The following is a 71350-nucleotide window of genomic DNA, read 5'->3' on the forward strand; positions in this document are numbered from 1 at the left end:
CAGACACATCAGCTTTGATATCTAGAGTTGCCTTCTTCTGGTTGAGGGCCTTGCACTTTTGAGTAATGTCAGCTTTCAGAGAAGCTTGAGAGCGATGTGCTTCTATTCTTTGTTGTGCTTTATTCACTTCTACCCGGAAGAATGGAAGATTGCTGGCTGGCCAAAGCTTGATTTGCAATGGCTCCGGGAGTTGGGATTCTATTTGCTCAAAGATGTTCTTTATTTCACTGGAATCGCCAACTAGAGCAGTGAGTGGAGCAGATAGTAGATCCTTGATGAGATGAAGCTGATTTGCCAAGATAGTCGATTGCTGCGAAGATGGTGTTTTTGCTCCAGGGGCAGTCGGACCCATTGATGCTGGGTCAAAGGAAAGCAAACCTAAAATGTCAAAGCACTATGGACATATCTGGAGTTAGAGCAAGATGCATTTATGAAGCTATCGGCTGGTTCAGAATTGGTTCTTGTAATGTTACCTGTTCTGAAGAAGAAGCGTTGGGCGGTTCAAGAGCGATCGTCCTAATAGAGCTTGTGCCGTCATCAAGAACATTGACTGTGTCAGCTTGCCCCTCGCTTGCCTCTATCAGTACATTGGGATTTGCAGTCATCTCATGTTGTACTGGGCTTTCTGCGTTGGAGATGTCTTCAGCCATGTCCTGAAAATAGAATTACAGTCAATCAGAGTACATGTGTGTGCAATAAAGAAGAAGTTTTAGAAAGATGAGTTACCTGGTTGGTGTTGGACTCTGATGGACTCGGGGAAGCTGGTGCTGGTTTCTTGATGACTCGCCTCGTGATCATCTTCCTTTTCTTGGTTAAGACTCGGGGGGCAACAATTGTAGAAGCTTGTCTTCGTTTGGAAGCCGACTGAAGTAAGTCTGGCTGAATAGTCATTATCACTTTCTTCATTGATGGTGATCCTTTGCAGAAAAGTACATCAGAGGCAGTTGGAAGAAAGTGGAATGGCTCCCCATTGCTGGTCATAGGTTCTGGACCATCCTGTTGCTGCTAACAGGGTGAGCAGGATTAGTCAAGTAAAGGAATGGAGGACTTAGAAAGGATGTATGTATAAATTCAGTACCTCTTCCTCGGGGATTACATATTTAGGATCAATTTGCTGCAGTCGAGGACCTAGAGCTTTCCTAAATACATGTGTTTTCCACATTTCCCACCATGTGCTAAAATCGATCGGTGAAGGACCAAATGACAGATTGGCTGGTATTGGAATGTGGAGCTCATCGAACATGCTGTAGCATCTTGAACTGGTGAGGCCATCAGGCAGATCGGCTCTACTCTCCACCAAGTGGTGAATATGGAAGTGGGGAGGGACTTGTCCTAGGCCAAATTGCCGAGCTGCTATGACTGGTTGGTAAGCTTCGTAACCTGGCTTGATAATTCTATTGGAGGTGCTGATGCCAACAGGAAGGAAACCAGGTCGGATCATTAAAGAGTATAGATGCCGAGTGCTGTCGTCATTGGCAAAGTTATCTAATCTGAAGGCAGTTGGGTTTTCAAAGGATTCAGATTCAGTGAATGGGAAATAGAATGGATTGTCCAGTCCTTTGTAGAAGATTCTGAACCAGTTTGCTGCTTCGGCTGAATTCAGTTTACTGCCAGAAAGACTAAATAAAGCTTGGCCATAACTAGTACATCTAATTGGTTTACCACTCTCATCAGGAAAAGAGTTCTTGGTCAGGCCTTGGGAGTTGGGGATATGGTGCTGAAAGTACAGTTGTGCCCACAACTGAATAAACCACCAAGGGCCTCCAGTTCTCAGTTTCTTTTGGTTAAGCAAGTTAGATGTTATCAAATGGAGATATCTGTAGGTTTCTCCAAGGAAAAGTTTACCTAGGCCGGTGTGGTTGCCATGGGCCAAGTGGTAGGCCAAGGGAAGATAATTCTTGGTTGGAGCTAAAGAAGGGCCACAGAAGATGAAGTGTTCTAGCCAAAGATTTAAGAAGGATGTGTGTTCCTTCTCAGTCACTGGACCTTTTGTTTTCATATGCTGGTTCATGTAAGTGCCCCAGTTTGTGCAGTTAACTTTGGATGAAAGTTTAAAGGGAACTTCTGCCATTTTGTGGGCAACAGGATTATGAGATCCAATGTCTAGGCCAGTTATCATGGTAGCATCTAGCAGAGTAATGGTCATGGGTCCATGACCAAAGAGGAAACAGTTCAGGGCATCAGACCAAAAATAGCCAATGGTTTTCAGAAGGTTTTCATCTTTGTCAAGGGGTGATAATGATAAGCTAAGTGCATCGGCTATGTTCAAATCCTGCCACAAGGGCATGTAAGCTTTTGCTACTCTGCTGTACCATGTAATCCAACTCTCAGGAGGGTTAGGCCAGGCTCTTAAGCAGTCGGCCCAGAGGTTCAAATCGATGTTTTGACTCATGAAAGGGATCCTATTTGCTTCACAAGAGATTAAATCTATGGGATTTTCATAGGTTCGTGGGCCAAGACAGAAAGATGTTGGATTGGAAGGATGCGGCAGAAGGATGTCTGACACCTAAAGTTCAGAAATTCAGAAGTTCATATATGGTGTCGTGTTTTAGAGTTTAAAGTTTCAGAAGCTTGATAAGCTGAAGAATACTAAAAGAATTAGGCTGAATATTACCTTCAAGCCGTAGATTGCCGCATCATCAACAGTAGGATTTGTTGTCTGAGCTGCAGAGTCTGCCATGGTTCAGATCCGTTGACTTGAGGTTTGGTTGTTGTGGGCTCGGATTCAAATTCCGGATGCTTGGAGAGTTCTTGCTCGAATTTGTAGAGCTGGGTTTTCGAATTACGCTCGGATTTGAGAGCTTGTTTCGAGTTCGGTTCAGGGTGGAAGTGATACTCTTATGCGGGTTGCTTCTAGTTTGAATTTCGTTGGCTCTTGGATATTTATAGAAGCCTGATGCGTTGCCATCGGCTTTTTGGAAAGTAAGCGGGTATACAGTAATTGAAGGAAATCGATTTCATTAAAAGAAAGGTGATTACAAGGAAAAGCCGATTTTTACAAAGGAATTGATCCTTCGGCTTTGTGATCCTACCTCTACGATGCTACCTACATCTACCAATCGTAGGTAGCTAGTACCTATGGCACTTGGGGCTTTGGGCCAGCGCATCCTCGCTGCCGTCGTCGTCGCTGTCGTTGTCGTCGTCGTCGTCGCTGCCGAAGGCGCTGCTGCCGCCTTCGGACCCGAAGTCGCTCCAGCCGTCGCTGCCGCCGCTGTTCTCTTCCTCGCTGTCCTCCTCGGAGGACCCGAGGAACCGAAATGGCTTTCCGCCCATCGACTCATCATCACCGGAGGAGGAGTCGATCTCCTCTTCCAAGGAGGAGTCGACTCCGTCCGAAGAGGGGTCTTCCTCGTCGCTGCTCTCCGACTCATCCTGGAACAGGAGCCGGAGGTCTTCTCCCTCGGTTTTGGGTTCGTCCTCCTCAGAAACGGTCCCGAAATCGAACTCCTCTGCATCCCAGTGCAGAGGAGCCAGCGCTTCATACCCTGCAGTTGGGTCTCACTCCGGCGTCGGTTCCCGACTCTCCGGGATGGAGTCAATGGAAGAAGCAGGGAGGGGGAAGAAGAAGGAGAAGAGGAGGAGGAAGAGTCTCCGAAGGAGTTGGAGTCAGAGGAGGAAGAGATCGCCATGGCTACTGGTGCTGGAGGACTGGGGTTTTCTGTGCTACTTGGTTTCGGGAGGAAGAAGGAGTTTGCTGTGAAGAAGAGCCGATTCGGGGTGAGATTAAATAGTGAAAAGATGGAAGACCGATCGGCAGTTTCACATTCTACGAGGAGCCAGTTGCAGAGACGTGCGTCTTCCTTGGTGGTTGCAGTGTGTTTAATGAACATTAACGGGAAGATGAAGCGACAGAATGGTTTTGGAATTATCATTGCCAAAACCAGGGGGCATGTGTTATCGCCATAAATTAACAGGAAAGCAAGATGGGCTTAAAGCAGAAGAATAAGAAGGCTTGTAAATCGGCTCCTGCGTGAGCATTTGGGCCACATGGGCCATGTATCTTTAGATTTAGTTCAAGATTAGAGATAGAGTCCGATCGGGACAAGATTAGTTTAGATTATTTCCCAAGTCTCTGGACTATAAATATGTACCCTATGTTATTCATGAGGAGAATGTCATCACGTCTCGCAAACAACAATCTCGGCGCATCGCCACCCCTAATCTTAGGGTTTCATCCAAGTAAGCGCCATGCTGCCCTGATCGCTTCTCGCGATCAGGGCAGCGTTGTTCTTGCTTTTACCTTGGAATTACTCGTACTGAAGCGTTTTTTATGGCGAGTAATGCTAGTTATCCTGATGTTCGTAGCATCGCTTTTAGTAGATCTATCGTGCTTTGTTGCTTATCATCTACGAATATCATGTTATTTCCGTGCAGTCACATTTCAATCTTATGCTAACTCTTGTTACGTAGAGTTAGTTGCACAGAGACAACACTCTGCTTCTTTTCTATCTAATAGATCTAATCTGTTATGGTTTGCTCTTATTCTTGAGAGTTGGCGTAATATCTGCTAGGTTAAGCCTTGCAAACGCATTGGATGATCCGGTGACGTGTTAGATGCTTTGCTCTAGTCTTAACAGGGAATTGATCCGGGAATCGGCTCTTGCTAGTTCTTAGGCCTTTGTTTTTTGTTATGGTTTAGTTATCTGTTATGTTTATTAGGCCCAATCACGTGTAGGATGTTCCGATCTAACAGTGAAGCTTTTACCATCGTGGATTAGATTAGTTAGGTTTAATTGAAGCAGCTTTACAGTTACTCGCTTTATTTATCAATATCCGGATGCAAACAGATCCAATCTGACACCGGGACTCAATCGGCTCTATAAAGCCGATGCAAGAGTCGTCCTGAGGAGCCGACCACGGCTCGGACTTACGTTTACACGTGTTTGTGTATGCAGGCTAATTGTTGCAAGCACGTTCGCACCTTCCTGATCGGGTATAGGTCAAGTGGCACGCCCTGTGTCTTCACAAGCCGCGGCGTGTGCTGGAATTGCGGGCCATCGACGAGGGAGCAGTGCCTGCCAGCGCCCCGGCGACCTCCCGGCTCTTCGTGTTGCCTGTCGTTGCTCGCCGGTGGGTTTCGACCGACAACAATGTCTAAATATGATTCGTTCAATTTGGATATTAATCGCTGCTAGAATTGCTTAGGACCTTATACTCGTTCTATGACACATCAAATATGATTGTTTATAAAGGAAAATGTGTGAGTGTGTGGGGAGGGAAAAGGTGGATTTGTTGGAAAATAAATGAAAAATGTGTTTTGACGAGATGAATGGCATTTCGGTGCCAAAAGGTGTGCTTGACCCGGTGTGGTTGAGCAAGGTTGGGAGATGTCCATCTTGTCACAGTTAATGACCGAGTTGTTGTGACATCTTGCCTAACCCATTCCATCGTGCAACCACTTGACCATTGTATGTGGCAACGTCTTAGCATAAATCCCACTAGCTTGTCGGTTAGTCATCAGGAGAGCTGAAAGCAACGGGTGGCCAAGGAAACGGGATAAGATCCTGGGGACTTATGCCCCGGTTAGTCCTCACTGTTAGGATAACCCCTTGGTGGAGTCCGTGTTGGCTAGCCAGGCTTAGCTAAGGTGGGTAATGGCTTTGTTGGTATCCGCACCGGCACTAAGGTGATCGTGCTGCGCTACCCCACTTGTGGGTAAAGTGTACAACCTCTGCAGAGTGTAAAACCTATTCGAATAGTCATGCTCACGGTATTGAGCGAGTTATGGTTTGGTCACACAACTAGCACTTCTTCTGGGAATGAATGGGTTGGCGTGAGTTGTTTTAGAAAAGTGTCCGGCAGCAGTGCTGTGTGCTACGGCGGATGAGGAGTCCGGTATCAACTTTTAAAATCTTGGATTCTGTGAGAATCAACCACATTTTGTTACTCGGCTACAATAAAAATTTCTTTATGTAAACTCTTCTTTCAAAATAAACCCTTGCATAAAATTAGCTTTACCGCAAATTAACCGATAGCCTTATCCTTGATTAATCCTATGCATGAAATCTGTGTTATCCCCCTCCGTGGGTGGGGTTGGACTTGCTGAGTACGTTGTACTCACCCTTTCTTAATTTTTACAGAGAAAGATCCAGAATTTATTCCCGAGGACGTTGAGTAGGGGTTCCGTTCTACACCCAACCTTGCCTGTGGTTAGGGTCACCCGCAGGAAGCTTCGTATGGCGCAAGACTCTGATGACCTCTACATGGTTCACGTTCTTGTTTGGGTTTTAGTTCTTGTCCTCGCGATAGTGGCACTTCATTGCCCATTACCACGTAGAGTTGTACGGTGATGTACCATCTGATGTAATAAATGTGTTATCAGCCTTCTGGGACTGATATTTGTATCACATTTAAGTCACCTCTTATGAGGGGACGCTTCACCCCTGCAGGGCTAGTACTCGGGTAGTTTTGGTCTCCCTGGGATGGTGTTCCCACCCTAGTAATATCTCTGTGATCCTGTTTCGACAGGTGCACGGGCAGTTTCTGTTACCCTCGAGTCTTTGAGCTCGGCGGGAATCATCTCCGACTACCTCCTGCAGGTCCAGTACTCGGGCACTTTTGCTCTCCCTGTGACAGTGTTTCCACCCTAGTAACATCTCTGTGATCCTGTTTCTACATGTGCATGGGCAGCTTCTGTTATCCTCGAGCCTCAAAACTCGGCGGGAAGCATCTCCGACTACCCCCTACAGGGCCAGTACTCGGGCAATTTTCTTGTCCCTGGGACGGTGTTCCCACCCTGGTAACATCTCCATGATCATATTTCGACAGATGCGCGGGCAGTTTCTGTTAACCTCGAGCCTTTGAACTCTGTGGGAAGCATCTCCGATTACTCCTTGCAGGGCCAGTATTCAGGTGGTTTTTGCTTTCCCTGGAACGATGTTCCCACAGTGGTGACATCTCTGTGATTCCCTAACACCATGCACACGGGAAGTTTTCTTACATGATGTGTGTGTGTGTGTGTGTGTGTGTGTGTGTGTGTGTGTGTGTGTGTGTGTGTGTGTGTGTGTGTGTGTGTGTGTGTGTGTGTGTGTGTTGAATGAGAGACAGGGGCCCTATTTATAGTCTTGGAGGTCGGTTCCAACCATCTGCACTTATGAAAGGTAATCAGGTAGCATGGCTGTGACTCCTCCTCAAAATGCACCTGACCGGGAAGCAGGCCAGGTTTGGCCGACCCCAGGTAGTGTTCCCCCAGGTGCTCCTTCCTCTGGCAGGCTGACAGGTGGGTCTTGAACCTTATCCTCTCGTACATATTGCGTAGCGCCCTCGTTTGCTCTGCTAGGTGGGCCCTCCTTGTAAGTGGATGACACTAAAAGTGATCTTCTGTGTAATCTTGTGGCATCTTCATTGTGTTTTCGTCTTATTTCACTCTTGCTCTTTTGAAATCATGGAAACTCCAAAACAGATATGGAACTAGGTTAGCGATACAAATATGCGAGTAAGGTGTAAAGTTTTTCTTTATTATTGAGTTTAGTTGATGGTCAAATTTAGCACTTAACGACCATCAACATAGAGTTAGTTGGCACGTTTTAGACACCACTAAAAACCTGATCATGTGGGAGCATAGGCTTGATTTCTAAGTCTAAGTTGTTGTGGGATTTGAGATAGCCTACATTGGAATTAAAGCTACTTACCTTAGTAGGGAACTTCTCGGAATTTCTTTAAAAAATTGAATCATGATAAAAGAGTTTTCTGTTGGTTTACATGTCCTATCCAGAGCCATAATGATCTATTTTATGAGCAAATTATAGGGCTGTCTTTATTTATCTTAAGCTTTGTTGAATGGTGAGTTCGCTTGAGGAAAGGTACTTGTTATTTGTCGATCTTTCCCATTTGTGTACCCATTTCGTTGCTAGCCTTAAAATGTCTGGTATGTCAATCACCTACTCCGAGTATTGATATCCACCCTTCACCAGACAATTCCACCACAACATCAGCCCAAAATCTCCACTGTGTGCCCATTCATTTAAAAAGGGTCAAAGTGTCCAAAGACTCCTTTCGCAAAAAAAAATCTCTATCAAGAAGGACATGGGTTATCTCCTTTAAAAAAATAATGAAAACGAGAAAGAAAAGAAAGAGAGACCCATGATCCTTAGCAAAGAAGTGCAACTGAGGAGTTCAAATAAATGATCAAATATTTTCCAATGTGTGAGTGCATTTCCTTTCTCACCCCTGAACATTTTACCTTCCATAAGATCGGAATTCGATCAAGTACCAACCTCTTGCAAACCACTCTTCGGCTCGGCAATACAGGTAATCAAGGCATGCTACACTTTTCCTACCAAAAACTCCACATATCAGACATAGAATAGGAAACAGTTGGTCAAATTTTGGCCATGGTGAGGACTATAAACCTTGAGCGATTGAGAGTACCTCCAGGGAACATTAAACCATTCTTTTTGAAAACTTGCAAAATATTCCGAGAATGAACCTAAGCAGGAAGCAGGAAACATTCCGGTGAAGGTTGGTCAATCCCCCAACTGCTCAAGATGAGGGATGCAATGCAAATAAGCCCCATCAATCAGAATATATTGGTATGAACCAACTTACTCGACGTACATACGGGCAGAGTAATATGTTGTGCACAGGGTAGCTGCAGGGATAAACATTGATGCACCTCTTGATCCACCGAGCCTCGGTCATAAGCTTTGCTCGAGGATGAGCAAAAGCTTAAACTGGGGGGGGGGGGGTTGACGGTCATTATTTCCCATTTTGACCATCAACTTCTCAGAATAAATGGAGCTTTTGCACTATGTTCCATACATATTTCATTTGTTTCCAATGAGTTTCACAAGTTTTCGATGAGTTGTGGTAGCAAGAGAACTTGTGCCAAAAATGAGGCAAATGGGCAAAATGCTAGGCCGCACAGCCTCTCCCAGATCGGCCGGCCTGGCACCTCCATATGTAGGGGCATGTCTTCGGTACAAGAGAAAAGTGACACATTCACAATGGCCCTGTACCATGAATTGGAGGTCGGCTTGTTCGAATGACCTGAAAGGCATTGACATGGATAAAAGAACCCCACAACTCAACATCAACTCAAGCAAATGTTCGGTGATCCACCTCCCTGGAATAATCCCAAGTGTTGATGTGCAACTTCGGTGAAATAGAGGGTCAAAAGGCACCAGGACTAGGCCGCCTAGCCTCCTTCAGGCCGCCCGGCCTAAGAACCACGTGTTTCAGACTGAGGCCACCCTCCACCGACATCAGGAGCAAATCAGGGACGTCCAAAAGAAGGCGGTGGCCAAACAGCCACTTCCCCAGGCCGGTCGGTCTAGGGGAGGTTGCTCAACCCCACATGGCGGCCTCCCGAGCTCTTGTTTTGCGTGAAGTACAAGCTAAGTATGCTACTACATGCACCTGCAGCAACTGGCCAAGAACTGACTTCAAACTAGTATAAATATGCCTCCATCCTTCACTTGTAACACACACCAAAAAGGAGTCACTCGTCTCTCTTTCATTTCTAGAGTAGGTTAGTAGTTGTGAGTTAGAGTCAAGTCGAGCTTGTCTCGGGATTCCGAAATCGTCATCCTTATTCGGTATAAGCTCTTGTATCCTCTTCTTTGACTTTATTAATATAAGTTATCTTCTTTACTTCTTTTAGTCAGCTTTACTTTCCACGTTTATTTACCTTTCCTTATACGAGTACTTGCATGCAGAAGTAACTCCTCTCGTTTAGTTTAAGTTTTCTTACTTGTTTATTGGATCTTGTCTTACGGGTTTTCTCACCTGAACTAGTGAGCTCAAGTTAGTTTGCTAGGTTGAGGGGGGTTTCTCTTGAAGGCCTCAAGAGAAATCCTAGCACTAAGAGCAGATGTGGTGTCTGACTTAGTGCTAGCTAAAAAGTGTCTTCCACCCCATGGTACCGCAGTGGTAGTCGACAACTGGTGACAGCCTTGTTTGTCCTTCTTAGTCCACCATGTTCGGGTGTTTTCGTAGCAGTAGTGTCAACTAACATCGGACTCCCTTCTCATCCCTATCTGAGTCCTTCTCTAAGGCTGGTGAAGCAAGCTCTAAGTTCCCAAAATCAAGGTAGAAGCTTAGTCTGTCCTAGCGAGGCTAGCTCGGTAGTTTAGAAGTGTTTCAGGTTTCTTATATCGCTCGTTGTCCTCCAATCTGCTACCTCTCTAATGCATAGAGTCATTTGTGTGTCAATGGTCATTGGCTGGCCATTTTTCCTATCTACCCATTTGGCATACCCCTACTGAATTAGTCAGTTGATAGAACCAGTAAAGTTTGTCAATACAATTCATGATATGCTTAACCATAGTGCTACCCGAAGAATATTTTACAATACTCCGGAATACTCCGAGGTGAAGTGCTACAGTGGTGATTCTGTGCACTTGCAGAAATCCTATTTCTATTGAGCATAAGAGACACCAACAGTAAAAAGAATGAAGAATCAAGTCGATGAAGACCCCCAGTGCTCAACTAGTGGCTGCAAGTCTCATGAGCTCTCTCTCTCTCTCTCACTTAGGCTCTCACACTTCTCATTACAAACTTTGCAAGAGATGCTAAAGAGTGAAGCAAGTGGAGAAGAATGTGCTCAAGAGAGAGTTTATGACTTAGGGTTTACAATAAAGAAAGCATCACCATGAAAGACCGAGTAAAGGGGTATATATAGTGCCGGAAGTCAAATGTTACTGTTGCTCAGCTTCTGTCAGAAATTTCCGGTAGACCACGGAAATTTCCATCGCGTGGACCGGAAATTTCCGCTAGCTATTGGAAATCTCTGGTGGAAAACACCTCCGGCTGGAAGATCGGAAATCTCCTGTATCTAACGGAAATTTTCGTCACTCGAGCCAGAAATTTCTGCTAGGTACCCGAAATTTTCGACAGGGAGTGCACGTCTTAGGAATTTTTGCTCAGGTGTTCGATTTAAGCACTGAGGTATCTTCAACAAATGATCTCGTGCCCCCTTTAATAGGCATGACCTAGAACTCAAGAAATAGAAAATGCATAATTAAAATCTATGAGTCTTCATGCCGTCTTCCTTTTACTTTTTGAGGGGTTTCATCCATCCAAACCTTTTTCATGTAACCTTTTCGATCTGAAAGCATTCTCATTCATAGGCATTAGTCCCTTAAGATCATTGTCATTGATCACCAAAACCCACACAAGCCTAGATGTTCTTTCAATCGCCCCCTTTTTGGTTGTTGATGACAACACATATTAAGGCTCACAAGAGATATTTAGATAAAGTATTTGAACTTCAAGAACCAACTTGAACTTCCACTTAATGTGTGCTATGATTTGAATTCATAAATCTTGGCCTTGACATGCCTTTGCACCACATGAGAGAATTCAAGTGCAAAAACATGAACGTGGAAAATGTTACAAGCGTGACAAGTGACAATTATACAAAAACATGATGCATATGACATGATCTCACACGTGAATCAAGAGAATGCCAAGTGACCTTGACAAAACAAACAATACAGCAATCATGTGAAAAGATTAAACGATCAACACACTAGCATTAAAGACTTAAAAACTTAACAAGTCACATGCGATTACTTTAACAAGTCTTTAGCCACACACACAAGTCACACATTACAATAGTCCAAATAGCCACCGAAGTTCAAATCCTAAAAGAGATGATACAAGGATAGATAAGTCACTTCTTCACCCCTTTGGCATCAAATACCAAAAAGGAAATGAAGGATAGGAAATAGATAAACATGTCACTCATCGTCGTCTACAACGTAGTCATCATCTTTGGTCTCCTCATCATCATCTTCTTCTTTGGATGCCTCAATGTGAGTAGGTGCATGAGTAGAGGAGCGACATGGTCAAGAGGAAGTAGCTGTGGCATGCACAGGAGCATCGTCACTCACAAAGTCCGACCATGGATCACTGAAAGTGGGAAGGAGAGTGGGGTAGGCCTGCATGTGCCTGAAGCTCCTTTATGCCCCGATGACACTTGTAGATCTCAACTGCATTGCTGCGACAAAGATTAATGAGGGACTTCAAGGCTCGCAGCACTTTGCCCTTGGACCTGCTGAGTGAGGAAGATGGCACATCATAAGCAGGAGCTGGACATGGTGGATGATAGGTTCCTTGTCCCATAGCTGCAATAGCAGTGGCAGTAGCAGAAGCAACACAAGTTGTTGTAGCAGCAAGAGTCTCTGGAATGTGGACACCGAAAGACATACGTGTAGTCCGAAGGTGAGGTGGTGGGTCATTGATCCTCTTTATCATGACATGAAGACGGGAATGTGTATGATCCTTTGGAAAAATAGTCTTCGTGGTCATCTCAATCAAGAACATAACATAAGGAGCATATGGAACCGCTCCGGATCAGTCCCACAATAGACCATATTATTCCACAGAAAGTCAAACACGCTGAAATCATGCCCTCCAGGACATAAGTAAGAGACTATGTTCCTGGTATGAGGTATGAGGTAAGTGGCATCCCCTTTCTTAACGGTGAATGTGGCACGGACAATCATGTTTATGTAGTGAAAGTATGGTAGCAAGTTCTTGGTCCAATCATCAGCCTCGCACCCTTCCTTGTACATGAACTAGATCTCATTCTTGCGAAGAATTCTATCATGACATACTTTGTCCTTTTCTACATCCTTTGTGCCGAAACCAAGCAGCCGAGAGAAACTCATATAGTCAATGGAGTAGATCATTCCTTCAGTCATCCAATAGACAGTGTTGTGATGCTCATGATAATAAAGGGTAGCAAAGAATTGAGGAACGATCTCTTCATTCCAATCATACCTAAAGCCAATAAAGCCCTTGATCCCCTTCTCCTCACATAGTTTGATGACTAGATCCAAATTAGGATTTCTCTTGGCTTTCATGTATTCCAATTCAATCCATTACATCTCAACAATGGGCTCATCACAGCTGAGGAGCACAAAAAAATAGTAGTCAGCTTGGAATTGATACCAGAAGAGATTGTCTATGCTGTCATCCTTCTCATAGTTGATGATATCTTCCTCCTTTCTCTTATGTTCAGCTTGGGTAACCTCTTGTCTATAGTTCACATATAGTCTGGCATCATATCCATTTAGTCCAAGAGGAGCAAGCTTCTTGGGCATGGTTTGCACATATCCAAAACCCTCATGATCAACAGTGATACATTCCGGAGTTCGAGAGTAATTGAGAGAGGCAGTGAGATGCACCCCCAATTTCTGTAAAACATGGTCCTGGTGGCAGTCCATGACTTCTTCCACTGCCATGCTGCACGGACTCCTTTGAACATAATGGAGGCAGAGTGGCACCATGTTCCTCATGAATTATCTGAGAGTGAGAAGCATCCCTAGCTATCTTGGCTGGCTGCTGACAAGTAGATTTCCTAGCCCCAGCCTCAGCCTTCCGACTACTGGCACTAGCCATGATAGTGGTGGGCTAAATAGATGTATCTTCCTCTTCCTCCTCAATTTCTGCAGAGTGTGAATCAACCCAAGGAAGCTGTGGTGGAGCAGAGATGGATGATGAAGTTGAAAGGTGTGGATCATGCCTAGCCTTGGTGCAGCGGCCATGCAAACTAGCATCAACATCATATGGATTCATGTACAATTGATGCCTAGATAATCAAGACATTGATGAAAATGGGTTCAGACAGTGCAAAAGTGGAACTGGAGACGACATAGTCAAGCAAGAAATGCAAAAATTGGAGCTGAGGCATTGTCTCCCACCGGAAATTTCTGCTGCAAATAGACCGGAAATTTTCGGTATCTGTTAGAAATCTCTGATAGCCAACTACTCAAGCCCAATATTGGCATATCTCGCTCAATATCCAAAGAATGGCTATGAAAGTGTAGATCAGAAGTGTGTGAACCTATACAAGATGATCTACCTCAAATATTTCTAGTGTAACAACCTACATTGAGAGATTGGGAAAGAAATCAACTTAGGGCATAAAGGAATAGAGATTATACTTTGGTAAGAGAAAAAATCAACTACAGTGATGAGAATGTCGTGCCTAAGATCATGTGCGCACTAGGAAACATAAGGATACTTGAGAGAGATTCAAAAATAATACCTTGAGCACCCTATGGTGAAGAATGGAAGAGATTCTTGGGGCTCAACCGCCCAAGAAGGAAAACCCTTGGCTCCGCACGAGATTAAACCTAAGAATCTCCAAAGAATCATGGAGGGAGACCTTGATTCAACCCTTGTCACCGAGGAGACATCAGGGGAGAGAGCATGAACGCAAGGGAGTCAGGTGGAGGCAAAAGGATTAGGGTTTGGAGAGCAAAACGCTCGAAATCATATATATACCCAAGGCACTGGAAATGTTCGCTGGAGTACAGGAAATATCTGCCGCCTAGTGTCGAGAAGTGCACCCACTGGATATTTCCAGGGGATTACTGGAAATTTCTGTCGTGCAGACCGGAAATTTTTGCTAAATACTGGAAATGTCTGACAGACACACAAAACAGGCTCGAACTTGATTCCTTGATGATTTTGGTTGCCAAGATAGGATAAAAGGATCAAGATTTTGAACTAAGTGCCTTTGGACAGAGTCTCTCCAAATTATGACCAGCCACAATCAATTCACGGAGAACAATGGTCATAAAAGGATTGACATGATCAAAGATCAAGAGCCAAACGTTTCAAAAACAAAATAGTTTCAAGCTCTGTAAGAAAGATGATTTATAAAAGCATGCCTGATCTATTATCACTCAGTTTGTATGCACAGTGCCAAGCTAAGTTACGAGAATCCAAGATATTTAACTCACTTCTCAAAGCACAAAACCTTTGCTCATCAAGTGGTTTGGTGAAATATCGGCTAGTTGTTTATCAGTGCTCATATGACATAGAGCGATATCTTCTTTGGCTGGTCTCTCAAGAAGTGATGTCTTATGTCAATGTGGTTAGTTCTTGAGTAGTTTACGGGATTGTTCGCTAGCTTGATCACACTCTCGTTATCACACAAGAGCAGAATTTTGCTAAACTTACAACAAAAGTCGCTCAAAGTAAACCTCATCCAAAGTAGTTGTGCACAACAAGTACCCGCAGCAACATACTCAGCCTTGGTAGTGGATAGGGCAACAGAACTTTATTTCATGGAATTGCAAGACACTAGAGACCGTCCAAGGAATTGACATGCCCCCGAAGTGCTCTTTCGATCTACCTTGCAACTGGCATAATCTGAATCGGAATAGCCAAGTAAATCCTTTAGGATACAACGAGCCTAGGTTTCGAGTGAAAAAACAAATATCTTAAAATTCTTTTAACATCCATAAGATGACATTCCTTAGGATTAGCTTGAAACCTAGCACACATGCACACACTAAGCATGATATCGGGCCTACATGCACAAAGATAAAGCAAAAAGCTGATCATGGAGCAATATACTGTTTGATCCAAGATCTTACCATCTTCATTTAGGTCAAGATGTCCATTTGTTGCGATAGGTGTCTTGATGGGCTTGGCATTCTACATGTCAAACCTCTTGAGCATGTCTTTAGTGTGCTTTGTTTGACATATGAAGGTGCCTTCTTTGAGTTCCTTGATTTGGAAGACTAGAAAGAACTTCAACTCTCCAATCATCGACAGCTCAAACCTCTTTGTCATGATCCTACTAAACTTGTCACACCACTCTTAATTTAGTAAAACCAAATATAATGTCATCGACATATATTTGGCACACAAAGATATCATGTTTAACTTTACGAGTGAAGAGAGTAGGATCAGCTTTGTCTATCTCAAAGTCTTTCCTTAAGAGTAAATCCTTAAGGCATTCGTATCATGCTCTAGGAGCTTGATTGAGCCCTAGATAGCCTTATGGAGCGTGTAGATGTGGTTGGGTAGTTTTGGGTCTTCAAACCTCGGTGGTTGCTCAATGTAAACCAATTCGGATATCAGTCCATTGAGAAAGGCACTCTTCACATCCATTTGATATAACTTCAAATTATGGTGAGTAGCATAGGCAAGTAATATATGAATTGACTCAAGCCTAGCTATGGGTGCATACGTCTCACCAAAATCCAAACCTTCAATTTGAGTGAATCCTTGAGCCACCAACCGAGCCTTATTTCTTGTTACCATGCCATGTTCATCTTGTTTATTGTGAAACACCCACTTTATTCCAATCATATTTTGCTTGGGGCATTCCACTAATATAAGGACCAGGCTTCATTCCAAGTGAAGTTGTTAAGCTCTTCTTGCATGGCCATCACCCAATGCTTCTTCTACTTTAAGAGGTTCCAAAGAAGAAACAAACGAGTAATGTTCACAAAAATTTGCTAATCTAGAATGAGTTGTTAACTCTCTTTGGATACTTCCAAGGATGTTATCCACGGGATGATTAGGTTGTATGCTTTAATGAACTCTTGGGTGAGGTGCTTGAGCTTAATTTTGGATTGGATCATCATCCCCATCTTCCTTTTCTTGATCATGGGCTTCACCATTTTCATCTCCGGGACTTTTGGATGTTTGTTTGAAGTCTTCGGGATTTTCCGCAACAGCGGTACTTGGCCCTATCATTTGAAGCCTCTTGATCATCCTATTCTTGGGGCTTGATTTCTCCAATTGCCATCTTCTCAATTGCTTTTTGGGGAGGTAGTTCATCGTCTGCATCATCTAAATCAACTTGCTTCTTTTGAGAGCCATTAGATTCATCAAAAGTCACGTCACATGCAACTACAACGCATCCAGTGGAGTTGTTGAAGACAGGATAGCCATGAGCATTTGACGCCTAACCAAGAAGAAAACCTTCATCAAATTTAGGTGCAAACTTAGAGCTTTTGGGGTTCTTGTTAAGATGAAGCACTTACTTCCAAAAACTCTAAAGTATGACATGTTAAGTTTTTTACTGGTTAGAAGCTCATAGGCGGTCTTTTGCAAAATCTTGTGAAGATAGAGACGGTTGATAGCATGACATGCCTGATGAGCCCATGGCTGGACAAAATAATTCAGGCAGCAACTCTTTGGATGAGAACAATGATTCAATTATTTCATCCAATATCATTTTTAGAGGTTCTGTATTGCGTCGAATAGAAGAGAAAAGGAAGCCAAGAAGATATATCAATATTGGCACTGTGCATGTTGAGATCACTGAGTTGCTGCCTAATTAATTATAGACATCATTATTTTTTGATATAGAAGAGGACACGTGATTAGCAAGGCTGCCGGATTATTTTATTATATCCTAAAGTGAACCACGGCTTCCTTATAGCTAATTAATTTATTTAAGGTAATGACTTCTTTCCGACCCGCCGTAATTTTGTTCGCCAAAACGGCCGGCTCCATCCATCGTCTAGGCGCACCTCGTTCTGCATCAGGGTTTTAATTTCCGACCGGACCGGCCAAACCGCCGGGCTCCGGTACCGGTATACCGGTCCGGTTTGGCCGGTTACCGGTTGGAACCGGTGGAATTCAAATTTCGCCGTTCAACCGGTTCGTTCCGGTATACCGGCCTGTTAGACCGGTATACTGGCCGGTTTGGCAGGTATACCGGCCGGTTCGGCTGGTATACCGGTGATTTGAGAATACCGCTATACCGGCTGGTTAGACCGGTATACCGGCCGGTTTGGCCGGTATACCGGTGAGTTAAAGAAATTTTTCGACGGTTACAAAATAGATCCCCGGTGTGAAATAAAAGGAAATTTCGGCATGAGCTATGCAAATATTAATATAAATGACCACACCAAAGCAACAATTTATAATTATGCATACAAATACAATAGTAATAAGCGTGCATACAAATATGGAGTCATACACTTATACACATGAAATAAAAGTTCATCGTAGGTATGGGAAGACCCCCATTTGTGACGCGGTTTGGTATTCGGCGGTGGACATCAAAGCGATACCTCGCACTCTAAGCAGGTCAGCCTTATAGTGTTGCCAAGTTTGGCCCGTCCACGCCAATGTTGTCTGCCATTCCTGAACTAACATAGTGTAAAAATGGGGGTCTTCCCATTCATACACCCATCTCGTCGGTGGCTGCATGCTGATGTCAGGAATGGGGTAGTGAAAAGAGTTCCTGGAATCGCTGTAGGAGGAAGAAGAGTACTGTGGAGTGTCGTTGTCCGTCGGTCCACCTGTTCTCCTCTGCGATTGTGGTGCCCCATGGTCGGTGTCCTGAGTAGCATGTGTGAACTGAGTCTCCCCTGCAATCAACCATATATCATAATTAGTAATCAATACTCATAATCAGAAATATGTGTGCATTTATATATGCAATGTATACCTGTAAAATGAACACCACGAGCACCACCACTACCACTAGCAGCACCACCAGCATCAGCACCGTCACTATCATTATCATCATCGGCCGAGCAGCTATCCTTGGACTCTTGATACAGAGGACTACGCTCACCTTCGTCATCATCAGTCTCGGTGTCGCTGCTCACTGGTTTTGCTGTTCCTTTGCCTTTTGGACGCTTCGGGTGACCCTTCGTAGGCCCCTTCTGCAACTTCCTCTTCCCTAGGTGAGTGTCACCCACATTTTTACATGCCTAATCGCTGATGGAATCATCCCCCGTAGCCTCACGTAGATCTGACACGTTTATTTGATCTTTGACAATATGGGACAGGAGAGGGATGTCGCCGTCATCATCATCCTCGTCCAGAACTGGAGCCCGGTTAGATCTACCATATTCCATCCATTCCCGCACCGGATTATTCTCATCACAGAAAGAAAGATGGGCCAGCTGGTCAATGAAATCACCTTCTTCACGCATCGGTGGGCCGGAGACCTCCTCAAGTCGGAGATGAAGGTTGTAGTTGACATAGACAAGCTTGTTAAGTTTCTTGTGCGACAACCGATTGCGAACCTTTGTATGCAGCAAGGCAAAAGTACTCCAATTCCGCTCGCATCCACTGGACGAACAACATTGTGAAACAAGCCTCATGGCAAGGTACTGCAGCTTTGGAGTGCTTGATCCGAACATCATCCACCAGGACGCTGCATGTGCAACCGAATATGTAAGCAATATATTTGAATAGATAAAACAACAATGCCATTTCACTGCCATACTCGCCAACCTTCTGCCGAAACATGTCAAACTCCTGCAATGCCTGCACGGCGCTCTAGATATTCGTCATGCGCTGAAATGTATCCTTGAGTCCACGAAACATTTGTTGAGTTGGATCCATCGTATATGCATACCTCGGATTTAGGACAGCAGCTGCAAAATTTAAATCACTTCATATAAGCATCAGGTCAATAGAGTTTAAAAATAGATGACTCGTGTGTGCTTACATGGACCCACATACCTGCCTATGAACACGTCACCTAACCTGTCATCCACCACCTGAATATACTCCTTCATTGTGGAAACATTTGTTCCAAAGAAAGACCGCAGCTCCTGTTTCATAGTCTGGTAGGCCATCACGACTTCGCAAATGTTCGGCTTCTTGTCCTGATCAGTGAAGCAGAGGAACTTGTATATTGGTTGAACCGTGTCGATGATATATTTCAATGCATCCCACCACTCCATACTTGCAAAACTTGCATGAGTAAATCTACCATCTTCGGTATTCGCCCATTTGCTGTGTTGGAACTCAGTAGATGCCATCCACTGCATGAAACGATCACGTTTCTGATAGATGCTCTCTAGGAACATGTAGTTGGTTCCAAATCGAGTGGCATTCCACTTGACCAAACTCACCACCGATTGCGTCTCTCATCATTGTATTCAACTGACCATGATTGTGCAACCAATTTGAAATTCGCTTGCACTGCTTGATCATAACACCATGTTCAGGCCTTCGAGCTATATCCTTCAACATCAAATTGACGGTGTGTGCTAGACAGGGTGTCCAAGCTATGTGTTCATTCACCTCAATTAGAAGTTCCTTATATGCTTTCTTGTAGTTCGAGCCATTGTCGGTGACTACGTGCACGACATTCTCCGGTCCAATCTCTTCCACCACCTTTCGAATCTCCTGCAAACAAAGACATATTGTTTAGTAACATATTCAAGGTGAATGGAACATGTTTAGGGAGTACCTTGAACAAATATGCAGCATCTTGAGTTCTTCCACTCGCATCAATAGATTTATGGAACCACGTGACCCCATTGCAATATATCAAAAAGTTGATGACACTCATTCTCGTCGGGGCAGTCCATGAATCACACATCAACGTGACGCCAAATAAAGGCCAGTCTTTTTGAAACTTTACGTACCTCGACTTCAAGTCTTGCTCGTTCTGATCAAGGTACTTGCCATCAATATCCCGTCCAGTGGGTGATGCGATACCTTCACCTGCAACCATATGAAAATCATGAAATACAAGAATGTAAGCTCATAGGTATCATTCCAATGAAAGAAGACTTACCCCACTTCTGTGTCTCCCTGACCGCGCTGACAAAGTATGGACTGTCGACCTGTCTTCTAGGTACTCCTGCAATATGGAAAAACTTTGACCAAGCTTTACCAATAGCTTCCTTTGCATTCTTACCCTTCTGCGTCCAGGAGCCTGCATCAATCCTTGGTTGCGTCATTCCTCTTCTCCCACCAGCTGCCAAGTTATAGTCCTCCACCACAGGACTCTCCCTCTGCGAAGTGGACCTTCGAAACATCCTCTGCATAACATTCCCCCTCGTCGAACCACTACCCCCTCCACACTCATATGCACCTCCTCTCTGTTCCACCCCCCGTTGGAACTCTGCTTCCGCTCTCGATAGATCCATGGCACGCTGCACCTGAGCCTCCTCATCTTCTTCATCACCGGGATAGTTTCCCTCCGCTGCAGCCTTCTCCCATCTCAACCTCTCTCGAGCCCAGTCAGCAGTTGCCTTCTTTGCCCTATCCAACTCACGCTGAAAGAAGTCCCGCACATCAGGTGGCACATTCCTGCAATGGACCACCTCTGCCCCGCGCCCTCCTCCTTTCTACGTACGACAATAGTTGCATCGCCATCCGGCATAAAGATTTTCACCGTGTTCCCATACAACATCTCTGCCTGCCATTGTCTATATGCATACATGGACAATAAAAACATATCATCTAATATTCTAACTCCTAAGTCATAGTGTCAAAAATCATCTAATACACCTAAATTAAATCTACCTAAAACCTACTACATAGTGCAAAAAATCATGTAATACAAATAAATCTTACCTACATTCTAAATATACCTAAGTCATACACCTAAATCATCAAACAAATCAACTAAATACACCTAAATCCTAGGGCAAAAAAAAAACCATAACTGCCCGCGGCTTACCGCCGCTCGTTGGCGGTTTACCGCCTCTCCGGGCCGGTAAACCGACCTCCCGAGGCGGCTAACCGGTCGGGACCGGTAGATCTGCTACCGGTCCGGCTTACCAGTGGAGAAGACCGGTTAGCCGAGCTCCGCGGGCGGCTGGCCGGGGTCGGGCGGCGGACGGTGCTTTCTGGCGGCGGACAGGAGTGAATGAGGGGGGAGCGGATGAGGGAGGCGCGACTGAGGCTGCGGGTGTCTGGGGGCGAGGTTAAATGCGCGCTGCCGCGCAATGGGCCTTAATGGGCCGTCGCTTTTTTTCTTTTTTCTTTTTTGATTTAACTTCTAAATTCCGCAAACCATACTAAATGAACAAATTTTTGAGAAAATTTGACACCATTAGATTCGTCGCACCTTGAAGTATTTTTAGGAATTTTTTGGGAATTTTTCATTTTTTTAATTCAAATTTGAATTTTGAATTTGGGCCGGTTTCATACCGGCCCACACCGGAACCGGGCCGGACCGGTAACCGGTCAAACTGGACCAGCTCCCACCGGTTTGGTGAACCCTGCCCTGCACCACCCGCACCATCTGAATGGCCTCTCCTGTCGCACAGCCCTCCTCTCGCTGGTTCATTTCATTTTCCCCTTTCACTCTCTAGCTTTTTGTCGTTCCTCCCTCTCCAGCATGTTCATTTCATCTCCCCCTCTCTCTAGGTTTCCTCTCTCTTCCCTCTTGCGTTCCACACACGGATGCTCCTACAGATTTCACCGGGATTTCGCACGGTGGGTTCCTCTCTCTCATTCGCATCCACCAGCGATTTCTGGATCTGGTCGAGGGTTGGAGGAAGGATCTGCGGGATTGAAGCAGGGAGAGAAGGGAGGAGGAAGGGGGAGCGCAGAAACCAGGCCTAGGTGAGATGAATCCCCATGCGTTCAGGGTGCTGCACAATTTTTTATCTCGCCGATTCCTGATTTCGTTTCATGTTTCTCTCCTCACTCTTCTCTCTAGGGTTCCTCTTTCTCATCACGCATCCACCAGCGATTTCTGGATCCCGTCGTGGGTTGGAGGAAGGCATCTGCGGGGATTGAAACGGTGGAGAAGGGGAAGGGGAAGGGGTGGAAGCACCGAAACCAGACAAAGATGCTACACATTTTTCTCTCGCTGGTTCTCGACTTTGTTTCGTGTTTTGTGTTTGGTGGAGGTCATCGACGTGCACTTTCAGAATCCGGCGAGGGATCCGTTGGTCCTGATGGAGGGGGGAACTGAAAGCTGTAGACCGGATCAGGTGAGTTCATCCACTCCCGTGCATCTGCCCTCGCAAATTTGCTCTCGGCAGAGCTCATCTATGCCACGCATTTTGGATTCAGAAGGGGGGAGTGTGGTGGGGAGGTGGGAGTGATGGCCGGTGGAGCATTTGAGGTGTGGCCGTGTGGGGATGCAAGGCTGAACTACAGGTTAGGGGCGAGGGTCTCGCTCACCCACCAAATTTTTGCCATGTTCGCGCTCCTCTGTGTTTTGCAGTTGCATGACCTTCTAAACATCAGCATTAAGATGGCATTTTCATCTGCTTGCTGCCTGGTTGTAGAAATATGGACGTACAGGTCTGAATTTTGGGGGTGTTTTTGTGTGTATTACATGTGCAGTAGTACCGATAACCTGCTTCAGTCCTAGTTTTTGGTGTTTTGGTTTGTTGATTTCTGTATGCGCAGGGAAATGTTTGTGTGTGTGTGGGTGGGGGTGGGGGGAGTGGGCGGTAGATGTGTGTCCTGGAAATACATGATCCTGCAATAGAACCCATGCCAGCTTTAGCTTTGGTGTTTTGGGTTTGTAGAATTTTTTGCATGCAGAGAAATGCCTGCTGCAGTCTGTTTTATAGGGAATGACCTGATCACCAATGAATCCTCTCTGTATTTGTGTGTTCTGTATTCACGTTTGCAATAAAAATGAATTGGAAGTTTAGGAAATAATTAAGCAAGTGCAAAACTACATGTTTTATGCCTGTGACCCACAAACTTTTCTACTAGTATTATCAGAAGCATTTTATTAAATTTTAGTAGGCATTTGAATACTATTCAGATAGCATTTTAAATATTCAGTTCAAGCAATTTTTACAGACTGGAGCACGCAAAACTGAACAATGAGCAATATTTTCTGTAGACAAAGTAATACTTTTAGTTATGCAAAGTAATACTTTTAGTTGAGCTATATATTGTATTATGCAATTATAGCTTGGGACGTTAGCATTTCTTCTGTAACAGTTAAGCAATTTACATATCATGGTTTTAGCTTTTTGGCAATTGAACCATGGAGGTGAACCTGATGAAATATTACTAGAGATATTTGTTAGGATTCCCTCTCCTAGAACTGACATAATGAATTTGTTGTTATCTCTTCACCATAGACTTTTTTAACTCATAATTACTGGTCTATAGACATTCCGTGAGATACGGAGACTACTAAGCAAAACTAATGGCAAAGCCACTGGTGATGTTATTTCTTTCTTCACCTCTTGCAGTGCGTGAAATACTAATCTTGATGCTACCACAAGGTTGCTATTTGTAGTAGGTATTTTTGTCAAATAGCTGAAGCATTTTCAAGATTTTCCTATAGAGAATTATATCAATTACTAGAAGCATTTCATTACTTTTCAGTATGCAAATATATCAAATACGAGAAGCATTTCACTACTTTCCAGTAGGCAAATACATCAAATACTAGAAGCATTTTCATAAATAGGCAATAATATTGGTAGGAATTGGGCAATAATATTGTTCTTGATAGGCAATAATAAGGGTTAAAATAGGTATTTTTTCTGCAGAAGGTTACATGCGGCTTTTGCGTGCTCAGCTGTAGAAGCTGATCATCATGGGGCAACTGTTGTAGCATAAAGTATTGTCGAATGAATAGTTGATGCACATGTAGGAACCGCTGCATCATCACAAATTGTTGTGCTTGTGCCATAGCTGCAATAGCATCACTAGATGCTAAATTCATTTTTTTATGTCTATCAATGTCTAAAATCTGATGTTTGCAATTTCCATCTTGTGATTTTACATGTTCATTATGTATTATATTCTTTTTGTTAAAAGCATTGCAGGTCATGGCGTGGTCATGAAGAGAAGCAAATGTGCAGTCACTATTGGTGAATTGCTTGTGATGTAGTGCAAATGCACAAATATCATATCATTATCTGCAAATTAGAATTAATTGCTTGCAAGATCCAAATTAGTTATAACCATTGCATTTGCAGATCATATAGTTGTGTCTAGAGAATACAGATATTTGAAATTGTTCATTTTTAGTTTAGCATTTTGTGTTCTAATCTAGCATTTTTTATGTTCAGATTAGCTGCTATCTTTTATTTCTACTGATTTAATTATTGCTTCATTCTAGATTCTAGAGGAGACTTGAAGATTTGTTTTCTATAGTTCAGATGACAGTCCCTTCATGGTTCAAAATGCATTATTTTTTGCCTGCAAGTTTCCTCATCGAATGGGCGACGTAACATGCTCTTCAGCTTGGAGTTTGGTGGCCTAAAAGTTCATCAGATGAGAATCGACAACAGTTTTAGTCGCAGCTCAACCTCATTTTTATTCGTGAGCAACTTAGTACTAGCTGTGGCTTTTATCTTTTTGTTTCAATAGAACAATAGTAGAGGCAATTAGGCAATCACATGTATGTTGGTAGTTTTGAAATTTTGTTAAGGCTTTGAATTTAGATGGGGATCAAAAATGTATTTGAATTATATGTTCTAATTTGCTTACTGTTTTACAAAGATTTGCTCATCGAAGAGTAAAATTGAGGTCTGTATGTTTTTTTCTGTGTTTTTGTTGAGCGCATCATCCAAAAACGGAAAGCTGACAAAAACTTGAGACTCAGATGCCATAAAAGGATAGGAATATTTTTCCTCTGTGTTTTTGCTGGGCGCATCATCCAAAAGCGAAAAGCTAACAAAAATCTGAGACCCAGATGCCATAAAAAGATAGGCCGTATGGCCGGCCTAATTTACGGCCGGCCGTACGTTAGCCAGATCCTTTATTTAATCAACTAGAGATATGGTCCGTCTAGAGACACCAGGTTAATTTGTTCTGGTCGAGTCAGGTTGGCCGCGTAAGTTTGTCTGGTCGAGTCCGACATGGAGTCAAGGGGGCCTGCGAGCCATATACCCTGGGGCCGACAGCCATGTAAGGGAGACTGGATTTTATTGTTTTGTTTTTGTGTCGAGGTTTCCTCCACCGGAACAAGGAGAGGGCATTCCACTCTCATCTATCCACCGAATCCATCTTGGGGTTGTGAAGAATTGCATGATCAGGATCTCTCCTGGGTGCGTTGATTCGATCTCGTCGAGGTCTCATCTTCTAATCATGGTTTGTCGTGGCCGCGAGTGGAAGATCTATCTAGGGTTTGGTTTATACACATTTAAATCCAACACTTGCTTTAGTTTCTGTTTGTGGTGACATAAGTCCCTCCCTACAACTCATGAATTAAGAATTCTCACAACGACAGGGTCTACTCGATATGGATTAGGCGTAAATGAAACCTTTGCAAAAATCTAAAAAGGAGTATGCTTAAGTTAATGAATATGTTTCATTCATATATAATGCGTAAACCGTGTGTACGTTCTATCCTATAGAAATTCTACTAGAGGAATTCGATAGGAATTGAGTTGTTGTTATGGTAAGTTAACACGGTTCGTTATTAAACCATGGATTTGATTCACCAAATCCATCATTATTGTATACTCTTTGATAGATATAGCACAACCCAAACCAATCCCTAATCCTTATTTTAAAATTTTGAAAGTTCTTAATGGGCCCCTTTGATATTTTGAATCTAAATACCTAAATACTAAGAAAATTCTCTGTTGACAGCAATCTATGCTTCACAGTAGTATATATTTTGTATATCGAAGTCCTAGATAGGAAGGTAGAGTAGGCACAGATCCTTCACAAAAGGCAAAATTTATATGAAAAAAAAGATTGATTGAACTTTCCAACGGACTCATTCCATAAGTAAACGATTGGGATTCGCTTGGGCAACGAAATCAAGTGCTAGTTCCCTTTTCTTTTTTATTGAATTAACTAATTCATTTCCTTTTTAGTTTTGGATTTTTGGATATTTTTTATTTGATTTGGCATTATTCAGTGTATAAACCAAACCCTAGATAGATCTTCCACCCGCGGCCACGACAAACCATGATCAGAAGATGAGACCTCGATGAGATCGAATCAACGCACCTAGGAGAGATCCTGATCATGCAATTCTTCACAACCCCAAGATGGATTCGGTGGATAGAAGAGAGGGGAACGCCCTCTCCTTGTTCCGGTGGAGGAAACCTCAACACAAAAACAAAACAATAAAATCCAGTCTCCCTTACATGGCCGTCGGCCCCAGGGTATATGGCTCGCAGACAAACTTACGCGGCCAACCTGACTCGACCAGAACAAATTAACCTGGTGTCTCTAGACGGACCATATCTCTAGTTGATTAAATAAATTAATTAGCTATAAGGAAGCCGTGGTTCACTTTAGGATATAATAAAATAATCCGGCAGCCTTGCTAATCACGTGTCCTCTTCTATATCAAAAAATAATGGTGTCTATAATTAATTAGGCAGCAACTCAGTGATCTCGACACGCACAGTGCCAATATTGATATATCTTCTTGGCTTCCTTTTCTCTTCTATTCGACGCAATACAGAACCTCTGAAAATGATATTGGATGAAATAATTGAATCATTGTTCTCATCCAAAGAGTTGCTGCCTGAATTATTTTGTCCAGCCATGGGCTCATCAATGCCGTATTGATCGCCTCTGCGCAAAATTGATCCAATGTCTTGTATTCATCAAGCATGGTTCTTGCGGCTTTGATAAGAGTTCTATTCTTTCTCTCCACAATACCATTTTGTTGAGGTGTGTATGGTACCGAGAAATCATGTGAAACACCTTCTTCGTCAAGAAACTCTTCTAGTTGGTGTTTCTAAACTCGGAGCCATTGCGGCTTCTAACTTTCTTGATCTTCACATCAAACTCATTTTGGGCCCTTCTTGCAAATTTCTTGAATGTTTATTGTACTTCATTTTTGTCATGCAAAAAGAACACCCAAGTGAAGCAAGAAAAATTATCAACAATAACAAAGCCATACTTGTTACCGCCAATGCTAATGTAGGCCACGGGTCGAAATAAATCCATGTGAAGAAGTTCTATTGGCCTTCTTGTAGTAATGATGGTCTTTGGTCGATGTGGCACCCCAACTTGTTTTCCGGCTTGACATGCATTGCACACTCTATTTTTCTCAAAAGAAACATTAGCTAGCCCGAGGATGTGTTCCCCCTTTAGAAGTTTATCAAGGTTCCTCATCCCAACATGTGATAGACGGCGATGCCATAACCAGCCCATATCTGATTTTGCCAAAAAAAACATGTATCAAGTTGAGCCTTTTCCGAGGAAAGATCCACAAGAAAAGGTTTTCCCTTGCGTACACCCTTGAAGGCCATCGAGTTATCACTTCTTCTAAAGATGATCACATCCTCGTTGGTGAACAAACAATTGTAACCCATGTCACAAATTTGTGAGACGGATAACAAATTGTAAGTTAGAGTTTCAACCAAGAAAACATTGGAAATTGAATGTTCGGTAGAGAGGGCTATTTTACCAAGTCTGAGGATCTTTCCTCGTCTATTGTTGGCGAAGATGATTGCATCATTGGAATCCTCCTTGGATTCGAAGGATGTGAACATCTCCTTTTCTCCAGTCATATGGTTGGTGCATCCACTATCAAGCACCCATTTAGATCCATCGGAGGAGTATCCCTACAAAACAAGTTTAGGCTCTAGTTTTAGGTACCCAAAGAGCTTTGGGTCCTAGAGTGTTAGTAACGAGAACCTTGGGCACCCACACATTCATTTTGATCAATTTGTCCTTTGTGCAGTACCTAACATACTTGGCGACCACCTTACCCTTGTCGTCCGATGTCAACACATAATCGGCACAGAATAAGCTTTGAGATGCATATGGCTTGGCCTTGCTTGTGGATGGAGTGTTGATCTTGTTCACTTTGATTTGATGTGAGCTAGTCTTTTTGTCATTTGGCTTGGGTTGCTTACCATCAACCCTTGCCCAATTGGGCACCATGCCTCCAAGAGTGGCTCCATTTGCACCAACACTAGCCTTCTTGTTGTTCTTGATAAAGGGTATGGGTTCTTGCCGACCTTGGGCATTCTTACATATGTCATTACCTTGTTCAAACCAATACTTCTTCAGGTCTCCACTACCCAAACCCTTTGTATGCTTCTCAAATTCACCAATCATTGGACTTTTGTTGTCTTCATTGACTAACCTTGTGAGTCTAGTTATCTGATTCATCATGATGTGCATCTCCGCAAGATTAGTGGTACAAGATTAAATATTAATATTGCAACACCTATTACAATGCTAGGGATAGAGTTGGAGGATTTGGTTGCATCATGGGAGTCCAATGTGCCTTCCTTAATAGCAGTATACTTTCCTTCAAGATCCTTGTAATCGGCATGTGAACATGATAATTTCTCTTGAAGAGTTTCATTAGTACTCTTAATACTAGCATTCGATTCATTGGCTAAAGAAGTTCCTTAGTCAATTTCACAACCTTTTCTTTCTCCTTAGTAAAAGACTTCTCAAGTTCAAGAAGTTTACCTATTTTTCCATTGAGCAAGTCCTCTTGCATCTTGAAACTCTTCCTTTGTTTGGAAAGAGATTCCTCAAGGCCTACGGTTTTCTCTTGCTCAAGCCTAATTAGTTCTTGTGCCTCAAGAGCCTCATCCCTATCCTCAATCTCTATCATGAGCTTCATTATTTATTTGTTGCCTCTTTGCCTAGTTCCTTCATCATATTTTCATATTCATCATCATCTAGGTTGTCTTCATCATCTAGGGATGAGTTTGGATATACCTTGGCTTCTCTTGCCATGAAACAAGTGTGGATGGAGTCATCTTCATCATCGATGAGGTCCCCAAAGAGTGATAGCTTGATGGCATGGGCTTCCATAGCTAAGGTTTCTACACCTTCATCTTCGGAGGATGATTCTTCACTTGAATCCCACACAATGCCAAGATGAGCTTCACCTGTGACTTCTGTCTTCCCTTTGCTTTGTTCTTTCTTGTCACTTTTGTTCTTGTTCTTTAGGTTTGGGCAATCAGCAATGAAATGACCAACTTGCCCACATACAAAGCATGGGTTGTTTGACTTCCTCTTGATCTTGCCTCTTCTCTTGTCCTTGTTGAAGTAACCATCCTTCTTCATTATTCTCTTGAATCTCTTCATGAAAAGGGCCATGTCCTCATCACTATCACATTCTTCCTTTCTTGAAGAGGTGCTCTCAACAATTTTCTTTTCCTTCTCAATAATGCTTGCCTTGAGAGCTACTCCATTGTTTTTCTATAATTGTTCATGTAGCTTGGACATCTCTTGAGAAAGTTTTGCTTCCTTGATGGTGATTAGATGTTCCTCAACTCTTCCAATGACATCGGCAGGTGTGAATCTCTTGAATCCTCTCTTTTCTCTAATTAATGTGTGTAAGTTGACATCCCTAGCCATGTATGCGGTCAAGATCTTGTCAACAACATCCTTGTTACTCCACTTCTCTCCACCGAGTGATCTTATCTTGTTCACAATCTTGTTCAAGCAGTAGAACATCTCTAATAGTGTTTCATTCTTACGAATGATGAAGCGATTGAGCTGTCCTTCTAATGCATGGATTCTCCCTTCTCATACCTTTCCTGTGCCTTCATGACTAATTTGGAGTGTGTCCCAAATTTCCTTGGTCGAGTCCATCCCATCAGCCTTGTCGAACTCTTCTTGGCTCAAGGAACCAAAAAGTATGGATGTGGCTTGCATGTGTTGGATTTCAAACTCTTGATCTTGTGTGATGGGTTCGTCTTCATTGGGAATGTTTACACCTACACACATAATCTTCCAAAGGGCTGGATTGACCCCACTTAAATGCATGCACATCTTGTGACTCCATGAGGAATACCACGTTCCATCAAAATGAGGAGGCTTCCCTAGATTCACAGATGAGCTTTGGGAAGAAGAGCTAGCCGACTTATCGTCATAGTCAAAATCAGAGTCATCAGATTCCACTTCAACTTCCTCAGTCTCTTTCTCCTTCATTTTGCTGCGACTGTCCTCCTTTCCCTCTTCACCGGCTGTGGCGGGTGGGATATCATCCGGTGATCCTGATCTTGCTTCTCCAAGCGATTAAGCTTCAAATCGGAGATCCAAGTTCTGAAACCAATTGAAAGGTCCTTGATGTCAACTAGAGGGAGGGTGAATAGGTGTTTCTGCAAAATTCTTCAAAAACTCGACGTAGATCAGTCCTGACCGAAAATTTCCGGTTCCTATCGGAAATTTCTGCTCATAAACTAGATCTAAGCCTATCAACTGATTTCGGAAAGAAGTTTTTGTGTACGAAGGGTTACTGGTGGGATGTAGCACCAAGATAGCTAGTTACCTGCAACATAAACTTCACACAAAAGTACATCGAGACAAGAACAAGCTATGAAAACAAGCAAGAACACTAATAACGCCAAGAACAAGAAGACAGAAATTTGTTTCCCAAAGTTCAGTTCCACAAGTGGAACCTACGTCTCCGTTGAGGCACTCAAGGAGACCACTTTCTTCTCGAGCTTGGATGCCTCCCCTTAGCAACCTCAAGGCCTAGCTAAGATCACTTGCTATGAGGTTGGTGAAGTACAAATTTTCCGGGGCACACCACAAGCTTGGGTGCTCTCGGGCGACACCTAGTCGTCTAGGAATCCAAGATTCAAAGAGTAACATGCACGAAGAATCAAGTTAATGAAGACCTCAAGTGCTCAACCAGTGGCTGGAAGTCTCACGAGCTCTCACTCACTTAGGCTCAAAAAAAATTTACAACAAACTTTGCAAGAGATGCTCAAGAGTAAAGCAAATGAAGAAGAATGTGCTCAAGACAGAGTTTCTGACTTAGGGTTTACAAGAAAGAAAGTAGCTGTCGTGAAAGATTAAGTAAAGGGGTATACATAGTGTCGGGAGTCAAATGTGACCGTTGCTCAGCTTCTATCAGAAATTTCCGGTAGAATACTGGATATTTCCGTAGCGTGGACTGGAAATCTTCGGTGGAAAACACCTCCGGCTGAAAGATCGGAAATCTCCAGTACCCTACAGGAAATTTCTGTCGCTCGAGCCAGAAATGTCCACTAGATATCGGAAATTTCCGACAGGGAGCAGACATCTTAGGAATTTTTGCTCAGGTGTTCGTGTAGGCTCATGTGCATCTCTCACTTGATTTAAGCACTGAGGTATCTTTAACAAACGATCCCGCGTCCCCCTTGACAGTACGGCATGTCCTAGAACTCAAGAAATAGAAAATGCATAATTTAAATCTATGAGTCTTCATGTCGTCTTTCTTTTACTTTTTGAGGGGCTTCATCCATCTAAGACTTTTTCATGTAACCTTTTTTTAATCTAAAAGTATTCTCATTTATAGGCATTAGTCCCTTAATATCATTGTCATTAATCACCAAAACTCATACGGGCCTAGATGTTCTTTCACACTTGCGCAGTTGCTCACAGACTAGAGATGAGGGATCACAATTTTTTGAAACGAATCAGAAAGGAAAGCTGTCGATTATGTTAAAAAGAAGAATAAGCTCAGACTAGACAAACAACAATAAAAACACCGAGCAATTGGATTGGGACATTAACTCGTGTTGTAGCACGCCAACGCAACTCAATCACACAACAACAACTGCTCTCAACAAGAAAAAATGACGACCAGTTGAATTGGGACATTAACGCGACCGCATCACTCCACCCGACACTCACACCGAAACTCGGCGCCCACCGAAACTCACACCCACATAAAGTCACCGCCAAACCGACCTGTCGTGACCCACGTCAATGGTGACCCACGTCAATGGGGACACTGGAGAAAAACATACCGCACCGCACCAAGAAGGCTCCGCCATGCAGGACCCATCAACGAAGTGCCATTGCAACACCACGCTCCACCTGATAGGGTGAAAACATCAGATTCGGACCTCTCGCAGGCTGCCTCACAGCCACCGCCATGGAAACACAAACATGCCGAGGCCTCACCACTCTGGCTTGACTCAACCTCGCTCTACACAAACATGCTGAGGCCTCACCGGAGCGGCTTGACAACCTTGCTCTGATCGCTTCAAAGAAACACCGCACGCGGGGGCCTCACCACGAAGTCATCATCAGCATGGAGGACAGTGGTGCCCCGCTTCCTAAAGCCTCCATCGAATAGCCAGGCCACCGCCAAAGGTCGACATCACCTCGTTGCTCGACTTGCGCATAAGGCACATCACCTCATTGCTCGACTTGCGCATAAGGCTCCTACCGCCATGCCAGCAAGCTAAGGTAGTCGCTTGCACCGTCTTCCGACACGTACTGCACCGGTATAGCCCAGTGGAGCCGCAGTCCGATGCAAACCAAGTCACCTCACGCTGCCAACGCCGCAAGCACCATCTTCTAAAGCTGTCCCACCCTGCACTAACAAAAAAACTTGACCTACCGGGGGTTAGACCGCCCCTACAGCATTGTATTAAGGAGGCCTTCTCACAGGACAAAAAAATCCCATAGAGGCCCATTGCTTTGTGAATTAGGCCGGTCCATCACTGTGCTTTGAAAATGGAGGCAAGCGAGGGAATTTTTTTGGTGCCAGCCGGGGGTCGAACCCCCGAGCTAGTGCTGCCCGCCAAGGCCTTACACCAGCCGGGCTAAGCCCGCTAGGCCCACCCTGCACTAACAGTACCAAGCAACGCAGCTGCCACGATCCGCTGCCAGCAGCCACAGCAAAGTGCGACAACCCTTTGCCGCCACCAGAGTTACGAAAGCCACCACGCTAGCTTGGCACAATAATCTTGAAGGTTTTATTTGTTTGAGCCAAATAATGCAATCCTCGGACATAAACAAATCGCTCACTATCAAACTTCTTCCAACAAACATTTCTTATCTCCACCAAACATAGGAAATTCCTGCCATCGATGTAAGCAATTTAATACATTTTACAATCTCGGAACTGCTGCCAGTACAATACAAGTACAACAAAAGTTACAACTTTTGCTGTAACAGAACTTCGTAATGCAAGTCTAATGCACTGAGTGTCAAGCGCATTCACCGACGCTTGGTATAACTGGGTGCAAGTGTAATTGGCCGCCACAAGCAACAACCAACACCTGCGCACCCATCTCTAACAACAGTCTGTGTACAGGCTAACTAAATCTAAAAATGGTACGGAATCAAGAAAATCAAATTAAACAAAAAGTGTTCCTAAATTGTTTCTTGCTTCATCTTGTTTCTCTTCTAGACGAAAACAGATAACCAAAATGACGCCAAGCTCTACCTTCCAGTTGAAGCTACCCAGTGTATCCACTCTTCAATGGGCACTGCAGTAGAAATAAGCTTTAATCTTTCATGACTTTCACCTGGATAATGTTATCACATTGAATGCACCTGACGAGCCTTTTTCCCTGCCACAGTAGAGGCATGCCCTCTTTGCAGTTCAAAAAAAAAGAGGTGCCATTCCCAAAATCTCCTCGCATCGAATCTGCACAATGGATGAGTCTATCTATGGCTAGATCTGTGGCTTCTCTTTGCATATAACTGAGATCCATTACTAGTTGCTCCATCTTGTTCTCTAACTCTCCTGTAGAACAGCACATAAGCTGCAGCAGTCTTCACCTCGTCTTCATCAATGGCAGCAACATGGCTATCATCAAAGTTGTACCATCGATTCTCATCCACAAGCTGCATAGAGATAAGTTCCCATCAGCATTCTATGCTACATAGAGAACCATCAATGAGGATTCCAGAGCACAAACTGGTAGTGGACAAATTAGAAACTTCTCAACTGACAATTCACAAATCAAACAAGAATATCGCACTGACATTAACTGTCTCATGAGCCATCTTATGCTCTGTTTGGCAGAAGCTCTGCCAAACAATTTTTCTGAGAAAAATGATTCTATGCTGATTCTGTTGAGTGATTCTCTGAAGTGAACTAAGGAGCTAGGAGCTGAAAAAAGCGCTTCTCTTGATTCACTTCTCACACTGGATCTGTTTTTCATGTTAATCTTATAGAATCATAGAAAATCACTTCTAGTGAATCACTTCTCTCGGAGAATTAGCTCCCATAGAGAATCAGAATCAGTTGGAGCTCTACCAAATTGGACCTTATACTCAACATGAGCTAACAGATTGCATTGACCATTGCAATCGCCATGATACAACAAACTTCAGCTCAAATTATAGAAAAGCCATTAAGAACATGCACAAACAGCAGAACCGGATGCACAAGCCATAGGCAGACATATGATGTTGGAATCACTATCAATAACTTGCAATTTAGAAATGTACCTTTATGTGCGCAGTATAATGTCCGCTCGCCATGCTGCCATAATGATTGCTCACAGCATACAATTCATACATCTGACGCTCTGAACTCTTCTTGTTGGCAATATAATTTGTCAAATCCAAGTCATGTAAGGGAAAATTGACAAAAGTTTCCAACTTTTGTTTTGTTGACCTACTAAATGAAAATCTCTTGAGATGTATGACTAGCACTTCCGGAAGTCTCCATAAATCCAGTTTTTTGCTAGCTTGCCTTTGCTCCTTGCACCTTGGACAATACCTAACAAAATAACATACCTTTTATCACTATACAATGTAAACATGGAAGTGATTAGACATAAGGCAGGAACATTTTTCAAGTGCATGTCCAAAAACTATAATTTCTACTAAAATCCAAGAAAAGGAACTATTTGTTCCAAAACAGGCTTCTAGTTGGTAGCGATAGGCTGAGAAAGTGAATTATGCTTCGAAATCAATGCATAAACAACAAAACCTATCAGTATTACACTAACCTATCAGTATTACCCTAAAGATCAAACAATAGTAATTAAGCTCCCTAGTTTCATAAATTTGATCACTGAGCATAATCATATGAAAGTGTGTTCCATTGATGACAACATATACAGTTAATAATGTTCGCACTTTCGCATAGTGCATTGCAGCAGGCAAATCCGCTTACATCACTACTACAAGATAAGATTTAAGAGTTTGCCCTTTGGCCATGTGCTTACTGAAACAAGAGACAATGGTTAATGTGGTGATCAGTGATCACTCATAACTGCTTTGAGAATGAAATAATCATGAGCAAAATAGAGAGTAGTTGAACAAGCATGCCCATGTTTTGGAACGAAACTGAGAATCTAATATAAAATGCAACAGAGAAGAAGGAATTCTGTTCAGTAGCTCCAGCAAAACCCACCAACAAATACATTTTCACAGGCCTCAACTGTTTAGTTGCTCACAGGATCCACATAGTTTTGCAAATAGACAGAACACTGAACTCCTACATGTTTTGAAATTTCACTGTGTATAGCACACAGCATAGTAAGCCATCCCATTCCAATACCAAATCCTGCATTGGTTTATGCTGGTATAACACAAGTGCAAGTGCAAACAATGAAGTAATGACCTATGTTGTCCGAGCATGCGTCAAGTACATGGTTTTTAAGGCAGAAAGGCGAGGTGCGGCGACCCACCCCCTTCCGGACGCCTAGGCGAGTAAGGCGCGTGGCGAGGCGACGCCATACACATGCCCTCATCTAGAATAGAAGCAACACAAACATGCACAAAAGCCAAGCAAAAGGCAGCTAGGCGGCAGCAGCAGCACACGGCCACACGCACATGCATCAGGCACAAATGGACACACCACAAAAGCCAAGAAAAAGACGGACCTACAGCAGAGCAGAGCACCAGCTACAAGCATAAGCAGATGCACATGCACTAGCCGCTGGCAGCCTTGCAAAAGCTAACTGAGCAGAGGAAGAGAAGAGGAGGAGGTACCAGTGTGGCTGTGTCCCTGTGATGCAGGCATGCAGCTCCAGGAAGGAGTGCCGCCAGGGAGGCAGAGGAGGGCACGTCGGAGGAGAACCAGAAGCTCCTGGGTGCAGCAGGGAGGGAGCCCGCCCGGATTTGTTGGAGAAGAGGAAGAAGATGCAGAATTGCAGATCGATTGAAGGAGAAGGGGGCAAGGGGCTGGATCCACGGGATTGGAGAGTGGGCATGGCTGGATTGGAGCAGAGCATCGCCGCCGAGGATTCCAGGTGCTGGCGGCCTGCACCGGTGGACCTTCTCTCTTCCCCTATCTCTTTCCCTCTCTCCTTCCCTCTCTCGTTCTGAATCTGAATCAGGCCACGGGAAGTGTAGGCGGCTGGGCAAGCGGTTTCCCGCCTCATTTTCCCGCGCGCGAGTCTCTCTCGTGCGCGCCCTCGCTCGTTCCCCCTGCGTGCTCTGGCCAAATCGCGCCGCGCGGCGCCCGCCTTGCTGAGAATCGACGCCTTACCCGCCTAGGCGGCGACTACAGACACCATATGCAGAGGATTCATGGCGCCCTGGACGCCACAATTTTTTTCCCGCCTGGACGACTAGGCGACACCTAGGCGACGACTTAAAAACCATGGTCAAGTATTAATTTACCAGCCAAAAAAGGATATTATGCACCCATGAAGGGATTGCCAAATTTTATGTATCAAATGTATCAAAGAACGTGGAAATTGAAAACTAACCACATGTCTTCAGGTACAAGAGGTTCTTCTCTCAAGAAAGCATCCAAGCATGCATAGAGTGAGAGAGCTTCACCACGGGTTCTCTTGGCAGGAGGAGCATACATAAACACCTCTGGAAGGTATTCTAAATGATCAGTGTTAATCTTTTTCATATCTTCCTTGGACCAATTGATAAAAAATACTGTTGCAAGTGAAGATTGTGGGACCCTGATAGAATCATTCGATTTTCCAATGACTGTGTTGCTATCATCAATCAATTGTAGCTGCAATTTGCTGCTGTCAGTATTATAACTATGCAAGGAGAGAGAATTTTGGGCAGCCAACTGTGGTGAGTCCTGATTTCTTAGCATGGGCACAAGCATTTTATGAACCAACTCATGGATATCAAAACCTGTTACAGTTTCATTGCGAGGTATTTGTGCAAGAAGAGGAACACCATAGGGTTTCCAAGATGCCAATCTGTTATTGTTTGCATGGTCCCTACAAATAGCAAAGAATAATATTATCAGAATGAATTCGCAACAAGTATTTATGCTAATCATGTAAGCAGCATATTGCCATGGCATATGTCAGGTTCACTTCAATAAAAACCAAGCAAGCCACTACAGCTGTAATTCTAGCAAGAAGATAAATGTACATAAGTTTCTTTTTCATTTTGCTTACAAGTCTTCACGGCGATGCACAAACTGAATATAATTGGCCCTCTTTTCCAGTTTTGGGAGCCTATATACTGCCAGTCGGTCATCATCGCTTATTGCAGACAGTTGAAGCACTGGATCATCAAGAAAACGGTAGATCTTATGATTCCGTATCTGTAGATAAATTCAAGGAAATTTATAAGTACAGATGATCAATAAACCTGCCAACCTGTACATTAGGTCAAGTAAGCATAATGACGAACCTCGGCAATTAGAAGTTTCTCCACATTTTTAAGTGAGCATGCATTGCCAAGGGCTTGTAATAGATCCCTGCACCTACCTTGCTTCGGTACATTTACAGTGAATTGTGTTGGTGGAACACTTCCATCACAAGTAAAAACCACGGCAGTCATGCTCCGGGTTGATGCAAATTGTAAGGGCAAGGAAAGATACATGAACGGGTCAAAAGTCACTGAAACCTTTCCACAGACTGGGCAGACCAAAGTTGACTTGTATTGGCCCTGGAAAATGATTATAGAAGGAAGTGTCTTAGCAATAATCAGGCAGAGAACCTAATTAGGAGGAACTAAATCCTGAGATAAAAACATGTCAATTCGCATGCAACATGCAGATGTGTGCACCTTGTGAGTTGTGACAGGTATGCAGCTCAAATGAATTGCAGTGCCCAAAAGGGAAGATACACAAGTATCTATACATATATCCAAGAAACATCCTACACTCAAGAGTAAATACACAGATAGCAATATAAGTCTAACGCAGCTAATCCTTCTGCATATGCATAACATGTATCCCTGGCTCCATGTGTCCAAGACAGCACATCTAATCAATGTGAAGACCTGAAACTGAAAATGTGCTTGCATACTCGTGCACACACACGAACTACAAAGTCATCAAAGGACCACTTTGTTCCAAAACCACCAAGAGGAACATGATGGTCTGAATTGCAATTGGCTATTAGAATTTATCAGGTACCAATGTGTCACACCAATATGTAGAACTAACCTGGCAAACATCAACAATGATTGAATTGTTTCTAGCAATATGATTTGCCCAATATTCATCTGCAACTTCCTCATCTGATCGTCCATCAGCATCTCCAGAATTTATGTAAGGTCTATGTTTCACACGATTCAAGTCCTCATGGAGTCCATCCAAGAGGAATGCCAAAAGCTCCTGCAGTATTTTGTCAAGGTACAGATGCAGGAAAGAAAAAATAATAAGATGGAACACCAATCTAAAGAGACAACCAAACCTGTGAATCATGCTGGTTGTATCCACTGAACTGAGATGCAAACCGAGAAAGCTTCATTTTGAATGGTCTAGGAGAAACTGGGCCACGTCCTCCAGGAGCCCAGAGTTTTCTCAGTAGCTCACCAAAAGCTAATGCAAGTTCACCCTACATGACTACCATCAGAACTCAGTAAAATCAACACATGAAGCTAGTGAAACTGAAACCAGAAAAAGCAACTATGTAGTAGCCAGATTTTTTTTGCAGGATTAAAATAAACTGTAGCTGTAGGAAATGTCCATCCCAAATGCTCATTTACAATAATCCTATGCGAGTACATAATAGCAAATACATATGTTACTTGGTATGTCAAGGTAAACAAACATAAGATGACATACCAAGAGAAAACTGACAAACCAGTTTTAGAATGGCAAAAATTATAAATCTGGAAGAAATGTGATGAAGGAGCAATACAACTACCACACTCAAGGAAAGATATTGTACATGTAGAAAAGTTTAACATATCAAAAGAAGCTATGCCAAATGCATATAATAACGATCGCATTTTCTCCACAAAAAATGAATTCATGTTCATGCATCAAGGCCTCCAGGTCATGTGAGTGCAAAGAGTACTTACCACATTACCCAGTGGATTTTGCCGGTTTATTTCCCGGTGGTAATCTTCACAAAAGTATCTAGTAAACTGTGGCGTGTGCACGAGACACTGTATGGCACTATTCATATAGCATGTATTTCCAAGATTAAGTAGCCCTGTAAGACCTAAAGGTGACCCCCTTGTGATCATGCCACTAGAACCATTCACATTATCGAGGTCACCGTTGGGAGATCGTAGGTAGAGGTTTGGCATCAGATTAGAGTTATAGCTTCTAGAAGCATAGTTGTTAGCTGCAAAATTCTCATTTGGCAATCCTGATCTTGGAGCATCAGCCATCAAAGAAGTTGACCCTCGCTCAAAGAAATCATTTCCTTTAACCAAACTCATGCATCCACCATCTGCACCACCATTGGCATCAGTAGTAACCTCAACTAGAATCTGTGATAACAATATAGAAGTATATAGTCAGTAAGTCGGGTCAATTACTATAGAACACCTAGGAACTAGCAAAGTATTTGTTCTAAAAATATAGTTTGGGATTGGGTGCGGGGGTACTGCTTGTCAGTTATTATAGAAGTTTTGACTCACATCTTGATCCATCTGAATGTTGGCATCATCAAGGGTTTTCTCCAAGTTGTCCATCAATGTATGCTTTGTTCGTCCATAATAGTCCCAAATGCATACCTGACAATGATCGCCACAATAACTTTGAAAAAATTCCTTGCAGCCCAAAGAAATATAAACATCAACAGCTACCTCATCTGGTATCAAGTCAAAAGCCTCACAAGCCTTTTTATGGAGTTGACCAACTGTATCCTGCAAAAGGTTCGTAGGTTTTTTTCGTAAATTGTAAACTTTTCAGTTCTTTCATACATAACATCTAGCAAACATCTTCAGAAGCTATTGGTGACATTGAAAAACTTCGACAGTAGGTTATGCTTACAAAGTGGCACCATATTTTATGTAATTCTGTACAGTCTGATCTATGGAAATACAAATTAAAAGAAAGGACAATGTGCTCAACAGTAGCCAAAGAGATTCAAGCTTACCTTCTTGCTTATCCTTATAAAGGTTTGTTCTCCTCTTGACATTAGAAGTAACTGCAGACGTAGAGGATAAACTTCTATGGCCAAATCAGTTTGAGAAAAGCCAGTATTGATTGCTTTTCTTGGTAACATTGGCCCTCCACCATACCTGTTAACGCATTTTGAGAGTAATGAGAAAACGAATCCAAACATCAAATAAAAAGCGGCATAGTTTGTTTCTTTTTTAAAGAAAAGATATCACAGCTTCTCACATAGTGAACACAAACGAATGTATCAGAAAAAGCTCCCAACTTCTTATCTTGAATTGGTAGTATAATAGCATCAACCTTCTTTCACAGACGTCGATGAAAAACATCTAGAGACAATCAGCACAATTTTCTGTGCCTCATTTCACCTTACAATCAAAGGGTTACTCATTTTTTTTGTTCTCTTTCTACATATAATTATTTGAAGAAGCGATATATTTGATAATTAACAACAACAATTGTAAAGACTGATAGTTAATGACTTCTACACATTGTTAGAAAATTAACTATTTTTTATGTTCATTCAGTATGTTCAGGGAAGTGAATATATCAGTGTATAGTAATACATGTACATAGACAAGAATCACCTTGAGAGACAGTAATCAATATTCCATAAAAATAATAATGAATCATGAAAAGGTAGACATATCCGTATGAATAGAATGATGCTATGCAGAAACTACCAACAACAAGAAGCTGCTACACAATTAGGCACAGAGGTATTTTAGAAGTGACAGATCTGGAGGGGATTAATATTTGTGAATAATATTCCACAGTATAGAGTTCAAACAAATGTGACGTACCAACCATGCAACTTTTCCCATACTTGCTGAGGAAGCAGTATGTAATCACGACCCTCAACTAAGGTATCATGTATCTCAATCTCCATATTGGAGACTTCAAGTGCCGCGTCATCAATTAGATCAGTATTGTCAATAGCTCCTGGCCTTCTAGGAGTTTTTGAACCAAACTCGTGATGATGTGAACCATTACTTGTTACACTAGTCAAATCTTGAATGACATAATCAATCCAACTTTGCCACCACCTGTTAAGCAAACAAAGAATCTCGCATTTTTAATCCGAACTGAGAGTAAACAAAAGAGGCAACTGACAGGTAAACTAATATATTAAATGAGGTGAAAAGGGGAATAAAATAATATGGATCTGCATTTCTGAATAACCCTTCTAAAACAGATATTTTCATGCTCACCACTGTATGGCCAGTTGTAAACGTGCAAATCAAGAGAAGGGGAAAAATAGCATTCCAGAACAAGATTAAAGAAGTAGGTTGCTTTGATACATCTTGGATCTCATAATATGTGTCCTACTAGAGTGCACCTTGCCAAAACATAGGCTCTGTTTGGATCACCTAGGACTAAATTTTAGTCCAGACTAAACTTTAGGTGACTAAATATTAGGTAAACTTTAGTCCATGCCTACTTGGATCCATGGACTAAACTTTAGGTGGGACACATATAGAAACATCCTTTTTACCCTAGGATTATAAAGTTGTTGTGCCTACATGCGCATAGTGAGGGGTAGTTTGGTCTTTTCGAAGTTTGCAGATTGGTTTACTCCAAATTAGGTGGGTTTTGAGGACTAATGGAGTAAACTTTAGTTGGGGTGGAACTAAACTTTAGCCTATTTTAGTCCACCTGTTTGGATCACGGATCCAAATGGGGCCATACTCTAAAATATTCTAGTCACAACATGACAGGAAAGGCCAAAAGGCAGATCATACTTGTGAGTTGAGGCAATACTCTCATAACACTATCAGAAGAGATCTGCTCAGGCCATTATGTTTGCCACAATAGCACCATATGTGCTCCATCTCCAACTATGTCTAGCATCGGACCATTAGAACCCTCTAGCATCGGACCATTAGAACCCTCCCTCTCGCCAACCCCTCCAGTGGATTTGGTAGAGGTGAGGGCATCTGGCGGCTGCGGTTGTCATCTTGTCCCACGACTCGCCTTCCTCCCTGTAGCCACTTGCTCTTCCGCCTGCTCACCTTGCTGGATCCCACTGCCAAAATCAAACCAGCTCCGTCAAGCGAGAAGCAGGTGGCGCATCCACAGGCAAGCTCCCACAGCCCATCCCAAATGCCGAGCTTTCCCCGATGTATTTCCGTTTCCCTGCCACGGCAACACCCAAGGCTGAGCCATGGTGCACACTCCCACAAGCACCTTTTGCCTTTCTCCTTGCCTCTCTACAGCCCCCTCTGCCTGCCAGATAGGATACATATCGCGGAAGAAGAAAGTGCTAACAGAAGAGTATATGAAGGTGAAGACAGAAAGAAATCCATTGATATTTTTGCAACCGAGAAAACAGATGGTATGGTACTACAGCAAGAATATTTGGATTGTGTTATGAGTGCAATTTTCTCTTGTGAGTTTAATCCACAGCCTACATACTTCCATGGCCCATGGATATGTGCATCCATACCCCAAAAAAATTGAACTTCAACATAATCTCGGCAAATTGCTTTGTGGAGTCCTAAAATGCTCAACAGGGCTCAGAGATCAAAAACAGAACGCTGCAAGGACTCCAAATAAGAATCACAGCCTAATAGGTCTCAAACGTAGACGGGAAAAATGAATGGTTAAATTATGGTCATGTCTGACACAAAAGTATTAGAACTTCCCCAGAGGCAAACAATCTCTTGCCCTGCACCATTGCTGCCCATTTCTCTTCGCAAACCAGAGGTGCGCCACCGGCGCAAGAGGCACGCAGCAAACTGGTGGGTCTAGCGCAGAACGACTACAACTCCTGGAAGTAGGAAAAAGCTCCAAGATTCAAATCTTTCATTAGAGAGGAACACCTAAACCGCCGCGCCGCCAAATCCACCTCCATGCGAATACAGCGGCGCCGCGACACCTCGCCGGCGGCCATGCGCATTCCGTCCGTCCAGGAACACAAGCAAGAAGGGCAAAAAAAAACATCTGGAAAAAAAATGATTTTGAGCCCCGTAAGACCCTCCCAGGCGAGGCAGCGAGAACGGCAGCGCAACCCGGGATTAGATCGACACGATTGGGGGAGGAAGAGGCAAGAAGAGCGGGCAGGCACAGCCGGACCTGGTGGTGATGAGGAAGAAGGTGTCGCCCTCCTTGGCTTGGGCCTCGGCTGCGACGGTGATGTCCCGTATGAGCCCCATCTCCACCTCTGCGGGTAGCGCCGGCGCCGAGACCACCATATCCATCCCCGCCGCCGCCGGCGAGGAGGAGCTCGCGAGCTAGGGTTTGGGCCCTCCCGTCTTCTCCCCTTCCCACAGGACCTCACGCCCTCTCTGCGGAAGCAGCTGGAGCAGGGGGTGGTGAAGCGGATGGATGAGGCAGCGAAGTGGTGGCGACCGCGATGAGGTGAGCGGAGCGGGAGGGGCGGATCTGTGAATGCTCTTGTTCTTCCGGGCTGGGAGGGAGGAGAGGAGGCTGTCTGGTTTCTGTTCAGCGTTCAGGCCCGGGGCCTTGTTTTTCATGTTTCCTTCTCTATACATCATGATGGATGGAGATTTTGCCATTTGGAACGGCGGCTAACCCGGTGTGATTTCAAAAAAAGTTTACAAGTGGCTATGCAGTCATATACATTATCCACATCTTATAATTTAACTAATATTTTCTCAGTTTCAAATTATAGATTATTTTAACTTTTTAAGTATTTAGATGTATAATAAAAAATATCTAGATGTATAACAAAAATAAAGTATCTAGAAATATCAAAATGATGTATAATTTGGAACAGATGAAGTATTTTATTTACCATATGAGTTATGCTTATTTTATACTAATAAATACAATGATACTGCGCCTTTAACCAGACGGGTTGTGTGAACGTGAAAAGGTAATGCAATACCCTCACATCACAAAACTTGATGTATTTAGCTTTCGATGTCAAAGTATGATAACCTCATCTTTTACATCGTCTCTAGAGATAAGTGCATTCATATGGTGACCAAGGGCGTCCCAGCTAAACTGGGGGCTCCGTGCGAAATATTAAGATGGGCCCTAGTGGTCTAGTAAAAATAAACAATAGTAACACGTAACAATATAACATATATGATATACATATATATAAATATATAATTTAATACTTACAAATGAGATATTTCAAGAATTATTGTACATGTTCTTCACTCAAAAAACTTTAGTCTTTGGGCATTTTTGAAATTAAGCTTTAATGGTGCGCACATAATCAATCTTCTCCAGCATATCGCTCTCACGTGCTATCATAGCTAAATTGTTATTGTAAAATGTAAGTAGGATTTTAATAGATTGAGTTTTGAAAAGCTTCATTCCGATGATGCAAGAGTCACATGAATATATAGTCAGCATACCTCTATATGCAATAGTTGCGTTTGGAAAGCAATAATTTCAACTGGGCCCATATTAATAGACTTTAATAGCTTGAATTTTGAAAAGCTTCGTTCCGATGATGAAAGAATCACAGGAATAGTCAGCATAACTCTATAGCAATGTTGTATTTGGAAAGTAATCATGTTGCTTCAAAAAGTTTCAGAATTTTAATTGGGCCCATATTAATATCTTTAGGATTGAAATCTCGAAGGAAACCTCAACTCCACGTACAGTCCACTAGCAGCAGTATCAGAATTTTCATCTCTTGTAAGGGCTGCCTCAAAGATGATTTCAAGCTCTTAGTATCCATGGCTTCAATGCTTCAAAAGTAAATTTGGGAAAACGATGTGTAACTTTCGGGTGTAATTTGGGCCTCGTTTTGCTACAGATTGAGCTGCAAATTAACAAAATTGAAGCTTTCTATATTACTATACATAAGATATACTTCATATTTGAGGGCCTTTCAAATTTGGGGGCATGTGCGGTCGCACGGACCGCACGGGCCTAGGGACGCCCCTGATGACGACCGCCTATTCTTATGCAATTCAACTATGTAGTCAACTTTATTATAGTATTTAAGTTAGACCTATATTTTGCATTTTTATGGTTAGTATGCGGGCATGAATGGTGATTGTTCACTTGACAAAATATTTTTGTTGCCTAGTCAGTTTATTTTCATTTTTGAGCCTACATATATGATGTCATATGCAATTTGTATTGAAGTCCATAATTAATTTGTAATGCTAAGAAAAATTTGAGCGATTTTGCACCTAAGAGCTAGAGATGCAACGAGTGAATAGCCGTGGAGACTATATATCGCTCAGGCTACAAATTCGAAATCCATCGCATCAAAAGAATTATTTAGGTGGCTTGGCTCTAATTAAGTCCACGATCCGATTCGGCTCAAAATCCTTTCTCTTTCTTGTGCACATGGAACATCTCACATTAATTGTTTTCTTGCATGCATGCACCCAAAGATGCAAGAAGTGATAGCAAGAAACACCATTATTCATGACCGTAGCACTCATAGGCAACTTCAATCAGACTTGGTTGAACATATATGGCAGAAGTTTGGGAATATAATATAATTAGTTGCTTGTGCATTTAAACTCTAAGTAATTCATGTTTTTCTTTTTCTAAAGCTTCTTATTTGGATACTGATATGCCATCTTTTTTTCTATTTGCAGATTGGATCCTTACATTTTGGTTCAGCTGTGCTAGCTTGATGAACCACAATTATTCAGGTATAGCTCTTTTCAATCACCTTACAGTTTCCACTACCATACTCTTGCATTTGCATGGCCCAGCCCTGTGTAAAGCTTCTACCTTATTTTCATATTAACAGCCCTTATTTTCTAACTGCAGGTTGGGTCCTTCAATTTTGGTGGTGTTCTACAGCTGGATGAACTACTACTGTCTACTTTTGATGTGAAGATGCCACCTAAATTATTCTATCATTTCTGCTATCTATTATCTATTAGCTTAAGTCATAAAACTGTCATGAGTACTAGTACCTATATATCTCTTTTGTTGGTGTGAGAATGCTATCTAATGATGCCAACGTCCTTTTTATTGTAATGAGATTAATGGATGCTATATCAGACCAGTCGCTATCTAATCTAAAAAAAAGACATGTCGCTATCACTATGGATGAATCTCCTTCCATTTACTTGTTTTCAATCATGTGTTCTTTAATCGAATTGCATGATCTTTGGATGCATAGATGCATGGCACAATTGATCCTTCTCCTTTTACATGACGTGCAAAGAGTCATTAAATTTTCTTATCTATGGAAACTACCAAATATACTGTGCATTGGAAAGGTAGTGTCCATGAGTGGTGTCTTAACTCTCTCTCTCCTCTCAAGACACCACCCATAGAAACTATGGGTTGGGGCTGGCCTTACTTGATGCATGCATGTGCGTATGTAGCCATACAAATCATCTTGGAACTTGAAGCGTTGATGGTGGTTCTTTGTTCTCTTCTCTTTTCTTTGTTCTTTTTTATTTCCTTCATTTATCCTTTTTTCCTATTTTTTTAATTTATTTCCTCTTCTATCGTTTGTTTCCCTCCTCCTTTATTATCTTTTACTTTCCACTTTCTTCCCTTTTCTTTCTTCCGCTTCTTTCTTTTATTTTTCATTACTTTAACTTTGCATTTTTCTTTTTTTCTTTTTAATTTCTTTTTCCTTCCTCATGTTTCAATATGACAAAAACGGTTTACAAGCGGTTGAAACCGTATTTGCAGGAGCGGGTAAGCACCTGCTTCAACTTTTCACCGCTACAATTCCAGGTTTGGGTCATGGACCCACCAGATGTATTTGTTTTCCTTTTTTCTTTCCTTTATTATATTTTTTACTTATCATTTATTATTTATCATTTCTTTTCATTTTTAGTTATTCATGTTTTTTATTTTTTCTTTTAGTTTCTCTTACTCGTACATCTTATGAGAGATATTTGTAGATATTCTTCGTAATCTCGTACCAAAATATTAGAACTTTTTATTCGTGATATTACAAGTCCACATCTCACATTGCATAATATTCATGTTTCTTTATTTCTCCTTTGCTCTTCATTTCAGTGATACTTCCTTGATTTTAGCATTTTAACTAACTCGTTAACTATGTTAGAGAATTTATGTAAGTTGTGGACGTGTCGTGTAGAGATTTTTTATAATTTATTGTTTATATACTAACTTGTTTAGCACATTTATACATCCTCATAATAATATTTTTTGATGTAGATGTATTTATTCTTCATGTACAATTACTCGTCTGCAGATGATTAATTTGTTCACAATGCAAAAAAAATATTTGTTCATTTTGTAGACTAAATTGTTTGGCGATGTTGGCTTTTTTGTTCGTAATATTCAATTTTCATTATTATTTTGAACAATCAAAAGTTTGTGATTTTAATATTTATTCATTATGCATTATTATTTGTTCATTATGTTTATTTTTTATTTGTACAAATAATTATTTATTTGTGATGTTAAATTATTTATTCCTAGGATCTAAAATTAATTATTTAGTATTAAAGAAAATATTTTAAAAATATCGTGTAAATATAGCCAATTGTGATCTTGTTTTAAAGATCTTGTTATAAGAAAGATAATGTTGTAACTTAAATTTAATTTGGATGTTCAATTTAATAATTATAGCTTTTGTAATTTTCGGATTTGTATGTAGGTGGGCGATGTTATGGTCATTGTCCTCTTCTGCATGCATGCAGATTTCTCTCGCCTCTTCTATTGTCAGGTTACATGCACGCACTTACATTGGTTGGCCGATTATCCATTAATACCGTTACTTAGGGAGTTGATATATTAATCATCGGTATCTTCAGGTGATGGTTTCACGGAACCATCGCAATACATAATCGCACCCGTGAATAGCCTCCACTGCTTACTAAAATAGAAGTGGCATTGTGAAAGATTCATGTGGTGATATTAATGCTTGGCTTCTCACAAATTCTTTTTGACGCTTACTTTTTCACTTCTTTAAGAAAAAAAGCTCTACTATCCATCAGAGAATAAATCATTTCTTAACATATTACACAAAAGAGTTTTTCCTATATTAATAATATCGCAAGTCTTCTAGGTCACTATACAATGTCAACATTCTAGCGAGTGAACCACATCATCACAAAATGCAAGATAATTAGCTTAAAAATCTTACATTGTTTGTCAGTTTTGTAACTTTTTTTTGTTGGATTTTTTGGCTTTGGGTGCGACAGCATGTGCATTCATGCTTCGATCTTGGAGGTTCTTATGTTTTTGTTTTTCTTCAACATTCAACAACGAACATAATATACTATAGAGTGAAATGCACCGTATACCCATGAACTTGTCTCGGTGTGTCATTTAGGTCTATGAACTCTCAAATGACATTTTTGTCACCTCGAACTTGTCGAACCGTGTCATCTAGGTCCACTAACTTTTAAAATGTTTATTCAGGTCCTTAAACTTGTTAGGGTGTGTCATTTGGGTCCATGACCTTTAAACTCATCACCGTCAGTTGATTAATAATTAATTAATTGTATTACTCATACACCTATATATGCATATATGAGTGGTGTAATCCTGTGAAATGTTTCTTTAAATTTCCCGTTGACTAACTCAAAATGCATGCACTGTTAAGTATGCATGTATGGATATGTAGCATACAAATCGAGTCTCTGTATGCTACATTAGTACATATATGCATGTATCATCTTTTGTTCCTTTCTTGATGATGAGTAGCATGCGGTTTTTTTTTTGACAACATCTAGTGCGGTAGTTGAATTAGTTTGGCAACAGGAACATGTAGAGAAGCAGATTGCGTGCCGGAATTCAGGTGCGGTAGGTAGATAGATTGATGCCGCCATGCCGGTATAATGTCTCGTGCTTATATATATTGACTCAACAATCAGCATGCACTGCTGTTTTGTTGATGCTTGGGAGCCCGTCAGTGTGTTTTACAGACACTTGTCGCGAATTTACTGAATTTTTGCCGTGTCCCATATTGCCATTTCCATCAACTCTGTTTTCGCATCGCATGTTGGAAATAATAGCAATTCAGTGACGCAAATATTAATTCCGACAATAAGAAAAAGACCAACAACATGTAGAATAGATATATGATCTATCACTAGCACTACGGTACGAGACAAACCCATATAATCTAGTGCTAGCAACAAACCCATATAATCTAGTGCTAGCAACAGAGACAACGAGATCGCGAATAGAAGAGAGAGGATCGGCATTCTTACAGTGAGAATCCAGCGGCGTTGGTGAGGAAGTAGACGAAGCAGACCGTTGATGGAGATCCGGACCATTCACGCGGACGTCGCGCAGTGGCACCTCAGCCTCAACGTCCGCCTGTTCTCCGTCGCCTACTTGGGTGTCCTTGTTGGTGGAGAGCGTCTCCGGGATGGAGGTACACTACAACAGTAATAAATGCACACGCAAAACAAGGAGGAAAATGTTCTCTCTATTCAATGTGTCCCATCAATGAACATTACATGGTGTATTTATAGGTGGCGTTATGCCTCCCATGTATCATTACTCTTTTACCCTCTTACAACGGTCATATTCCCTGAATATTCCCGGACGTACACGTGATTTCCCTATTACAGTGTGGGTGCGGTACAGCTCAGAAAGGCCCACAAACCCAGGCGGTCCTCTTCACCCGTTTGACGAAGACTGTGGGGCCTACTGACCACTCCCTATCATGATGATGGCGCCGCCCGGTCTTCACCTATCTTCGCATTACGACCCGAAGAATAGCGAAGACGGGTCACCTCCGTGCTTGCTCCTGGCGTCGGCTTCAGTGCTCTTGGTGTATAGTCTTCGCCTTCCGACCCGAAGACAAGTGAAGATGGGCCACCTCCGTGCTTGCTGTTCGCATCGGCTTCAGAGTCCTTGACTTCCTGTCTTCGCGCTCCTTCGGCGACCGGCCCGAAGGTGGTGTCCCCAACAGTAGCCCCTCGGAGCCTCGGTCCGATCTTCGGTAGGGGCGCGGCTTCGACCCCTTGGGCGCCGTCGGCGTCCCGAAGTGCCACCCTTCGGGCTGGGCGCCGCGACGGTAGCCGGCGAAGCACAGTCCGTGTTTACCTGTAAAAGAGTTGCTCTCCTGACGAGGAAGCAAAATTTTCATGTTCATAACCGTTAGTTCGCGCTCAAATCATTAGATTCGAACTTGGCGGGAAATCTTGCGCTGGCTCGTAGACCTGAAAAGACAGATATACCCCTCGGTTTGTTAATCTCACGCGTGCAGCGCAGGGTTTTGGCGTCTTTTCATTTCGCGGTGGCGTGTGGTAATTCTATAAATAGTGGCGCCGTGACGGCTGTGTTTTTTACTTTTCACCGTCCTTGCTTTCCAGCCTCCTCGCTTCTCGCTTCGCGAAGGTTGTTTCTGATCACCGTTTCCTTCGAACCAGTCTGGTGCTGAACTTCAAGAGTGGCGCTCTCAGAACGCTCAGCCTCTTCGGAGATGGCCCCGAAGAGGAATCAATCGGGAGGTCCGACGACCACTGTACTTGGCTTGTCCAAGATGACTCCGTCCCTCCTCGACGATTTGGCTCGTCGAGGCTTCGTCTCTGCTGATGATGTCCGTGCTCCTCCGACGGGTGAGACTGTTGCTCATCCCCGCAATGACGAAGCGGTTGTCTTCCGTGATTTGTTCACCGCCGGACTTCGGATGCCCTTGGACCCTGTGGTGGTGGACATTTTTTGTCTGTTCAAGGTGTATTTACAACAGATGACGCCTACTTCGATCGTGCGGCTGAACCTGTATATGTGGCTGGCGAAGACCTGCCGCCTTTTTCCAAGCGCCGAAGGCTTCGCTCGTGCCTTCAGGGTGCATTACCAACCGAAGAAGATTTCTGTGGAATCAACCGGAGCTGCGGAGATATCAGCCATTCCCCAATATGGCTGTTATATCTTCGCCTTTCACAAGAATCTCCCGAGTCCAGTCCCCGCGAGCAAGAACAAGTGGGCCAACGATTGGTCCTCATACTGGTTCTATCACAAGGTGACATTGGACCCCGCCACGAGGACCCATCCCCTCGTCATCGACAGCATTGTTGGTCTTGGCGATGTGCCGAAGGCCGCCTGTCATGTCCGAGCCGAAGACGAGGTTCTTCTTTCCCTTCTGCGGAAACTATCGAAGACCTTCAGCACGCATGACATCATCGAAGAGTTCGTCGCCTGCGGCTGCTTTCCCGTCAGGGCCGGCTGGGACATCTCCAGCTGGTTGGCCGAGGACCGCTGGATCGAGGGTATTCCGGTACCTGATTTCGCGACCGTCTTCAGCCTTCGAACCGACCGTGAGTTTTTGTACTTAAGCTCATGTTATGGAGGTGCATGATTCGCTCTTTTGCTTACACTTTTTTGCCTCTTCGGTGATGCAGGGGTGGACCCTGTTGTCATCGAGAGCCGGGCCGACGAGATGGTCGGGTCGGTGTCAAGGGACGAGTACAAAGCCCTCGTCGGTCATCTTAGCGGGGCTCGACGGAACCGGGTGTTCCACACGCTGGGCCTCTCCGCCCCTCAGCGGGCGGCCGAGTTGAAACTTGCTGAAGGCCAGGGCGGCCCAGAGAAGGCGAAAGCTCTGGAAAAGGCGAAGCGGAAGCAAGCGTCTTCGTCCGCAGAGCCGAAGAAGAAAAGCCGGCTCATCGACATCATTTTGCATCCGTCTCCCCTGCAAAGCAAGGGGGGATCCGAAGATGATGGGAGCGAAGATAGCACCCGTCCTCCTGCCGAGGCAACGCCCCTCGTTGTTCCACAGGTGGTGGTGCCATTGAGGGCGGTCCATCCCGGCCTAGACCTTGAGTTCAGCACCGCCCAGGAGAGCGAAGACGAGGGTGACGTCGAGGTGGTCAACGTCGTGGTCGACTCCCCCCGTCGCTCGTCTCCTCTGCGCGGAGCCGCTACCTCCGGCAAAGAAGCCGAAGTTCCTTCCGAGAAACCCACTGAAGCCTTATCCTCGCCCGGGAAGTCCACGTCCTCCTCCGGGGCGAAAAGAAGTGGCGGCAGAGACTCCAGCAGTTCGTCGGATAGCAGTAGCTTCTTTGTTCGCAACGCTGATCCTGAAGCTGCAGCTACGGAACTCGGTGCGAAGCCCACTGCTGTGCGGCTCGGTGGGAACATCATCAAGTCTCTTCGTTTTGAGAGCCGGGACCGCGAGCGTGGGCTTCTAGCAGCGGCGGGGGACTCCTTCTGCTTCCCCCTCATGGAGAAGGACTTGATGGGGAGCGGGCTAAATAACATCCTGGAGAGCGCCCAAGACCTGTCGCTGAAGGCCTTCGTGGCTGCGCGCTGTGCTGCCCGGCAGGTGGCGGCCGAGAACAGTTCAAAGGCTGTCATTGCTGATCTGGATGCGAAGGTAGCCTCACTGGAAAAAGAGAAAATAGAGCTGCAAACGCGCCTCGCCAGATCTGCTGAGGAGAAAGCGACGCTTACCACGGAGTTACTTGCGTCCGCTGATCGGGCGGTGAAGGCGGAGGACGCCGCGAAGGCCGCCAAGTTGCTTGCTGAAGACGCTGAGAGACGTCGAGATGCGATGCAAAAACAGCTTCGCTCTTTTAAAGAGGCTATAAAGATCGGTTCGGAGAAGTTACAGGAAGAGCTTCCTGACCTCCTCGCCAGTTACGGGCTTGTGGCTCCGGATATGTTTCCGGAGGGCACCGACACAGTTGGCCTCGGCTCCTTTTTCCAGTGGCTTCGCGCTTGCGTCGCCATGCTGGACGCTGGGGCGCATTTCCATGAAGATATCAGTGCCATGGTCGCCGTCCGTACTCTCAGTGCCGCGGTGTACAGTCTCTTTCCCTCCGAAGCTGGGCAGGCTAGCGTGGTGACGAAGGCTCAACTTCGTTCCCTTCGTGATCCCTCCTTCCGGTGGCCGGGCGAGGAAACTGTTTGTCCGGAGACACTGCCGGCTTTGGCAAAAAACATCGCCGTTAGCTTTATGGAGCGCTTCTTCAAGGGCGAAGGTCGTGCTCTTGTACAACGCGAAGTCGAGCGGATGAAGCCCCAGGTGATTTTTTTTTACGAAGAACCTGCTGACTTCTAGTTTGCCTCTTTCAGCTCCAGGACAAGGCTGATGCCATCGCGGAGCCCATCCTCCATGAAGCTGTGTCTGCCGAAGAAAGACCTGTTGGCGAGGGCGCGAATGGCGAAAATGGCCGAGACGCTACCAACGGAGCCCCGGTACCCGAAGGCCGGACAGGGGCATCCTCTTCTCGTCCTTCGGCTAGCGAGGTGTGAGGGTCATTGTAGGCTGTTGTGTTTGGGTCTTCTGGTTGTAATTACTTTTGTAAGCTAACATCTTCGGTGCCTGCGCAGGACCCTGCGTTGGCCCCTGCACAGGTGACCGAGGATGTGCTTCCTCGCCAGTTGAATCGAGAGGATTTCTATGTCGCTGGTGCGTCCTGGGCAAAGTTCCATATTCGTTACCCTTCGGTTTCATTTGAAGATTTCTGGGCGTATAGGATGCGTGTTTACGACCTTCGGAACGCCGATGCGAAGCGCTTTTTGCCGAATTTCAGCGTGATCCGGAAAAACACGCGAAGATCCTTGCTGATCGCGCGCTTCGTCGCGAAATAAAATGGATTCTCGATACTGATAGACCGTATAGTGCTCCCGCCGGTCTCCGTGAGCCGAAGCCGGAGTCGGTGAACGAAGAGCCCCTTCCGCCTCACGAATTCATGTACCGACGCAAAGGCACCTTCATTGAAAGCTCTAGTTAATTTGCGTTGCCCTCGGTTTTAGGGGACGACTTCGAAGCATTTTTTCGACGGACAGCCGAAGGAATAATAGATGTGGCGGTCCGGGAAATCATATCTGAGGTGGACCGCCTAGTCTTCGAGGAAGAGGCCTCGGATGTAACTATGTAACTTATTTCTTCGTGCCTTTGCGCGAAGTGTATCTTCACAGGTGATAAACTCGGATGTAACTATGTAACTTATTTCTTCGTGCGTTCGCGCGAAGTGTATCTTCACAGTGTAATAACTTGTATCTTCGCGGTGTGATAAACCTGTACTTTGTGCGTAATAAATTATGTAATTTTTTGGCGTTTACCCTTCGACTGAGCACATATATATTCTGTGAACTGCCACCCCCCTTTGTGCGGGCGAGGTTGCAAATGTCTTTTTGTTCGTTCATCTTCACCGGTGTCGTGCGTGTTTCTTGTTTTGCGAAGCGCCACCCCCCCTTCGCTCGACTGGCGGGGATGATGACTGTGAAAACGTGTTGTAGCCCCTCGGGCCTCGTTTTAATTCTGCACGCCTTGCACAGGGTTCTTTGGCTCTCTTGCCGGGGAAGTTCATGCCAAGCCTTCGGCTTTCACGCGACGAGATTTTGTTAGGGGAACTTCGGCTATTTAGCTAGAGAGGTTCGCGCCTAGCCTTCGGCTTTCACACGACAGGACTTTCCACCCTTCGCTTTCGTGCTGCGGGATTTTCTTAGGGGACCTTCGGCTCTTTAGCCGGAGAGGTTCGCGCCTAGCCTTCGGCTTTCGCACGACAGAGCTTTCCACCCTTCGCTTTCATGCGGCAGGATTTTCTTAGGGGACCTTCGGCTCTTTAGCCGGAGAGGTTCGCGCCTAGCCTTCGGCTTTCGCACGACAGGACTTTCCACCCTTCGCTTTCATGCGGCGGGATTTTCTTAGGGGACCTTCGGCTCTTTAGCCGGAGAGGTTCGCGCCTAGCCTTCGGCTTTCGCACGACAGGACTTTCCACCCTTCGCTTTCATGCGGCGGGATTTTCTTAGGGGACCTTCGGCTCTTTAGCCGGAGAGGTTCGCGCCTAGCCTTCGGCTTTCGCACGACAGGACTTTCCACCCTTCGCTTTCATGCGGCGGGATTTTCTTAAGGGACCTTCGGCTCTTTAGACGGAGAGGTTCACGCCTAGCCTTCGGCTTTCTCGTGACAGGACTTTCCACCCTTCGCTTTCATGCGATGGGATTTTGTTAATTTCTTCAGAAGTGAAGCTAAGAGGAGCGAAGCCCTTAATCAGGGTTGCGTCTCTTCTTTCAAGCGTTATGGCTTATACTTCGCGCCGATGACTCCCCTCTTTGCTTTGACGAAGGGGATAGACGCTTCGGCGCCTTTGCAGCGTGCTTGTTCCTTCGAGACTTTTTTGTGGGGGCCTTGTTTATATTTCACAAGGGGTTACATAGGGTCCCGCCTCGTTAAAAACCTCACACCTTCGGCGCCCGAGTGGACACTCGAAAGCTTCCCCCGTGAGGAAAAGAGTACGGGCCCTTCGGTGCAATGTGATGATTTACACATGGGAAAGAAGGAAAGATGCAAAAAGAAAAAGAAATTGCCCTACAAGCCCCTTCGGTTATTTTCCTCCGGTGGCTCTTACACATTTCCTACACGTAGTACTTTTGTAGCATGTCCTTGTTCCATGAATAAGGGTCTTCGGTGCCTTCTAGTGTGCGGAGCCTGCAGGCCTCTGGCCTTGCCATAGATGCGACGATAAATGGGCCTTCCCACTTGCTGTGTATCTTGCCCTTTTGTTTGGCCTTCGGTATTCTTCGAAGCACCAAGTCGCCCTCTTTGATGTTTCTGGGCTTCACTTTCTTGTTTTTCCACCTTCTTGTTTCCTCTTGATATTTTTCTAAGTTGATTGATGCTTGTATCTTGCCAGCTTCGATTGTGTCAATTGAGGGCTTGATGTCTTCTTCGATGTTTTCTGCCCCTTCGGCTGTTCTCCAGGATTTGAGCTTGATTTCCTTGGGTGTTACGGCTTCTTCGCCATATAGAAGCTTGAAAGGGGTGAACTTCGTGGTCCTGGACTCTGTTGTGTTATGAGACCATATGACTCTCGGCAGCTCATCCGCCCATTTCCCCTTCGGCAGCTCAGTGATGTTTTTCTTTATGCCTGCGAAGATGATGTCGTTGGCCCTTTCCACCGCGCCGTTGGACTGCGGGTGGTAAACCGAGGCAAAGCATAAGTTGGTGCCGAGTTGAGTGGTGAACTGCCTGAAAGTTGCACAATCGAACTGCTTGCCATTGTCCACTGTAACCTCCTTCAGAACCCCAAAGCGGCAGACGATGTTCTGCCAAAAGAATTTTTGCAGGGCTCCTGTTGTGATGTCCCTGAGCGCTTTGGCCTCGACCCATTTGGAGAAGTACTCTACCGTCACAGCGGCGTATTTGTAGTTTCCTGGAGCTATAGGCAATGGCCCAACAATATGAATGCCCCATCGCGCGAGGGGCCATACCGGAGGCAATAGCTATACTTCGTCGGGTGGGAATTTGCTGTATGGGGCATGCCTTTGGCAATTTGGGCATGTGCGAACCACATCGTAAGCGTCCGCCACAGCCGATGGCCAATAAAATCCTTCGCGGAAAGCTTTGCCGACCAGGGCCCTCGTTGCGATGTGCGAAGAACACATCCCTGCATGAATCTCTTGAAGCAGTTGTTTTCCCTCTTCGCGTGAGATGCACTTTAGGAGTGGTGCGCTGACTCCCCCTCGGTATAACTCTTCGCCTATGATTCTGTAATTCCTGGCCCGAAGTGCCATTCGCTTCTCTTCCTTCTCATCCTCTGGGATGAAGTGTCCGCGAAGATAAGCCATTATGGCGGCCCTCCAGTCTTCGCTGGTTATGGCGTTGACGAATTTAGCTGGTTCTTCGGCACAATTGACGGAGGCCTGCTTTAACGTCTCGAAGAAGACATCTGGCGGTAATGGATCAAACTGCGCTGCTGCCTTCGCCAGTTGATCAGCTTGCTTGTTCTTCGTTCTAGAGAAACTGCGGACACTAAACCCGAGGAAGTATCTCTCCATGCTGCGCACTGCTGCCAAGTACTTCGCCAATTCTGGCTTGAGAGCCCTGTTTGATTTGTTTATTTGGCCTATGATCAACTCTGAGTCAGACCTGATCATTAATCTTCGTGCGCCCAGCGCTCTTGCTTTGCGAAGACCCAAGAGAAGGCCTTCGTATTCAGCGACATTATTGGTGCACCCATTGAAGTCAAGTCTGACTGCGTACTTCAGTTGGGTACCCGAAGGTGCTGTCAGGACTGATGAAGCTCCTGCTCCGTCTCTCTGGTAAGCCCCATCACACTCAAGTTGCCATATTGCCTCTATCTTCGGCTACTCTTGCGAAGGTGCGTCTGGTGTCCAGTCTGCGATGAAGTCTGCCAAGACCTGTGACTTGATTGCTGATCTGGAGACGAAGTCAATGGTGTGCTCAGCTAATTGCGTGGCCCATTTGCCTATCCTTCCGGAGGCTTCTCTGTTTTCAAACATGTCTCGAAGTGGGAAAGAGGTTGGAACCTTGATTTTGTGGCTCTGGAAGTAGTATCGAAGCTTGCGTGCTGCCATGACCACCGCATATGCCATCTTCTCCATTTCTGAGTATAGCAATTTTGACCCGTTTAAAGCTTTGGAAACGAAGTATATAGGCACCTGTGTCAATGCCCCTTCGACCGTGCGCTCTTCGACGAGAGCAGCACTTATGGCTGCACCTGATGTGGAGATGTATAACAACAACTCCTTCTTCGAGGGGCTGGACATGACTGCCAATTTCTCAATGTACTGCTTGAGGTCTTCGAAGGCCTTCGCCTGCTCTTCGCCCCATTCTCAGTTGCCAGAGCCTTTCAGCGCCTTGAAGAATGGGAGGCACTTCTCTGCTGACTTCGAGATGAATCAGCGAAGCCAACCTGCCTATTAGCTTCTGCACCCCCTTTCTTGTGGTAGGTGGCTTCATCCGCCTAATGGCTTCGATCTTCTCCGGGTTTGCCTCGATTCCCCTTTCGGTGATCATGCAACCCAATAGTTTGCCTCTTCGCACGCCGAAGACACATTTCTCCGGGTTCAGCTTGAGGCCATGGTGACGAAGATTCGCAAACATTTCGCGAAGATCTTGGACATGATCCTCCTTTCTTTCTGCTTCTCACAACCACATCATCAACGTACGCGGAGATGTTTCTCCCCAATTGATCCCCCAATACTTTTTTGATCATTCTGTTGAAAGTGCATCCGGCATTGCACAGGCCCTCAGGCATTCTCACGTAGCAGTATGTCCCGAAGGGGGTGGTGAAACTGGTCTTCTCCTCGTCTGCCTTGTTCATGAATATCTGGTGATAACCCGAGAAACAATCCAACATACTGAGCATCTTCGAGCAAGCTGCTGCATCGACCAGGGTGTCGATTCGTGGTAGTGGGTATTCGTCCTTTGGGCACGCCTTGTTCAAGATTGTAAAGTCAATGCACATTCGCCACTTCCCGTTCTTCTTCGGCACCATGACAACATTTGCTAGCCACTCCGGGTACTGGACCTCGCGGATGACGCCCGCGTCCAGCAATTTTTGTACCTCGGCCTGAGCCGCTTACTGCCTTTCTTCGGACATTGTCCTTTGTCCCTGCTTTACTGGTTTTGCCTTCGGGTTCACCCTGAGCTCATGCTCGATGACCTCTCGACTGACCCCTCGCAGATCCGAAGAGGACCAAGCAAACACATCTTGATTGTTGCAGAGAAACTGTATAAGCCTGGCCTCTTCGGCCTCTTCAAGCCATTTTCCGATGATCACCATTCGGTCAGGCACATCTTCGCACAATGGCACCTTCTTCGTGTGTTCCGCCGGGGATACCCCTCCTGACTTCTCCGGCTCTTCGCTGTTTGCAGCCTCTTTGTCCTCATTTGGTGTTTCAATGACATGGACGTTCTTGTTGCCAATTGATGCATTGTCTTCGCATCTTCTTGCTTCTTCCTGGTTGCCGAAGACTGTGATAATTCCCCCGGCCGAAGGTAACTTCATGCATAAATAGGATTGATGAATCATTGCTGCAAATTTGACCAAGGTGTTGCGCCCGAAGATGGCATTATATGGGTAGTTGACGTCGACTACATCGAAGGTTATTGCTTCGGTTCTTTGTGCTGCTCCTTCGCCGAATGTGACATTGAGCTCTATCTTGCCAAGAGCTTCTATTCTCTTGCCTTCGAAGCCAATGAGCGGATACAATGACTTATGCAGGGCTGTTTCTGTGAAACCCATTTTTACAAATCACTGCCATACGAGGATGTCTGCAGAGCTCCCATTGTCCACCAGTATTCTCCCTACATCGTTCCCTACGAAGTGCACTGAATTCTTGCCGATGTTGGCCTTGATGACGAGAGGGTCATTGTGTGGATAGTGTTGCAGCCGAAGGTCCGCCTGTGTGAAGGATATCGGGATATGCGACCAAGTTGTTCGGAAGCATTTGCCCTCGCTAACATGAGAAACTGTTCTGAAGTACTCCTTGCGCTGCCTCTTTGTCTCAAGCACTGGTTCATTAGACCCTCCGGAGATGGCGTTGATGATGTTCACCCTGCTGCCTGAAGGTGCATCGATTGCTCGCTCTGGAATCTGCCCCGGCTCAAGTTTCGGAGGTAGAGGTAGAGTTGTGTCGCAAGACAATGGTGTTGAGCTTCTGGACCATGTCTGACTGTACTGTGGAAGTGGTAGCATTGGTGTCGATTGTTGCGGAGGTGGTGCATATGGTAACGGGTTGTAATTGAAAACCGGGTATGACACCGGCCAATTTGGCGTAGGAGCCCAAGTGGTTGCCGTTGCCGAAGACTGAGGTGGCAACTGCGAGGTATGATTGACTGGCTTCGCTGGCTGGGAATTTTGCCAGTCAAACTCTTCTTTTCTTTCAATGGCGAAGGGGCACTCATTTGTCCAATGGCCTTTGTCCTTCCCGTGGAAGAAACAGAATGGAATTTTCTCTCTTCGACCGCCGCCGTCTCTTCGGCCTTTGTTGTGTCATTCTTCGCGATGGTGACGATCATCGCTGTTGGATCTTTCTTCATGTCGGTCCCTCTCGCCTTTGCCCCTGTGATGGTGTCTATGCTCTCGGGGCTCCTCTCCGGACACATTGTTCACTGTTCTTCTCTGCTTCGGCTCGTCAGCGTGCCACGGTTTTGGATGGGACCTCTCGCTGCTTCGCAACTTCTTCTGCTCGTTCTTCTCCTCGAGCCTTCTCCTCATCGCCCGGTCGGATATGCAATATTCTTGCATTATCTCGAACAACTTTGTTACTGTCTTCGGCTTGAGTCGAGATATGTATTCTCCGCATGGTCCTAAGTTGATTCCCTTCACTACAGAGTCGATGATGCTCTAGTCGGCGACATTGGGTGCTCTTGCGCGAAGCTTCATGACACTCTGAAGATATTCTTGCAAAGTCATACTTCCTTGTCTCAGATCGTGAAAATCACAGGATGTGACTTCGTCGGGCCTCACTGCGCGGAAACTTGCACATAGCTCGAGGCGAAGCTGCTTCCAAGACAGAATGGTTCCTGGTGGGATGTTTGCATACCATCACTGTGCCAAGCTCTTCAATGCGAGGACGAGCGCCTTCGCTTTACACGCGGTGCCTCCTCCTGATGCTTCTATGGTGGCTTCATATTTGAGGAGGAACTCTTCGGGGTCTGACTCCCCATCAAACTGCGGCAATATTGTTGGGTTGAGGCGATGGGGCCACTGCACCTCCTCCAGCTCTTCGGACAATGGTGATATTCTTTGATGTCTTCTTTGGTAATGCTCTTCAGCGTCTGACTCAGAGTGGTCAGAGATCTCTTCGACCAGCACGAGTTTTGGGCGGAACCTTGGTGGTTCTTGTTGTCGCGGGTTGACCCCGATCATCTCCTTCTGTGGTGGTGGTGGTGGTGGGGGTGCCTGCAATTTCTCGAGCTGCAGCCGCTGGGCCCGGAGCTTCTCCTGCATCGCCTTGTAGCGAAGCTCCTCCTCCCTCAACCTGTTGTACTGCTCTTGACGTTCTGCTTCAGTGAGCATGGTCTGCTTCCCCTTTGCTCTTGTCGTCATCTGTGGCACGGAAGGTTCTGCTTCCATGGCCTGCTGCTGGGCCCTTCGCGCCTCTTCGATGCGAGCGTCGATGCGACGCATCGCCGCGATGTCTTCGGCTGAGACACCGAGGTCTAGGAGGTTGACTTCAAGCTGGCCATCTGCAAGGGCGTCGACGGAGACGCCGTCCCTGCTAGCCCCGTTCGCCTATGTTGCTGCCGTTTCGGCCTGCGAGGGTGTTGTCGTCGTCGTCGTGTCCTCCGAAGTGGCTCCGGTGGTTCCTCTCTTCTTCTTCGCCGCCATGTGGTGTATCGAACCGACGGGTGGGCGCCAAACTGTTGGTGGAGAGCGTCTCCGGAATGGAGGTACACTACAACAGTAATATATGCACACGCAAAACAAGGAGGAAAAGGTTATCTCTCTATTCAATGTGTCCCATTAATAAACATTACATGTGGTATTTATAGGTGACGTTATGCCTCCCATGTATCATTACTCTTTTACCCTCTTACAACGGTCATATTCCCTGAATATTCCCGGACGTACACGTGATTTCCCTATTACAGTGTGGGTGCGGTACAGCTCAGAAAGGCCCACAACCCCAGGCGGTCCTCTTCACCCCGTTTGACGAAGACCGTGGGGCCTACTGACCACTCCCTATCATGATGCTGGCGCCGCCCGGTCTTCGCCTATCTTCGCGTTACGACCCGAAGAATAGCAAAGACGGGTCACCTCCGTGCTTGCTCCTAGCGTCGGCTTCAGTGCTCTTGGTGTTTTGTCTTCGCCTTCCGACCCGAAGACAAGCGAAGATGGGCCACCTCTGTGCTTGCTGTTGGCATCGGCTTCAGAGTCCTTGACTTCCTGTCTTCGCGCTCCTTCGGCGACCGGCCCGAAGGTGGTGTCCCCAACAGTCCTCCCGGCGGCGACGGCGGCAGCGGCGGCGGACGAAGACGACGACAACAAGATGAATGTAGTTATTAACAGGAGTTCCATCGATGCTCATCAACCAACTTGATCAACCTGTTGACTCGCCGTATGCATGTAGAATTGATTGGTCGCATTGCTGATTGTGGCTAGCTAGCATCCATGTTATCTGTCGTCAGGCATCATGCCTGAACTGAATTCCACCCATATGTCGTCTCGATCGTCTGAATTACACCCATATACAGGCATGAGTTATGCAATTAATTAATTATTAATCAACTGATGGTGATGAGTTTAAACTTTATGGACCCAAATAACACACCCTAACAAGTTTAAGGACCTGAATAAGTATTTTAAAAGTTGATGGACATAGATGGCACAGTTTGACAAGTTCAAGGCGCCAAAAATGCAATTTGAGAGTCGATGGACCTAAATGACACACCCAGACAAGTCTATGGGTCTACCGTACATTTTACTCTATACTATATTTGTCACCAGGCAAAATGGCAATGGACATGTAGTACGCTTAGTTCATAAATAAATTTTATAGAGGAATTTCATCCATTATCAAGTGTTATATAGTCTTTTTTTTGGGTCAGTTGGATCCATGCCACTCCAATTTCTTGAAATTGGATCTCATGTTGAAATCCATACCATTGAGTGGCATGATTTTCAACATGACACCCAATTTCACGGAGTTGTGGTGGCATGAATCGAATTTTCCCTTTTTTTTAGAAAATGAAGTGTTATATAGTCGGAGAGTGCCCCGATGCAAATGAATAGATTGGAGGCGTATCCAAAGCAAACTCGCCTATTTACTCCCACTTTTCCAAGTTATGAGTTATTTTGGCTAAATTATGTATCGACACATAGGGTATATCTAGATGCATATATCTGGAACAGGCCAAAATGACCATTAGTTTGGAATAAAGGAGTATAAAATAAGCCCCTATAATAATGCAGTTTCTTTTCTTCTTCTTTTTTTCCTCCTACGGCACAATGCAATATCTAGTTTTTTCCTTGCTCCAACAATAAAGAAGAGGCTTAGGACATGATTAGATATAGTAGCTTTAGAAAACCATGCTATCAAGAAACTAATTCTAGGGGCCGAAGTTGTGCAAAACCATGGTTTTGCAAGATAACAAAGGTGTTGCGTGGAATTTATAAGGCCCTAATGGTTACAATTTTTTGCTTAGACCTTTGTGAATATATTATAGTTTTGGAAAGCTAACAAGTGTTTGGATGCAACAAACTATGTGTTTTTTTTAAAAAAAACCATAGTATTGTTAAGACTGAAGCAAATTTTAAACTATCAAATATGAATTGAAATACTTTTATTGGATGTCGGGTGCAAATATAATAAAAAGGCAAATATCCATCCAATACCAATCAGATAATTCGGATAGCTGAAATGCTGTAAATAACCATTAGGCCTGGCCGCCTGGGCCTGGCCTTCAGACCCAACTTAAGGCCCAAGAGAATATGTGAAACATAATTTCTCATATCCCTAATAAAGTACTTATAATAAGTTCAAATAAGTAACTATGCTCAATCTCGGGTAGCACTTTGCTCCACGAGAAGAGCAAAAGGGAACACCATAAACAGAGGAGCTAATGGCAAAGGATTCCAAACAATTACCGCATTCCACAGTATGAGATTATATTGTATGAATGAGAATCACTTGCCGAATGGGTCACAGCAGCACGAAACTCCCCAAAGCACTCGTAACTCCTATCTTCCTGGTGCTGAGCTTACACAGCTTATTGTAAGGTACAAGGTGAACCCGACCTGCCTCTCCTCCCAATAATAGGAGAAAGATGCAAAGGGTATAAGCCAGAGAACCAATATGCATGTCATAACCCCGAAGGTGATATTGATGCTCATGCTGCGTGCCGAGTCTTCCTATCCATTGTATTACCATGTATTACCCTAGTCTACCTTGCAAGCGAACAACAAGCTTAAGCTGGAAGCTCTAGCTTCACATTGTTCTTCCAACTGCAAAGTTTTTTGGAGAACAGTTAGATTTAGAACAACTGTAACAAAATGTTGTAGGTAGGCTGAAGGAAATACCTCATTATATAATAGTAGAAGAAGTCAGCATACAACAGAGTTTGCACAATTCCTGCAACCCAGCCTGCATTGACAAAAAACAAAAGGCAGTGGCAGCATGAATACTGGTTGCACCCATCATCATAGGAACTGAAAACAGATGCAGTGAGTTCATACTTATCCAGTGAACAAAATGGGGCTCAGTGAAGTAGCGGTATATCCAGTTAAGGATGTAAAGCACGCGGTATGCACTGCATCATCACCAAGTAAATTTGCTTTAGGAATAACATACTTAAGTAGCCTTGTCCTATAAACTAAAAGAAGACAAATTAAGACCCCCAAAGAATAAGACAGTCCTAGCATGATAAATTGAATATAAGAACCTGAAATGAGAAAATTCATCCCTAGCATCGATTTCACAAAGGTGTTCATACAGCATGATAAATAAAATAGGCAATACATCTTCAAATACTGTTCATACACAACTTCTATAGCACAAAGGTGCAGCCCTGTGTTTTATTCCAATACTCTTCTCTTTGCTATATGTTTGCAGCCTACTGCTGTAGGACAGTAGGAGATCTTACCCCAAGAAGAAGACATATTGGCCAGTCAAGTTATCAATATTCCTTGTCCGTTGTAGCAGTACAAGTTGTGGAAATATGGCAACAGCTTCCAAATAAATGGAGAATGCCCACATCACCTGCTCCAGAAACCAACATAAAGCACATTCCCATCATGTCTAAAAAATAATGGGTCCAACAAGGCAACGACAAAAGTCAAATGCCATCAGATAATGTAGAAAGGTAAAATGTTGACTGCATAGCATATGTATTCGAGTGAGCAGGTAGTAGCTAAGAGTGCGGAAGATAAAAGCACTGACCTCTCTGAAAGTAAACTTCTCATTGATGATTAGAGCTAGAAGAAGACAAGGCAACACTAAAAAGTAATGGCGAAAGGTGTCATGATCCTTGTCGTAGGTTCTTCGCACAATCTTATGCTTCCTCATGTACCAAACTATTGAGAAAGAGCTTGCCAAGAAGACCAGCTTCATGACTGTGTTGTACAGAGACACAAAATGAACAAACAAGTCCAGGTACCGAGCTGCAAAAACAAGTGCGTACAGCTCCTGCGTCTTCAGAGATACGCCTGCAATAAATTGCCATGTGAACATAGAGACCCATCAAACCAAACAGCAATAGAAGCTTGCGACGATACCAGAACGATGTTAAGATTGGTTACTAGAATAGCGGAATACAAAAAAAGGATTGACTTGAAGTTCTGGCTGGATGGGGTGGACCCCAACAGGTGACTTAAATAGGAATGATGGAAAATTGGAAATCTTCACTAAACAATGCTTGAAATGAGGCGTGCATAGTAACATTCTGCTTATAGGGTCGAACTCTGGATCTTCAGAAGTGTAACCTGTTATACTTACAGTGTAGATTGTGACAATGAACACTTTGAGCCTAAAAGAAATGTTTGGCTGTACTAAGATTCATCTGCGCTACCTATTAGCTGACATGTTGCAGCAAAGCATAGCTCCCACAATCCAGCGACAACTAGAGCCTTGCATAACCGCACTACAAGTTAGCTAAAGAAATTGCTAAAAAATATGGGTAGTCCTCCCCTGCTTGTTACGGCGGGCACAGCCGAGGAAGCTCCTGATACAGCTGATCACAGTCAGTTGCAGGGTGCATATGAACATTAGTAATCTACAGCCAAGACCCAACACCAAACAGTGCCTCCTCAACCCCGGCCACCGCCCAATCGGACCAGAACAGCCTCAGCCTCAAGGTCCCAAACCTTGATCCCCACATTCACGTTTCCTCCTATCCTAAGAACAAACCCCTTGCGCGGCGCATCGAAAGGAAACCCCGGTAACGGAACGGGATCGACGGGCGGGACACGCACTGCGCGGCATTGCACACACCGCTACAGCCACAACCACCTGCTCTCCACGAGATTGAGATCTCCGGTCGCGCTCCAGCACGCGGGCGCGGACCCCCGGAAAAATGCCAGCGTGATTCCGTTCCTCGCCACCTGATTCCAGCGGAGCAGAGAGAGAAAAGAGGAGCAGCGCGTTACCTGCGCAGGACTTGATGGTGTGGATCTTGAGGAGCAGCACCACCACGCTGAGGAGGTGGGTCATGTCCCCCGCGAGCCGGAACACGTTCATCTCCGACCCCCCGCTGCCTCCGCCTCCGCTCCTCGGTCGCCAACGGGAAGGCCCCCTCTGCCTCTCCCTTGCGCGCGGCGCTCGGCTCGGGGCTCGTCGGCAGCTGGGCTCTGTTTGTTCTCCTCGTCCTGGTCGGTCGCGGTGGGGGAGACGGGGCGAGACGACGAAGGGGCAATGAAACGGGGTGCGGATGGGCCCGTGTGGGAGGCCACTGGCTGGCGGGCCCCGGCGGTGCCGTGGGCCTGGACTGGCGCGGGCTAGCTGACGCGTCTGGGCTCCGGCGCTCCGCTCGACGACGCTACTCACGGGGAAACAAAGGATGACATGTGGGCCCGGAAGGAAAGGGCCCCTCGTGTCGGTGGTTGGACGGGACGGGGAATGCTGCTGCGAGGGCCTGGAGGTACGTGGCGCGGCTGAGGTGGCGGCGCGGTAGTGGCCGACGGGCGGCGCGAGCCCGGGCAGCAGCATGCGTGGGCGTGGCTAGGTGGGCTGGCTCAAAGTAGTAGTCGAAGTCAAACTGGGCCGGGCCTCTCAGCCGAGCAGGAATCGCTTCTCTTTTATTTTTTTCATTTCTCTCCTAACCAAGGCGCTGAGCGGGGGCCGCTGGCAGTTTTTTCTTTTTTATATTTAAAAAAAATTAAAATTTCAAAAATATATGTCGGTTTTGGAAAATTTCAAAAATATACCCCGGTAGCCCTATGGGGGGGCGACAGGGCTCAAATGTAATTTTTTTTTCTTCAAATTTGCAACGAAGTCCCTGGAGAAAAAAAAAGAGGGGGGCCTGTCGCCCGTTGGGGGGGCGACAGGCCCCTGTCGCCCACCCCAGGGGCGACAGGCCAGTGGGCCCGCCAGGGGGGCCGGTCGGCCCTCCTGCGGGCGACAGGGGGGGCCTGTCGCCCCCCCCCCCCCCACGGGCGACCGGGTCAGCCTCCCATATAAGGCCCCCTCATTCCCTCCCCTCATTCCCTCCTCTCATTTGACCTCAAAAAATCCAAAAAAATCCAGAAAAAAGAGAGGGGTGAGAAGAAGGGAAGCGGCGAAGCTCTGCCGAATTCCGCACTTGTGATCTACCGGTAACTTTCGTATAAATTCGTTGATATTGTATAACAATTTAATTTAATTAGCAGATTAGCTGAATTAGATTTGGTGCTTTAGAACACTGGTTTAGTATTACAATTTGAGTACTATTACAGACTTTTTCAAATAAAATAATTATACATTAGAATAGAATTATGATAGTACCTTATTGATATTGCAGTATAAGACAATAAAATTATAACAGTACCTATATTTTCACGCATCGATTTGGTATACGATATGTGCATTGCTTAAATTATGGTTTGTTATTTGGCGCACCACACTATAGCGCCAATGTCTTCGTCAGGATCAACCTACATTCCGTGGAGCAAGTGTAAAGCCACCGTACCCAAAGGAATTAATGTGCCAATGTGCTTCTGCGGTTCGTTATGCAAGTTCATGCAATCTGAGGTTTTAGGAGATGACTACGGCATGAGGTTCTTTATGTGTGAGAACTACGAATATGATCCACCTAAGCGATATGGCAAAGACCGGGCCAAGGTAGCAGGATAACATACGCTATTTTTCTATATGACCTAACATTGAATTATGATTCTAACTTGTGTTGGACAAAGTCTCCTCCGCCTCTTTGTGATTTTATGCAGTGGTTCGACACCGTGCAGTCACAGCAGGCAAAGGACATTGTGGAACAAAAAGCAAGATGGGCTGCAGAACGTTGGCGCCGAATGAAGCACGAGGAGCAGCAAGAGGAGAAGCGCAACAAAGAGCAAGAAGAGATCCGCAAGAGGATGGAGGAGGTGGATCGTAAGGCGGCGGCCGAACGTGAAGCTGACAGGGATAGAAAGCGAGAGAGGGCACGCCGTGCGAAGGAAGCCGGGCCCGAAGCAATTAGGAAGGGCAAATATCCTAGGTGCACTTAGTAGAGTAGTACCATGTAATCCCGGCATTTTACATTCCATAAGGCATGGTAGGTTTAGATGCAACAAGAAATTATCTTGTCGCGTGCACATGCCACTGCAATTAGTTGTTTATGTTTTAAGTTAAGAGCTTAACTCTGTGTGTTGTAGCCTTTACCATTAATTTGCAGTTGTAGCCGGGAGTCTATGAAATCTTTAAACTTTTCCTTAATATTTTCGGAGCTTTCCATGTCACTAGAATACTAAAAAAACACACATTAATATAACGATAAGAATTAAGAACTAAGAAATACATCAGGGTCTGCTGCTAAAAAGCTCAGCACGGCGATCACAGGTTTCCCAAATGTCGCATTGTTTGCCTAGACATACGTGACAAAAGACGACAACCTAATAGCAGCGCTCTTCCAACATTTCAAAAAGATGTGACAACACGGCAACCACACCAGCTCACCTTCAAAGCATTCTCTCTGGCGAGGACGACGGACCTGTCATTCTACAGCGAAGGTCTGTGGCGTGTAGTGGGGAAGGCGGCATCTAGGCGCGATCGACCGAGCGGCAGTAATGCAGTGCTGTGAGTCTGCATGCACAGAGATGCATCGAGTAGTGAAATTATGACGATTAGGCCGGTGCCCTGCAGTGTTCCGGGCGATGGGATATGTCGGGGCAGTGCAATAATCACGAGTGAGCGCTGTAGAGCGTGCAAGTGCTGAAGTCATGAGCAGTGAGACGTCGTGTCGTTGTTTAAAGTGGGAGGAGTGAGCGGTGTTGAGCGTGCGAGGGTACAAATCAAGAGCAACGAGAGGTCGTGTCCGTGTTTAAAGTGGTACGAGTGAGCGCTGTGGAGCGTGCGAATACTATAGGCTTTTCATGTTCATTTACACTCCACACTCCGGTTATCAGACCTTTGTGCGCCTATAAATACTCACCAGTTTGTGAACTCCCAGCACCACTCAAACACCAAAGCTTATTGTATACCCAATGTCTGGAGGTGGGTCTAGCGGGAAGAATTACTATGGTTTTGGGAAAGGAAAAGGGGGAAGAAAGGGAGACCCCATAATATGGGAGGGGCCTCTTGGACCTGATTCCTTTCCGGAACCAGTGTTTGAGTTTCCGCCACAGCACAAGAGTGAATTTACCAATAAAACTCCTCTTCGACAATACGATAACCGTAGAGAACCGTGGCCAAAATGCAGACATGGTGAGGACTGCTTAGTGCAGATGTGCACCGACGGGATGGATGGCGGTCGGCGTTTCTTTAAATGTCCACACGCATGGGTAATACTTGGTTGTTTCATTTCTTTATCTTCAAGGAGACACCTTACCTGGAATTTGTTTTGCAGTCTTCCGATGCTCCAGAAAACTGTGGTTTTACTAGGTGGGTAGATCCTGCACCAATTGATTCTGTTCAGGAGTTCATCGAGTACCTCCAGATAAAGATCTTTGATCTGGAACGTAAGGTGAACCATTATGAGGAAGTGAGCGAGGCTAACAAAGACGACGAAGTTGATGATACCAGCAATGCAGCTGGTTCACAGGATGAACCATGCACTATTCCTTACTGCAACTGCCCTTGTCACAAGAAGAAGGGCCATGCGCCTCCGGCACCACCGCCTGCACCACCTGCAATGGGTGGATACTGCGGAGAAGGCTCAACACAGTTTGCTACGTGGGGGTACGGCTACTAGGACTACCCTAGTGCTAGTGACATGCTGCATCATTGTGTTTATTCTGTTTTTTTAAATTACCTAAGGCATGTTAGGTTAGTCTGGAATCTGTTTACCGTAGTTTGCAACGGGTTCTGACATGCCACTGCATGTGTGATGTGTGTTTCATTATCATTGTATTATGATGTAAAATTTGGTGGTTCACATTATTACTTCTCGTCACCTCTCTCTTTTTTTCTGAATTTTTAGTCTCAAATGACAAAGGGAATGGCGGCGAATGGTGGCCAGGGTTTAAGCAATAACGGAAGCAGCAGCAATTAGTGGATTCATGTTGAGTTCCTCGTGTCAAAAAAAAAAGAAATGGTTAAGGATAAAATCAACCAAGAAATTATTACTTCGAACTTCTAAGCTCTATTGGTAGAAGTAACTAATAAGTACAAATAAATGATAATCGAAATCGTCCGAATTGCTTCGAGATCTCGTTTTTAGTTTCTAATCATTATAGGTTTGTGAAATCTGCATCTACCAGACATCCGCGCTGACAAAAAAGTTTATAGTTCGAAATCACATGAAAAGTAGTTTCTCTAGTGTCATCCTTTAGAGGCCGCATCGCCCACCAAAATTGACATCCGACACCTTCCGTAAATTTCATGATAATTCGAACTCGATTTCCAAATCCTTCTGCAAATATATCACAATAAATCTTCGGACGCTGGAGGAATTTTATGAAATTCAATAGGCTTTGTTGGCACACAGGACCCTGTCGCCCCCCAACGGGCGACAGGGGCCTGTCGCCCCTGGGGTGGGCGACAGGCCCCCCTCTTTTTTTTTCTCCAGGGACTTCGTTGCAAATTTGAAGAAAAAAAAATTACATTTGAGCCCTGTTGCCCCCATAGGGCGACCGGGGTATATTTTTGAAATTTTCCAAAACCGACATATATTTTTGAAATTTTAATTTTTTTTAAATATAAAAAAGAAAAAACCGCGGGCCGCTGGGGGTCTCCCGCCTGGCCCAGAGGACGGGTCGCAGAAGCCGTGGGGTGCTGCTGGGACAAAAATTTTCTGTGCCGTCGGCCCGCAGCTCCTTCTTAACGGAAAAAAAGAATATCCCGCTGAAATAAAATATTAATTTCCATTAAAAAGTTCAAAAAGCAAAAATTGTTGTAAGTGAAAAGTGAAAGGCAATGCGTGGAAGTGAAAGATCGTATTGATTAGTGTAGGACCACTCCTTTTGTTAATGTACAAGAGCGATAAAGGATTGACCCCTTCATATAATTGGCAACTTTCTATGATATTATTAATGTAATTAAATATTAATTACCAAAATTTATCACTAATCTATTTCTACATAACACTTCACTTTGATTAATTTGTTCTTTTTTGCTGTCTTGTAATCAGTTTATTTTTCTTGTGGTCTTGTAATCACTTGAAAAACTCCTTGAAAATCCTATGAGAAAAAATCAGGAGATGTATGTATATATCATAGGAAAACCTCCTTGAACCCTTTTGGGAAAATAAGTGAAAATATTGATATCACATATATGTGTTGGTATTCCAATAAAACTCCTTTAAATCCCAGTGGGAAAATATAAGGAGGAAATGATATGGAATATTAATGATTGCAAAATTATATGAGAAAAACCTTG

At 44.6% G+C, this 71350-nt stretch overlaps 3 protein-coding genes across 6 annotated transcripts; all 3 read right to left on the minus strand.

Moving 5' to 3' along the window:
• Positions 1–16465: 16465 nt before the first annotated feature.
• Positions 16466–20416, minus strand: LOC120684940. Its single transcript, XM_039966796.1, has 6 exons — positions 20249–20416; positions 19919–20175; positions 19750–19854; positions 19183–19328; positions 19076–19094; positions 16466–16657 (listed from the first exon to the last, which is right to left on the minus strand). Exons 1-6 carry the CDS (start codon positions 20412–20414, stop codon positions 16466–16468), a joined length of 885 nt encoding a protein of 294 aa, XP_039822730.1. The 5' UTR covers positions 20415–20416.
• A 12676-nt stretch (positions 20417–33092) lies between these two features.
• LOC120686796 (ubiquitin carboxyl-terminal hydrolase 5-like) lies at positions 33093–43801 on the minus strand. 4 transcript variants are annotated; one of them, XM_039969005.1, is made up of 13 exons: positions 43385–43801; positions 41113–41355; positions 40287–40431; positions 39994–40053; positions 39826–39921; positions 39259–39675; positions 38646–38789; positions 38396–38566; positions 37636–37893; positions 37398–37546; positions 36735–37214; positions 34519–34792; positions 33112–33909 (listed from the first exon to the last, which is right to left on the minus strand). In XM_039969005.1, exons 1-13 carry the CDS (start codon positions 43507–43509, stop codon positions 33727–33729), a joined length of 2745 nt encoding a protein of 914 aa, XP_039824939.1. In that variant the 5' UTR covers positions 43510–43801; the 3' UTR covers positions 33112–33726. The 4 variants fall into 4 exon arrangements, 3 of the variants coding, with proteins under 3 accessions (XP_039824938.1, XP_039824939.1, XP_039824940.1); XM_039969004.1 differs by having other exon boundaries at positions 33093–33909; positions 39826–40053; positions 43385–43768; XM_039969006.1 differs by lacking the exon at positions 43385–43801 and adding an exon at positions 42052–42070 and having other exon boundaries at positions 39826–40053.
• Positions 43802–63338: 19537 nt separating this feature from the next.
• On the minus strand, positions 63339–66250 carry LOC120686073 (ER lumen protein-retaining receptor-like). The gene is made up of 6 exons (XM_039968232.1): positions 65995–66250; positions 64790–65055; positions 64494–64609; positions 64087–64160; positions 63931–63994; positions 63339–63855 (listed from the first exon to the last, which is right to left on the minus strand). The coding sequence occupies exons 1-6, from the start codon at positions 66083–66085 to the stop codon at positions 63819–63821; spliced, it is 648 nt and encodes a 215-aa protein (XP_039824166.1). The 5' UTR covers positions 66086–66250; the 3' UTR covers positions 63339–63818.
• Positions 66251–71350: the final 5100 nt, after the last annotated feature.

The sequence above is a fragment of the Panicum virgatum genome, chromosome 8N, assembly GCF_016808335.1.
Source record: "Panicum virgatum strain AP13 chromosome 8N, P.virgatum_v5, whole genome shotgun sequence".
Classification (NCBI taxonomy): domain Eukaryota; kingdom Viridiplantae; phylum Streptophyta; class Magnoliopsida; order Poales; family Poaceae; genus Panicum; species Panicum virgatum.

Excerpts from the sequence above, each read along its gene's own strand:
- LOC120684940 (XM_039966796.1), bottom strand. The coding sequence starts at position 20,414 with ATGACGCAACCAAGGATTGATGCAGGCTCCTGGACGCAGAAGGGTAAG. Across the intron at positions 20,176-20,248 it reads CAGGGAGACACAGAAGTGGG|GTGAAGGTATCGCATCACCC; the intron begins GTAAGTCTTCTT and ends ATATGGTTGCAG. Across the intron at positions 19,329-19,749 it reads ATAAGGAACTTCTAATTGAG|GACAAGAAGCCGAACATTTG; the intron begins GTGAATGAACAC and ends TTCACTGATCAG.
- LOC120686796 (XM_039969004.1), bottom strand. The coding sequence starts at position 43,509 with ATGGATATGGTGGTCTCGGCGCCGGCGCTACCCGCAGAGGTGGAGATG. Across the intron at positions 39,676-39,825 it reads ACATTCAGATGGATCAAGAT|ATTCTAGTTGAGGTTACTAC; the intron begins GTGAGTCAAAAC and ends TTGTTATCACAG. Across the intron at positions 37,547-37,635 it reads AGAAACTTCTAATTGCCGAG|ATACGGAATCATAAGATCTA; the intron begins GTTCGTCATTAT and ends ATTTATCTACAG.
- LOC120686073 (XM_039968232.1), bottom strand. The coding sequence starts at position 66,085 with ATGAACGTGTTCCGGCTCGCGGGGGACATGACCCACCTCCTCAGCGTG. Across the intron at positions 64,610-64,789 it reads AGAAGTTTACTTTCAGAGAG|GTGATGTGGGCATTCTCCAT; the intron begins GTCAGTGCTTTT and ends TTTCTGGAGCAG. Across the intron at positions 63,995-64,086 it reads CCATTTTGTTCACTGGATAA|GCTGGGTTGCAGGAATTGTG; the intron begins GTATGAACTCAC and ends TTGTCAATGCAG.